A 72,089-nucleotide genomic window follows, 5' to 3' on the forward strand; every position below is an offset into this window, starting at 1 on the left:
CCTGCAATGATATGGAGACTTCAATCTCAATCTCGTCACTCAGTATTTTTTATTTTACATTCTCATTTTAATGCCTTAGGCATCCCTCATAAATGGCCAATGCATTCCTTTGTGGTTTAAACAGACCTCCAGAGGGCTGCACACAAGGTGGATATCCTAACCTTAGTACACACACTTAATGCATTGCTCTCTGACAGAAGTGAATTATTTTCAAATGACAGACCCCTGCAACATTGCACTGCCAATATCCATGCATTGTGGGGAAATGCATGCATATTTTATTTATACGTTTTTAGCGTCTTGCCATATGTCATTAAATAATGTATCAGCGCATCTGTTGCAACTTGCAAAGGCAATTAGTGAAGAGTGACGAAGATTATCGACACGCAAAATAGAATTAGGCCTACTAGTGGAGTCATTCATTTAATTAATAATTTCCCCCACTTTCATATGGATTATAATTTCCCACAAGAACAACATCATATGCTCAATGCCCACTCCTGACCAGTTTCCTCTTACAGTATATGTGGGATCCTTGCCCAGAACTCTGTACTATGTAGCAATTAGGGGTGTAACGGTACACAAAAACCACGGTTCGGTACTTACCTCGGTTTTGAAGTCACGGTTTGGTACGGGTTTTCGGTACAGTGGGGGAAAGTTTGGCTTTCCATGTTCCACTCAGGGGCTATGTAGTGTGCAGTTACTGTTAACTCTTTGGGCACCACCTACTTTCCCCATCTGTACCACCTGGCGCCAGCATTATTGACAATTTTAGCAATGTTTGCAGACCCATCGTGTGTTCTGTATTATAGCTATGGAGACAATAGTATGGCTCATTTGACAGGCATTGTTCATAGTTTATTACTGACTAATCAGTTCATTTCTACGCTATTACATTTACATTTACATTTAGTCATTTAGCTGACGCTTTTATCCAAAGCGACTTACAAGTTCTGTGCGACAAGACAGCAAGAAGGGTATAACTCTATCAGCTGAGTAACAATGTTCATCAAAGTGTTGCGTGTTACAGTGTAGGTTAGTTTATTAGGACAAGTGCATGACATTAAGGTTAGTCGGGGTTAGATTTTTTATTTTTTTTTATCATTTCAGATAATGGTTGAAGAAGTGAGTCTTTAGTCGACGGCGAAAGATTGGACGGGATTCGGCTGTCCTAACTGGGATGGGTAGTTCATTCCACCATTGTGGGGCAAGGACTGAGAATAGGCGGCTTCTCTTTGATGACCCTCCGGGAGCTTGGATAGGAGTAGATCTGAGGCGGCCAGAAGATGCAGAGAGTAGGGGTCTTGAGGGTGTGTAGTTAGAGACCATTGACCGGAGGTAGGCGGGAGCGGTTCCCTTTGCCGCACGGTATGCTAGGTCGAGGGCCTTGGAGCGGATACGTGCAGCAATGGGGAGCCAGTGCAGGTCCCTAAGAAGTGGGGTGACATGGGCGGACTTCGGTAGGTTTGAGATCAGGCGGGCCGCTGCATTTTGAATGAGTTGAAGAGGCTTGGTGGCAGTGGCCGGGAGGCCAGCTAGCAGTGCGTTGCAGTAGTCGAGGCGGGAGATGACTGTTGATTGGATGAGGAGTTGGGTGGCTTCTTTTGTCAGGAAGGGGCGTATCCTTCTGACGTTGCTCAGGAGGAATCTGCAGGTTCTGGTTGTCGCTGCGATGTGAGCAGAGAAGTTCAACTGGTCGTCGAGGACAACACCAAGGTTCTTGGCGGTCGGCGACGCGGTCACAGCTGCATTCTCGACTGTGATGGAGAGGTCGGTCAGGGGGGAGGATTTGGCCGGCAGGTGGAGCAATTCTGTTTTGCTTAGGTTCAGTTTGAGGTGGTTGGTCGTCATCCAGGCGGAGATGTCGGACAGACAGGCCGAGATCCGCTCAGAGACGTGGATATCTGAGGGAGGGAAGGAGAGGAAAAGTTGAGTATCATCGGCATAACAATGATATGAGAAGCCATGAGACGTGATAATGTTACCCAGTGATTTAGTGTAGAGGGAGAAGAGAAGGGGTCCTAGGACCGAGCCCTGGGGGACACCCGTCCGGAGGGGGCGGGTGGCCGACAGAGTCCCTCTCCATGACACTTGGTAGGAGCGGTCATTGAGCTATTACACGCTAAACATTGGCCATTGCCCCTTTCCAAAATAATCCAGTCTTTTTTCATAGATCGCAAGATATTACGCATTATATGCAATAAGCCCAAATTGTTCTGGTTGAACGCCTGAAACCCCAAATACTCCCAAATCAAAGTTATATACCATGTACATATGTGTCTTCACAAAATCATCAAGGGGGGGGGGGGGGGGGTCTTTTTAACTAGAAACCGCAATCATGTTTGTCGAGCATGTTTTACGTGCCGTAAAACACGACACTGATCGTTACAAAAACATGTTTCAGGTTCGGTAAAATAGACATAGAATATACCTTACCTGGGCGGCTGGGTGGCGCAGCAGAGATTGGGCTCGTCACCAATGCAAGAGACTCCGGTCTCGAATCCCGGTGTCAGCATTGCCTCCGGCTTGGGCCAGTCGTCATACTATCTCAATTGGCAGAGGTAGCGGGTGGAAGTCGATGGGTGGGGATTGGATGTTGTGGACAACGACTCCTACAGGTCGGTTGGGGGACGCCTGCACAGCAGAGACAAGAAGTAGCGGGGGTAGTGTGAGCCTCCCATGTGCTACACCTCGCCACTGAGAGTCTGCGCTGTCTGGTGAAAAGATGCGACAGGCTGCCTCCTCGTGTACCGGAGGGGACACGTGATGCAAGGCTTCTATCCTCCCTACGACCGACCAGTGGGAGGCATAGTCGAGCAACGTTCAAGACAGGGGAGGGGAGAATTGGAAATACGAAATTGGGATGGGAAAAAATATATAGAAAATAAGGAGAAAAAGTGGATACAAAAAAAGAATATACCTTAACTTAGCCAGAAGGTATTCCAAAAAGAATAATTCCCAATGATCGCATTGCGATTGCGATTACCCGTGTATGTGGCTTCAGGCAAAAAAATCTCGAGGCGATCGCTCCGTCACCTTTTTAATAAAAAATTTAAAAGGTGTATCCACACCAAGCTATTCCAGTTCAAAAGGTAGGCGATACTGCCACCTGGTGAGATTCGATCGTCGTTGCAATTCCAACGTAGGCAGATGAGCCAGGGAGATCTAGAGGGCTCCGGCTGACCATATAGAACGGGGATTAAAGGAAAAAGATCAAAGGATCAAAACCCGAGAAATCTCGGGTATGGCGCTCAACGCATGGCGAGATAACACGAATTATCTCGGGTATGGCGCCCAATGAGTTAAGTAGGGCTGTCAATGAATATTCTATATTAAAATGTATAATTGACTTAATTTTTTTTTTTTATTATATTACATTGTGAAAAGAAACAGCCCCAGGTGGGTGTGGGCCTGAATGCGCTGCATGACGGATAGGAGACACGCAACGTCATAGAGCTGAATAACGTGCTAGTAGTAATGAACAACAACAACAACCGTGACCATCGGTCACAAAGACAGTGATTTACACTCTTGAGCATTGGAAATACTTCGGATTTTGTTCAATTTGTGGAACCTCAAGACAGATTTATGCAAGCTATGTAAACTACAGCTGGCCTACCTTCTTTTTTATGCTAACGCTATTTTGGGAGTTCTAGCATCAGGAATTTAAGTAGCCTACTTTATTGTAAATCATCCCTCAGTGTAAAACGTTATTGAATAGAGAAATAAGCGTCATGCAGGTCCCGTTTCATGCCAAGGAAAAGATATCGCTTCATGTATATCACACCTTGTTCAGAGGAATGAACGTCCGTTCTATATGCCGTAAACTATCATTAATTTGATCTCCAAGAGGCAGCCCCTTCTCAATCTACAATGTCTGCCACGCAGTTTGACCATCTTACTGTATACCGCTCACTGCCAGCACTGTAAGCCTATGGAGTCGCTCACCTTCTTTGCAGGGCTATAACTTTACAAATATTATAGCTATATCGACATTACTATGGCCCATTCAACATCGGGTATCTATCGTTCCCAATGTGGGAACGTTATATTTTCCCATTCATACATTGTCGTGTTAATACCGTCGTGAATATAAGTATGTTTTTAGAGTGTAGAGCAGTAATTCCTAGAATGCGAGTTATAGGCCCTGATGCATATTATACATAATCGATTGGCATTTCGTTCCTATACACGCTATATAAAAAAATTAAAATGCATATGATCGGTATACATTATGCTCCATCATGCGTGAAGGAAAGGGGGGGAGGGGGTTCGTTTATGATTCCTTGATTGTCAGTAATGGCTTTCATTAGTACGACATCATACGTTGATCAGATGGATTGCAATGAAATAAATTGACAAAATAGCTGGAATTAACGTTAGATTCCTCTTACCTGTGACCAATGAGTCTGGAGAAAAAATATTCCAATTATTTGATTTCGATCTGCTAGATCCATTTTCCGTTTGTATGACGCAATAAACGCCGAAAGCATATTGATTCTTGCGTCTCGAAAATGATCCAATGCACTCGAGTGTTTGTCTGGATCACCATAACAAGATAGCTCTGCCGGAACATTTTCCCAGATGCACAGAACGCCACATCCGGTTTAGAGTGGAGTGCAACTCGCCCGAAATCCACCAGGCGGCGGTATTGAGGCGTTGAAATATCAGGCTCCCGGAGCCTTGCTGGATGAATTATGAATGCCAATAGCGAATAAAGGAAATAACGATCATAAAAACTAGTTAACTTGTTGTTGGCGCTCAACGATTGGCGGCCAATAACGAGTTAACTCGTTAATGGCACAGAATGTGTTAACTGTTTATGTTCTTACACAATAGCATTAACTATTTATGTTCTTATTCAATGGCATTAACTATTTATGTTCTTATAACTAAATAGTTATGAATCTGAAACCTGGGTTACATCCTCCCCTTCTTTCCTAATGCACGTCCCTGTGCATGATATCCCAGGACTACATTGTCTCAGTCCTATGGGGTTCTTGGTAGTTAGGGTCATCTAAAGAGTCTGCGATTACTGAACTTAGACTCTGGAATAGTGACTGGATTATCGTTACTAGTGGGTTCCCTAGTCGGGGGTAAGTCAGAACTTTTGGAGGTTCTCTATGTCTTGTCGACTTTCTTGGGTGTTCATCTCTGACATCTCTTTCCTCTTCTCTTTCCACATCGTCTTCGACATTCTCCTGTCCATCTGGTTCAGTTTCCGGTTCATCCATGTTAGTATTGTTCTCCTCTGAACTCATAACGAGTTATATGAGTATTGGCTAAGCGTCCCGCTCTTAAGCCATACCGAGATATACCTCATCTCATGTACCTATTGTACTCCATCAATGAATAAAAAACCAAATACACCCACCACCTGCCAGGCCCTGCCCCTTTAGTAGCGTACTATAAAGTACTAGGCGTGGTCACCACTCACTCTTCCTCGGAAAAAACTCGTTTCCAGGAAAAGATTCCCCAAGGGAACTCAGGGCACGCTAAGAGCGGGACGCTTAGCCAGTACTCATATAGCGTACTTGCATCGCGTCCCGCTCTTAAGCCATACCGAGATATGGGGTAGAGCGGACGCGAGGCCCGACAGATGCACTTCCTGAGGACCCGGAAGCCCACATCAAGGGGGAAGGGAAGTCCCGTCACCCCATCCTTCCTAATGAAGAGGGGGCGCAGTCAACTCCACCCGAGTGCGAACAAGAGGGAACTAGAACCCCTTGAACACAGAGCACAGGCGGAACCACGTGTGACACAACACACTGTGACCCATACCCACACACCCCTGCTACCCCACCAAAGGATGGGAAGCAGGAGAGGCCACAGACCCCAGAACCACCTGGGAGACAGAACCCCCGGTCATGTCCATGAGGTAAAACCTTACGAAGGGACCCGGGGAGGACCATGAAGCTGCAGCACAGATGTCCTCCACCGAGGCCCCACCCAGCAGGGCGGCAGAGGCCGCCACCCCACGAGTGGAGTGCGCCCTGACGCCCCCAGGGGGAGCCAGCCCGGCAAACGTGTAGCAGAGGGCAATGCCCTCGCACAACCAATGGGACAGGCGCTGTTTCGATAGTGCCTTACCGGCACGAGAACCACCGTAACAGACAAAAAGCTGATCGGTAGCCCTGAGGCCCTGAGTACGGCTGAGGTAAGTCCCCAAAGCACGGACCGGACATGACAGGTGAAGGCCCGCCTCCAACTCACTAGCGTGATGAGGCGAATCAAACGCCTGAACCACAATATCCCTGGAGCGGAAGGAACTCCGAATATTTTTAGGCACGAAGGCAGGATTAGGCCGCAGAGTGGCACCGCAATTGAAACGAAAAGACAGGCACTCTGGTCGTACCGAAAGAGCACAGAGCTCACCCACACGTTTAGCGGAGGTGACGGCCAGCAAGAACGCAGTCTTGAACGACAGCTGTCCCAACGGCGCTTGCTCAAGAGGCTCAAACGGGGCCAAGGACAACCGACCGAGGACCAATTGAAGATCCCAACTCGGAGCCAAAGAGCGTTGTACCGGCTTCACGCGTCGAGCGCCAAGCAGGAAACGCTTCACAAGAGGGTGGCTGAACAAGACATCACCCTCAAATCCCTCATGATAAGAGGATATAGCTGCTGCATATACCCTCACCGTCGAAGCCGACAGTCTATCAAGGAGAGACTGGAGGTAACCCAGGACAGCATCCAGGGGGCAGGACACTGGGTCCCGGCCCCCCGCCTTACACCACTCTTGGAACATACGCCATCTGCCCGCGTAAAGCGCGACAGTGGAGGGAGCATGCGCATTCCGGATGGTATCAACCAGAGAAGGGTCCATCCTCTCCAGATTCACCCTCTCACCAGCCACACCATCAGACGTTGGCCAAACACCGGGTACTGAAACAGCGACCCGTGTGCTTGAGAGAGGGCCGTCGCCGACCAAGGAATAAGCCATGGCGGAGCGACCAGTAGCTGGATCAGGACCGGGAACCACACTGCCAATGCCCCGGTCCGGCGCGACCAGGATCACCGTCCTGCGCTCCCTCCGTATCCGCTCCAACAGCTGACTCAACAGCTGTAGAGGAGGAAAGGCGTACAGAAGGCCGGGCGGCCATGGAAACATCGAGAAGGCATCCACCCCCAAGGGGGGATGATCTGCCCGACTGACCGAGAACCACAAGGGGCACTTGTGAGAGCGTCGGCTCGCAAACAGATCTCCATACCAGGGATGTGGAGCGCCCTCAGACTGCGCAGCCTGCGAGATGCCCATAGCCAGAGTTCGACCGCCGCCCGGTGTAGGCGGGTGGATCGAGTCCCACCCTGCCTGTTGATATACGCCGCTGCCGTCATACTGTCCGTTCTGACCAGAACGTGCTCGCCTACCACCAGGTGGTCGAACCGTTTGAGGACCAGGAGGACCGCCCTCAATTCCAATACATTGATGTGCAGGGTAGACGGAGCAGCATGGACCGTCCAGCTGCCCCCCACTGCGTTGGTCCGACACGTCCCTCCCCAACCCGTGAGAGAAGCATCGGTGAAGACCGTGACGTGTGAGCGCCTGCTGCCCATGGGGACCCCAATGGTGAGGATACCCAGCCTCATCCAATGGGCGAGATCTCCCCATATCGACAAAGGAACCGTCAACCGTTTCCATTTGTCCCTCACCGGATCTATTCCCATACTGAAGAACCACCACTGTATCCTCCTCATGAAGAGGAGGCCAAGAGGAACCACCGTGTGAGCAGATGCCATCATACCGAGCAGGCGCATCACTTGCAGCGCCGTGACCGTCCCTCCCAGACGGAAACCCCCGAGCGTGTGTAGGATAGACACCCTCCGTTGCTCCGAGAGGGTTACAATCATGGGCCTTGACCTCAACGTCAAGCCCAAGTACTCCACCTGTTGACTGGCAAGAGGCGTATTCTTATTCCAGTTCATAGCAAAACCCAGCCTGGTGAGGAATTCCACCACCAGCCTGGTATGAGACCTGGCAACCTCCTCCGACCGGCTGAGGAGTAGAATGTCATCGAGATAGAATAGAACCCGTATTCCTCGATGACGTAGAGGCTCCAGCGCAGTCGCTACGCACTTGGTGAATGTGTGGGGAGCCAGAGAATAGCCGAACGGCAACCTCTGGTACTCGTATGCTACGCCCTGAAACAGGAACCGTAGGAACTTCCTGTGAGGAGGGAAAATCGGGATGTGAAAATACGCATCCTTCAGGTCTATGGAGGTGAACCAGTCTCCCCTTCTGACAGCAAGCAGCAGGAGTTTGACGGTCAACATTCTGAATGGTCTCGCTACAATCAGACGATTGAACGCGGACAGATCCAGTATAGTTTCTGACCCCTCCCGTTTTTTTGGGCACCAGAAAATAACGGGAGTAGACGCCTGACATCGCATCCTCTCTCGGGACCACGACTATAGCCTGCTTCGCCAACAGAGATCGAATCTCGTCGGCCAGGGCTGTCACTGTTTCTGACCCTGACAATAGGGTCTGCACCAAACCTGAAAACGGAGGGTGGGGTTGTGCGAACTGCAAAACAAGCCCTTCCCTCAACGTTTTCTCTATCCGCCCCTCCAAACAGCATTCTTGTCGCCATATGTGAAAATAATCCCACAGCGCAACCGCCGTCAACTGACGCTGGGCCGCAAGGAACAGTAGATAGGTGGCCCGGTCCCTCCCGCTGTGCGACGCACTCAAGGGGGGACCCCGACAGAAAGGGCCGGTTTGATACGGGGGAAGCTGCCATCAAACTGGCTGACACACACCCCCCCCCCCTGAACACCCCTCTAGCGCATGCTGAGGAGTTGTTCTACAGCTAGACATGCAAGGCGTGAGGACTCCATGGGCTCCTACACGCTGTAGCCCTGCAGTGATATTGCTATCACCCAAATCACGCTCGCCTCTTCTTTGCAGACCACTGCCGCTCTCACGGGAGTGGGAGGCACCAGTGTGATACCCTGCCTGGCAAAGGCGAGGCTGGGGTAACCCTTGCTGAGCATTCAACCGAAGAGGCCTCGAGTCCCCCTGCTGACCACTGTGAATAGTGGCAGCCGTAACACCAGGCTCACCCATCACACAACGTGTGGTGCAGGAGCCACGCGACAGCACAACATTCTCACGGACAGACCCAGGCTCAGCCATCAACTGGGTGTCAGCCCCTGTCTCCATGAGAAGTGAAAAGTGGGGCCGCATGCGCTTCAAAGAAGGTTTGCGGCCCGCAGCCAAAGGAAAACGATCAGAGCCCCGCTTCCGTGGGTAACGGAGAGAGGGTTGAACGGGGAGCGGGCTGCTCGCGGCAGAATGACGACGGCTTGTTTGTTCCAAGCCGAGTACACCCAAAATGGCCGATCCCTCGGCCGCCAAGGCTGTCGGCCTTGTGGATCCCTGTTGACTCTCCGCCCAGGGTACCACTGGTGGGGGAAACATGGCCGCCTGTCGAGGGCCTCGCCACAGTCGCTGACGAGGCCGTGCTCCAACTTCTGGCTGCATAGCGTGAGGCGGTGTGGGACCCAGATCAACAACCGCCTGCGCCTCCACAGAATGACCAAACAGTCCTTCTGTGGAAAAAGGAGCCGTGATGAGAGAAAAACTAACTTCTTCCCCAAGAGGAGATTGCTCCAACCAGATATGCCTATTAACAAACGTTGATAGCATCCTAATCCTCCCCGCAGTTATAGCTTGCGACCGAGTCAAGATCTCTATAACACCACAAACATGCAAAATGTTTTCAGTGTCGGCTGGTCCCGTAGCCCCACTACCCGACACTAATGTGGACAGGAAAATAGTCAGCTGAGCCATAACACTGGCCGCCGCTAAATACCATCCTGCAGCAGTATAACACTCATCCGTCCATACTGCCACCCTCCGAGCCGATTCGCTCTCAAGCATCGGCCGGGTGGGACATCGTTCATCCCCGCCGGGGCACAGGATCAAAGCTACCTGGCTACTTAGCCACGGTACACCCGGCCTGCACCCTGTTGTCAACCCATTTACCCGTAAAAAGGGTAAATAGGACTCAGCAAAACCCCCCACATTAGCTACCGACTGACCTTCATCAATGAACCGGGCAAGAGGAGGGAAAAGCGGCAACATCCCACGGCGGGGAACATTAGAACAGCGACCCATTTCAGCATTAGCATTAGTGTTAGCAGCATGCTCCAGGATCGCCCGGAAACCGTCCACTGCAGTGGAACGTTCACCAAGCCATCCCGCCCCCGGCGCGGAAACACACTTCACAGCATTACTAACACTAGCACCAATGCCTGATGACACAGGGCCTACCTGTGTACAAGCCGGCTCGATAGCCAACCCTTGCACGCTGCTCCTCGATCTGCTGCCACAAGATGAGGAAACATCAGCATAGGCCCGACGTGGCATTGAAACATGCCCCGAAGATTCCAGGGGTAAGCAAACCTCCGGTAAGCATTCAATATTACGCAATTTCTCTAATCTTTTCATATCGCTAGTTGCATAGGGCGACTTGCATCCGCTATGATGGAAACGAAAAAAGAGGAAGAGTGAGTGGTGACCACGCCTAGTACTTTATAGTACGCTACTAAAGGGGCGGGGCCTGGCAGGTGGTGGTTGTATTTGGTTTTTTATTCGTTGATGGAGTACAATAGGTACATGCGATGAGGTATATCTCGGTATGGCTTAAGAGCGGGACGCGATGCAAGTACGCTATATAACTGGTAAGGTCTCCTCAGGTAAGTTATTCTCGTCTGCATCTCTTTCTAGTAGGGTTTCCTCTTCCTGATCCATGTCAGGTAAGTCATTTTCCCGATCCGCTGTATCTGGGTCAGGTAAACTGCCTCCAGTAGGTCTCATTGTGGATGGGATATTCTTGTTCAGTGTCGTTGGGTCAGCAGTTGTCCCTGGAGCTCCCTCAGGAAGAACGACTGCATCTGAGGGGTCTTGTTCGACAGTGGACACTGGGAGGGGTTGTGTTTCTGTGTTTCTTGTGTCAGATTCGGTGGTTTCAGGATTTGATTGTACTCCTGGGGTTTCCATCACTAGACCAGTGGTTCTCAACTGGTCTAGCCTCGGGACCCAACATTTTCCTTAGTCATTAAGTCGCGACCCAGATTTTTTAACCACTATGATTTATTTCAAAAAGAAATGTTTGCAGTAATACGCAATCTTTCATGCACTGTTAAAAACATGAAATAAACACAAAAAAGTGCAACAAAAGTGCAACTAGGGCTAAAAAACCAATGAAATAAAATAATAATAAATAATATATGCTTCTTAGCAGATTTCTTAGCTTAACATAACAGTCCTAAGTTTGGTGGGAACTAATGGGATAACTGGGGTTGCAACAAAAGGGCAACTAGGGCTAAAAACACAATGAAATAAAATTATAATAAATAATATGCTTCTTAGCAGATTTCTTAGCTTAACATAACAAACCTAAGTTTGGGGGATCTAATGGGATAACTGGGGTTGCAACAAAAGTGCAACTAGGGCTAAAAACTTAATGAAATAAAATAATAATAATAAATAATATATCCTTCTTAGCAGACTTCTTAGCTTAACATCCCCGGGAACTAATGGGATAACTGGGGATGTTGTTTGCTCCTGACAAGAGTCTCAAAGTCTGCGACCCACTCAAAATGGCCCCGCGACTCACTTTTGGGTCACGACCCACCAGTTGAGAAACACTGCACTAGACCTCCACGGTCATAGTGATAAGTGAGATCAAGATAGTCATCATCTGGGTCTTCTCCCTCTGATTCATTCAAGCTTTCTTCTCTTGGGCTCTGTTGAGTTCTTGGTCGCTTAGGTTTGTCTTTTACAGTAGGTCCATCTTCCACACGGGTCGTAGGAAGGAATCAGTAGGTCTTGATGGAGAGTTCGTAGTGGACCATCTCTGGTTTTAGGTCTCACTACATAGACTGGGACATTTCCAGTTTACTTCACTACAATGTAGATATCTGCTTCCCACCGGTCTGCTAGCTTGTGCTTGCCTCTGATGCGGACGTTTCTGACGAGAACCCTGTCACCTTCCTGCAGGGTAGACTCAACAACTTGTTTGTCGAACCTTGCTTTGTTATGATCCGCCGTCTTCTTTGCATTTTCTGTAGCTACTCTGTAACTTGCTTCAAGGTGGGATCTCAGACTGCGGACGTACTGCGAGTGTGAGCCTGGCTGGTAGTTGACAAGTAAGTTGAAGGCTATGTCCACAGGCAACCTTGGCTGAACATTAGCTCATACGGGGTGAATCCAGTAGTGTTGTTCTTAGTACAGTTGTAGGCATGTACTAGAGGCTTGACGTAGTCTCGCCAATGGCTTTTCTTCTGATTCTCCAGGGTGCCCAGCATATTAAGCAGGGTCCTGTTGAGGCGTTTGACTGGGTTTCCCCTCGGATGGTACGGGGTGGTTCGTATCTTTTTGATGCCGGCTAGCTCACACAGCTCTTAAATTGTGCGGGACTGGAAATCCGCACCTTGGTCACTGTGGAGCTTCTCCGGGATACCATAGTGGACAATGAAGTGGTCCCATAGGCATTTAGCGACCATCCACGCTTTTTGATTTGCGGTAGGGATCGCTATTGCATATCTCGTAAAGTGGTCCGTAATGACCAAGATGTCTTTTGTGTTGCTGGAAAGTCCATGCACAGCAACTTGAGTGGTCGTGTGGCTGTGATGTTCACCGACGGGCAGCTTTCTCTTGTGGAACTTTACGCTGTACACATCGGTTGCAGGTCCTGATCTTTATCTCTACTTCAGCTGACATTTTGGGCCAATAGAATCACTTTCGGACGAGGTCTAGGGTTCGGTCCACGCCCATGTGGCCCATGTCATCGTGAAGGCTCTTTAAGACCATGGGTCTCAGGTCTCCAGGCAGCACAAGTTGGTAGTGGGTCTGTGCGCCTTCTTGTCTCTTCCGGTACAGGACTCTGTCCAATACTTCTAACCGGTTCCACTCTCTTAGTAGAAGGTAAAGTTCGGGGATTTCCTTTCTGAGTGGAGGTTTCTCCCCTGACTCCACAAGCTGTAGTACTTGACGGATACAGGTGTCGGCTCTTTGCTTTTCTCGCATTTCGGCTGGAGTCATCAGCGGAACGACGGGTAAGCCACCCAGCTGATCTTCTCCTTGGAAACTCTGGGATTGCACTTGGGTGGAGGGCAAGTGATATCACAGATGCAATGTTGGATTGTTTCTCTTTAGAGCCGTTGTCGATCACTTCGCGAACTAAGTGTCTTTCACAGATGGCTCTAATGATGTCTTCATTCATGCTTACGTGCTCAGGTTTGGAGAGGTGTGTCTTTTCGCGAAGAGATTCTTTTCATCTCTTTTCTTGATATTGGGTCATCAGCTGGTCTGCTGTGTGGTCGTCTGGACAGCCCATCAGCATCTTGATTCTGTTTTCCAGCTCTGTATTGCAGCTGGAAATCGAAGGTTTATAGATAAGATAACCATCTGTAGGTTGCGGCATCAAGCTTAGCAGTGGTAAGGACGTATGTCAGTGGGTTTCTATCAGTGACAGTGAGAAATGGTCTTCCTGGAACTTCTCAGTTACCGACCATTTTAAGGCAAGGAACTCCAACTTATGGGCAGATACCTGGTCATATCTTGACAATCCGCGGTTTGAATAATCGATCGGTCCTTGCTGCTCCTGGTAGAGGGCGGCGCTGAGACCTAATGTGCTTGCATCTGTGTGCAATATGTAGGACTGCTTGGGGTTGGCAAAACCGAGGACAGGGGCAGTTTCAGTTTTCGACGCCTTTCTATGATGGCGTCGAAAGCTGTTTGGCAAGCGGGGGTCCATCTGTCATCGAAGGGATCTTTCGGGTTGTGATACTTCTTGGTGTTCACTGTAGCTTTTCCGTGCTTCTCCGTTGGAGGGTATCCGGCGGTAAGAGCGTTGATTGGTTTCACTATCTTCTAATAGTCTTTGACGAATCTACGGTAGTAACCGCAGAATCCTAGAAATGCTCTCAGTTCTTTCAGTTTTGAGTGCGGTTGTCTTTTCATGGTCCGTTTCGACTCCTTTCTCAGGCCCCGTTTAGACGGAAACGCTAGCAGGTGAATCCGCAAAAATATTTTTTCGGATGTGCCTTTCGTTTATACGGAAACGGCGTTTTTACGGGGTGAAACCGCAAAAAAGTGAGACTACCTTCCAGGGTGGAATTCCTAGAAACGCAAAAGCTTTGCGCTCTCGTCTAAACTGTAAAATCGTATAAATCTGTTAAAACGATGACGAAAGGGTTGTCACGGCTCTGGTCGCGCGTACTGCTTACGTCACAGGTAGCAGGTATGCGCCAGTAGCCGAGACATAAAAAACAAAGCAAGTATGTCTGACTATTATCAACGGAGATCACCTGAAGGCTACATTGGCAGTACTTTTAACCCTTTCACTGCCACACGACAGAAGGTTAACCCTTTACTATCACACAACCGGCTGTCGTGTGGCAGTGAAAGGGTTAAATACACAAGAATCTGTCCTGCGGCGTGAGTGGACCCACTGTCTGTGAGTGACTCTGCTTTGGGCCAATCACATTCCCCATCCACAGTCTGCGAATCAGAGGCAGAGTAGGGCGGGTCTTCACAGCACGTCATGTGACATATGCGCCAATCGTGTGACAGCGGGGTTCCGTCGTTACAGCGTCGTCTGCACAGATAATTCCACCCCAAAACGCTCGTCTAAACGTAAAATTAAAAGTGAAACCGCAAGATGACTTTTGCGGTTTCTGTTCACAAAACGCTCGTCTAAACGTAGCCTCAGACACTATGTGGCCAAGATACCTTACGGAGGTCTGGAAGAATTTGCACTTTTCTGATGATAGTTTCAGCCCATACTATTTCAGATGGCTCAGGACTCTCATGAGCCTCTCCTCGTATTCCTCTAGTGTTGAAGAGAATACTATTAGATTGTCCAGGAAGACGAGGGCTTGCTTCAAGTTCAGTTCTCCCACGCACCGATCCATTAGCCTCAGGAACGTGCTTGGGGCATTTGTTACTCCTTGAGGCATCCTGTTGAACTCAAAGAATCCCAGCGGGCAGACAAATGCTGTCTTGTGCTTGTCCTTCTCTTCCATTTTGATCTGGTAAAAACCAGATTTGAGGTCCAGCACTGAGAACCATTTGGATCCAATTAGTGCTGAAAAATGAATCCTCCAGGTTGGGTACATTTACATTTACATTTAGTCATTTAGCTGACGCTTTTATCCAAAGCGACTTACAAGTTCTGTGCGACAAGACAGCAAGAAGGGTATAACTCTATCAGCTGAGTAACAATGTTCATCAAAGTGTTGCGTGTTACAGTGTAGGTTAGTTTATTAGGACAAGTGCATGACAGTAAGGTTAGTCGGGGTTAGATTTTTTTTTTTTTTTTTTTTTTTTCATTTCAGATAATGGTTGAAGAAGTGAGTAGGGCGTATGAGTCCTTTACTGTTTGGAGGTTCAGTTTCCTATAGTCTATGCATAGTCTGACATCGTCGTTAGTCTTCCTGATGACTACAATTGGCGACGAGAAGGGTGATTCAGATTCTCGGATGACTTCAGCATCGAGGAGCTGTTGAATATGGTTGCGCACAGCTTCTATATCTTGAGGGTGTATAGGTCTCGCCCGATGTTTGAATGGCGTCTTGTCATTGAGATTTATGTGATGCTTTATCTTGTCAGTGCATCCGAAGTCGAGATCATGGTGTGCGAAAACTTCCTGCATGGATTTCAGCCGTTCAGTTATCCTCTCTTTCCACTCTTGGGGTACTGGAGAGTCTCCAAAGTCAAACTTGAGCTTTGATTTTTGGTTTGGGTCTGTCGATGGTTCTGTGTCAAGTGTCTTGAGGGACTGGGACACTCATGACTGCATGTATCTCGGCTATCACAACCTTCAGGGACAGGGTGATATCGTGGTCGGACTCGTTCTTGAGGATCAATCAATCAATCAATCAATCAAATGTATTTGTATAGCACGTTTAAACATGACGCTTGTCAACCAAAGTGCTTCACATGGCTAAGCTAAGTACAAAGAAAAGTATAAAATAAACAGAGAAATAAAATAAGATCAACGGATAGACAAAGGAAAAACAGAACAACACGTCAACAAGTACGGCAAGAGTCAAAGTGAGTCAGGGAAGGCCAGGCGATATAGGTGGGTTTTGAGTTTTGATTTAAAAGACTCGATGGAGGGGGCAGATTTGATGGACATGGGGATGCTGTTCCAGAGGTCAGGGGCTGCGACCGCAAAAGCACGTCCCCCCCTAGACTTGAAGTTGGACCTACGAGTGGTTAGGAGACCCTTATCAGCCGATCTGAGGGCCCTGGCGTTGGTATAGGGGGTGAGGAGGTCTGCTAGGTAAGCAGGGGCTTTACCATTTAGGGCTTTGTACACCATTAAGAGGACCTTGAAGTCTATTCTAAAGCGCACCGGGAGCCAGTGGAGGGAGGCAAGTACAGGGGTGATGTTAGCTCTCTTCCGGGTACCTGTGAGCAGTCTAGCGGCAGCGTTTTGGGGGAGTTGTAGACGGGCTATGGTGGATTTATTTAGCCCCAGGTACAGGGAGTTACAGTAGTCTAAGCGTGAGGATATGAAGGCGTGAATTATTCTTTCCAGGTCTGAGGGGGAGAGAATGGCCTTGATCTTGGCTATGGACCGGAGCTGGAAAAAGCATCCCTTCACCACCGAGTTTACCTGCCTATTGAAGGAAAACTCGGGGTCAAAGAGCACGCCCAGGTTTTTAACAAAGGGCTTGACTAGGGGAGACAGGTTACCCAGGCTGCTGGCAATGACATTGGTTTGGTTTGGAGGGCCGAAAAGGAGGATTTCACATTTTGAGTGATTGAGTTGTAGAAAATTGTGTGCCATCCAGCATTTGATGTCGTCTAGGCAGGAATGAAGACTGTCAAGATTGTTTATATTGTTGGGTTTCATGGGGAGATAGACCTGAGTGTCGTCAGCATAAAAATGGAAAGAGATGTTGTGTTTTTTAATTATCAGACCAAGGGGCAGCATGTATAGGGAGAATAGGATAGGGCCAAGGATGGAGCCTTGTGGAACCCCGCAAGAGAGAGAGGCAGAGGGGGAGGAGCAGTTTCCGATGTTAACGGAGAAGCTTCTGTCACTGAGGTAGGAGGTGAACCATGATAGGGCTGTGCCACTGACACCAACTGCTTGGTGGAGACGGTCAATGAGGATAGCATGGTCTATTGTATCGAAAGCTGCACTGAGGTCTAAGAGCATAAGGACAGCGCAGTCCCGGTTGTCTGTAGTGAGGAGCAGGTCATTGGTGACCTTAAGCAGGGCAGATTCTGTGCTGTGGTTGGCTCTGAAACCTGACTGAAATGTGTCCAGGATGTTATTCAAGTGCAGGTAGGGAGACAGCTGAGAGAGAATAGCCTTTTCAAGGACCTTTGATAGGAATGGGAGCTTGGAGATTGGCCTGTAATTATTGAGCTGGGTGGAGTCTAGGTTGGGTTTTTTCAGAAGGGGCTGGACCACTGCTTGTTTGAAGCAGGTTGGAACGGTACCAGTGACTAGGGAGGTGTTAATGATAGAGAGGATGCTGGGGCCAGTTGTGGGAAATACTTCTTTGAGATGAACAGAGGGAACTATGTCAAGGGGGGAGGTGGTTGGTTTCATGGCTGAGACTATATCTGTGAGAGTAGAGAGGGTGATGGGTTGAAAACAGGCCAGGGTGGATGAACAGGGTGGCGAGACATCTAAGCTATGTGTAGGTGGTGTGATGTTGTTTCTGATTACCTCAACTTTGTTTATGAAGAATTTTAAGAATTCCTCACATTTGGTTGGAGACACATCCAGGCTAGTTCTAGGGGGGGGGGGGCTAATGAAGGAGTTAATGGTGGCAAATAGGGTCCTGGGGTTTTGAGAGTTACGGATGAGGTCTGAGAAGTATGCGGCTCTCGCTGCTTTAACTGCTAACTGATATCTGATGCGAGTGTCTCTAAGCATCTCGAGAGAGACATGGAGTCTATCATTTTTCCACTTACGCTCTGCTCTCCTGTACTCTCTCCTCTGGGCTCTGGTGGTGTCATTTAGCCACGGCTGGCCCTTAGACTTTGTTTGTTTTTTTAGTCTAAGGGGGCTACTGAGTCCAGAATGGAGAGGCAGGTGGAATTAAACAGGGATGTGAGTTCATCTATGTTAAGGTGGGAGGGAGAGGCTTCAATAGTACAGATGTTAGGGGCAGCTAGGAAGGCGGAGGAAAACTTACTGGTTGTTAAGGGGTTAATGCTGCGGGAGAGACGCCCCGGGGAGGGGGATTTGGCTGGGGGGAGAGAGAGAGAGGAGGTGAACATTACGGCATAGTGATCAGAGGAGCATGCATTTTCATCAATATTCATATTTGACACTGATAAATCATGGGTTAAGACTAAATCAAGCGTATGGCCTAGTTTGTGGGTGGCGGTGGTAGTAAGTAAAGTGAGTTCGAATGAGTCGATCAATTCCATGAAATCAGACACCATAGGTTTGGATGGGCAGCACACATGAATATTAATAGGATGACTGGTATACAATGTGGCAGTTTCTGTGGTAGCTCTGCTAAGCCATCTGATACCAGTATCCCACCTGGCAAGGCTGTTGACCTTGGGGACTCTATCATCACCCAACTTCCCGCGTTGGTTGCTCTGCAACTCACTAATCCCTCGAGGACTTTGGTCTGACCTGGAGCAATAGTTTCAGGGTCTTTGCTGTGCAATTTCACTTCGCCCATGCTGGAATCTACAGACTGTTTATGTCTGGCTCCAAGGGTTTTCAAGACTACCTTGTAGCCGTATGGCAGGGATTGGTAGTTCTGAGATGTGGTATCTGCATACTGCTTGTACAGGATATCCAGGGCATTTGTGCCTATCAACGCTGATGATAGAGGGGAGCACATATCAGGCACAATCAGCGCTAGGGTGGGCACTTCGATGTCTACTCCGAACATGCTCTTGGGAAACTTGATTGTAGTTTCAACATAGCTGAGGTAGGGAATTTCCTGACCGTTGGCCCCTTCCACTTCAAGCAGGTTGTATAAGGAGTGGATGGGTAGATGAGACATGTTCTCTTGATAGAAGGAATTCGGGATCGTCACTTAGGAGCCTGTATCGAGTAAGCAGCTGCACTCCTTACCTTCTATGGTTACTTGTGCAGTGCACTTAGCTCCAACCAGTCCTTTTGGTAGGGCTACTTCTTTGGTATGAGAGGCCGAGTACATATTGGAGGCTTGCCACTTCCGTCTGGGACATTTCTCTCGTAACTCAGTTCCCACCTGTCCCTCAGCAGAAACAGTCTTTATTTTAAATCAGGCTTGGAGGCTCTATTTTCAGCGTCGCATGCATGCTGTTTCTCCTCTAGTAGTTTCTTTTTCGAGACCACCAGAGAGGGGTTCGGTTCATTCTCGCAATGAGGTCTGATGTGTCCATCTTCTCCACATCTGAAGCAATACCAGGGTCTTGGTCTATTGCCTGTGTTGCTCTTTGAGTCTCTGACTTTTGGGACTTGGGGGTACCTCTGTCAGTCGTCGGCTTCGGTTTAACATGTTCCACACGATGTGAAAATCCGCCTAAAATATATACCTAGGTAAATGGAATATTGCTCCACTTCTACAAGGGCTATTTGCATATTCTTGGTATCTAGGTACATCTATGGACCTCAGTGAATGTATTCACAGTGTCAGAAATAGTGTGTCTATTACTAGGCTTGCTTAAATTGTGATGAAACAAAGGAGAATATGAATTATGATTTTTCTTTGCACTTTGACAGTGAATAACACCATAACACACTTAAAAAAGTTCTGTAGATACAGTACTGAAATCTCCCATCCGGACCAATGCAATTTGAAATATTATTATATAATATAGAATATGATGCTTATAGCCAATTCACACATTTATATATATATACATAATATTATCTTTCAAATGCCCGAGTTCAATTTGGATTTAGTATCACCAGGCGTGACATGAGAAAAGATTTTAATGTTGTCCGTATAACGTCCTGGGTTATATGGCTTAGAAATGGGGCAGGTTACCGGGAATACATGCGTTACCCATAGAGAGAGAGAGAGAGAGAGAGAGAGAGAGAGAGAGAGAGAGAGAGAGAGAGAGAGAGAGAGAGAGAGAGAGAGAGAGATCCACTGTCCAGACTCGAGACTGCATCACAGCATCGAACATCCTGCAAACTACCTGGCGTTCTACCGTCCACTTCTAAGCAAAAACCGAGAAATGCGGCTACGGAAAAGTACTGTCGTCGCCGCGTTGGCCAATCAGAGAGCGTCTCAGAGAAATGCGGCTATGGAAATTATAGGCGCCTCTTGCTTAGACCGCTTCAAAACGCGCCCGTGTTCCATCATAATACATCATATTTCAACGCACAGCGCGTTACGCACTGATTGGCTGCGACGGATACAGCGATGAAACAGTGCACGGCATGCACGCGCACTCAAAGCGTTATTGCGTCTAGCCCGAGAGAAATGCGGCGAGGAGAAATGCGGCTACGGTAACGGAACGTATTCTCTATCAGACCGTGAGTCACTTCCTGTTCAGGAAAACGATTATTTATATTTGATATATTAACGTTATATTGTGCATTGGAAACACAAACATACTTAAAATGAGTAAATATTATTCATTTTAAACATGTTTATATTATTTATAGGGCTATAAAACAAAAAAACTAAAAAATATTTCTTATTCTTCTCTCTTTTAAGCCGGAACGGCCACAGCACACGCATGCATGTTTCAACAATAGGGAGTCAGCCAGTCAGTTAAGGGCCATTCTCTATCATAGGCTCTGCCCTCCAGATTCGCCAAATATGTCATTTGTATGGATATTTTTTTAAACATTATTTTCTCTACGTGTTCAAGTCCACATGAAAACATCAAATGTAGTTGTATGTCACTGAAAACATCCAGGCTGGAGTTTTTTTTTTACTCTTTTGCCTGAATACATGTGGACATGTTCAAATGTACTGTGTTACGACCCCTGTGAGTCTAAGGGTAAAGGGCTGTAACATAACAGTTGGTTGACAGAAAAGATGGACCACGTTTGTAAACAACAATGATATTTATTGGTAGATGCAAAGGAAGCACATGTAGCTCAGGGGTGAGCCCAGGCCAAAACAACAAACAAACACCACTATACTCCAAATAAACACAATCTAATCTATGGTAAAAGAGATTACATTACCTAAACTACTCTTACCTAACCAAAACAGGAGAAAACAATGTCCAAAGGAAATGGCAGCTCACCCCATCTGTGCTTCCTGAGAAAGAGAGAAAAACACATTAATTATACAGAAACAAAAGCAGAATATATACAAAAACAAACTATAACTAACAATGCTCTCTCTGTGGCCATACACACACAAGGAAATTACTACTAAGCACCAAAGGCCAATAAACGAAAAGCAATACTGTCAAAGTTACAGGTTTACCAAAAACACAACATGCCTAGCCTCATGCCAGAGAGAGAGAGAGACTGAAGGGAGAAGCCATGTTTTAACAGGTGTGGGGTGATCCATGATTGGGGGGTGTGGATTGAGTGTTGGAGTCTGAAGCCATCCACCAATCGGTGCTGTATTGCAATAATGGAAGAATTGACCAATGGTGAAGGGAACAATGGCTGGAGGGAGGAAACAAAATGGAGAACACACACACATGGAGACACACACTGGGGAATATATACATTGGGATGTAACACCCCCATACATAAGACAAAAACATGTCTACATAAACTACCAACTAAACATGTTTTTTTTTTCTTTAACAACGAGATAACATCCCCGAGATAACATGCACTCCAAAACAAAGAGCTATGAAAAAACTAGCAGCAACATAAAACGAGTCCACAGCAACATAGACCGAGTAGACAGCAAAAATAGATCAAGTCGACAGCACGAGAGATTTAACTCCGAGATAGAGCATCCGCCAACACATTCTCAGACCCCTTCTTATGCTTTATGCTGAGGTTATAATTTTGCACTATGAGCGCCCAACGCATGAGGCGCTGATTGTGGTTGTACATCCGCGACAGAAAGACCAATGGGTTGTGGTCGGTGTATACTACCACTGGTAATACGCTCGAACCGACATACACCTCAAAATGTTGCAACGCATACAACATAGCCAAAGTCTCCTTTTCAATAGTGGAATAGTTTAGTTGATGTTTGTTAAATTTCCGGGAGAAATAACAAACCGGGTGACTGACACCATCATGATCTTCCTGTAATAACACCCCTCCAGCTCCCACCCCGCTGGCATCCACCTCCAGCTGGAACGGCAGGGAGAAATCTGGAGCAGAGAGAACAGGGGAACTGCATAAGAGAGCTTTAACACTATCAAATGCATTTTGACAATCAGCTGTCCAAATGAATGGTTTGGACGGGCTACACAGGCTAGTGAGAGAAGTGACGACAGAAGAAAAGTTCCGGCAAAAACCACGGTAATACCCAGCCATCCCAAGGAATCTACGCAATTCCCGCCTAGTAGTAGGCACTGGAAAAGTTGTGATTGCAGATATTTTTGCATCCACCGGACGCACTTGGCCTTGTCCTACCTGCTTACCAAGATAGGTAACCGTAGCCTTGCCGAACTCACACTTGGCAAGGTTAAGGGTCAGGGAGGCTCCAGCTAAGCGGTCAAAGACAGTTTGCAAGGTTGTCATGTGGTCACGCCAGTTGGTCGAATAGACAACCAGGTCATCGAGATAGGCATTACAATTTGGAACACCAGCCAGGACTAGGGTCACCAGTCGCTGGAAAGTGGCCGGGGCATTACGCATTCCAAAAGGCATTACAGTATATTGCAAAAAATTGTCAGGAGTAACAAACGCCGAGATTTCCGAGGCACGGGGGGTGAAAGGGACCTGCCAGTAACCCTTTAACAAATCTAGTTTGCTAACATAGGTGGCAGATCCAAGGTTGTCAATACAATCTTCCATGCGGGGCAGTGGGAAGGAATCAGGCACGGTGACAGCATTTACCTTTCGGAAATCAGTACAAAATCTAGGAGTTCCATCCGATTTGGGAGCTAACAAGCAAGGTGAACTCCAGGGACTGCAACTTGGCTTGGCTAAACCATGTTTTAACAAATAGTCAACCTCCTGTTGCATCATGGCCCTCTTGGTGACGTTAACCCGGTATGCATGTTGCTTGATAGGCACAGCATTGTTAACTTTAATATCATGGGCCAATACAGAAGTACAGGAGGGAACATCACCAAACAGAGCCATGTAGGCCTGAATCAAATTTGTGATGTCCTCTCGCTGCTCCTCAGGTAAGTGTGCTAAGTGAGTGGGCAGGTTCAATAACATCTCAGTGTTGGACAATCTAGCACCCTGATGGGCTGCATTGCGCAACTCCAAGCCATCTACATCCTCACCACTAACGTCAGGAGAGTCCGGAACTATTGGAGTTGAGGCAACAGCAGAGACGGCCAGTCCGGCTGTCTGGTCTGAGGTCTTCACCTGCACACTATCTCTGGAAAAATATGGTTTAAGCATATTGATGTGGCAAACACGAGAGTGACGTTTACGATCAGGGGTGCGAACCACATAGTCTGTATCACTTATCTTCTTGTCTATTGCATATGGTCCGGAAAAACTAGCGGAAAGAGCAGAACCAAGGATAGGTAACAGGACTAGAACCTTATCACCTGGCTGGAAAGATCGAGAAACAGCTTTCTCGTCATAGTGCCGTTTCATAGTTCTCTGGGAAGAAGAGAGCGCTTCTTTTGCGAGAGAGCATGCCTGATGCAGTCGCTCTCGAAACTGGCTAACAAAATCTAGAACATTAGTGGGTGTGCTGGCACCCTTTGACATGAACCGTTCTTTAAGAACTTTCAGAGGCCCTCTAACAGTGTGCCCAAAAACGAGCTCAGCAGGACTGAAACCAAGAGACTCCTGTATGGTCTCTCGCGCAGCAAATAGAACAAGGGGGACACCCTCATCCCAATCTTTCTCTGTGTCTAAGCAATATTTACGCAGCATGGACTTTAAGGTCTGATGCCAACGTTCTAGAGCCCCCTGAGTTTCAGGGTGGTAGGCACTGGACACTATATGTCGGATACCCAGGGACTGTAACACTTGCTCAAATAACCTAGACAGGAAGTTGGTGCCTTGGTCCGTTTGTACTACCTTAGGCAGTCCAAACGTGGAGAAGAACTTCGTCAAAGCCTTAATTATTACAGGCGCTGTAATTCTGCGAAGAGGGATAGCCTCAGGGAAACGGGTGGCGGTACACATTATTGTCAACAAAAACTGATTGCCGGCTTTGGTCCTTGGCAACGGACCAACACAGTCAACTATGACATGTTCAAATGGTTCACCGACCGCTGGTATAGGACAGAGGGGAGCAGGTGGAATTACCTGGTTTGGCTTTCCGGTGATCTGACAAGTACTACAGGTACGACAGTACTGTGCTACATCGGACTTCAAACCGGGCCAAAAGAAATGTTGAAGTATTCTGTTGTATGTTTTAGTGACTCCCAAGTGTCCAGACCAAGGGTGGTCATGGGCCAAGAACAGTACATGCTGACGATAAACTGCAGGGACAACAATCTGATAAACAGTGCTCCAGTCTGGTACCTGATCTGGTAGCCCTATCTCCGATTGTGCATGCTCTGCCAGTCTAGTACCATGGGACCTCCAGGTACGCATCAAAACTCCTTCATCCACAAAATAAGAATGCAACTCTCTCCTCTGTTCTGTTTCAAGAGAAGAGAAACATTTTGCAAGAGAAGGGTCAGCCTTCTGGGCAGTAATTAGCATTTCACGAGTAACGGGTAACTTCAAAGCGTCGGAACTAGTTACAGTTGTCTGTGGGGGTACCTTACTATGAGTCGGTGGTTTGTCAGCGGTATCAGAAGTTGGAGCCAGCAACTCCTCCCTGACAAAAGCTGAAGCAAAAACAGAGTCAGACAAATTAATTTCATCACCTCTCTTTTTCAATTGAGCCCGAGTGACAACACTTGCAGAAAAAACTTCAGGGAAGTTCTGTGACAAGTCATCAGGCAGAGAATCTGTGTCTGGGTGATCCAACACTTCCAGCACAGCGTTCACCTGTCCTCCCGCTAAATCATTTCCCATGATAAAGGAAATGCCTTTAACTGGCAAGGAAGGTCTCACCCCTATTTTAAAGAAACCAGTGACCAAATCAGATTGTACATGAATACAGTGTAACGGGGCTGGCACGAAACCCATCTCAATACCTTGAACCAGGACACTAGAACCACAGGAAGATTTCTCAGACAGAGGTAGTACATCAGAGAGGATAAAGGATTGTGAGGCTCCAGTATATCGTAAGATCTGAACTGTACACTGATCTTTTGGATCCCCTGTCAAGGAAACTAAACCCTTGGAAGTAAATGGCCTGAAACAAGGATCGAGAACATCCTGATCATTGTGCATCTGTTGATCGGAATCAGGTGCCATTTTAATCAGACCAACCCCTTTGGGTTGTCTAAAGTTCTGAGAGGACGGTTGCTGCTTACGTTTCAATGTTAAACAGTCAGAAATAACATGACCAGATTTATGACAGTAGTAACATGTCCGCTCCTCTTTTGAGCGTGGAGGTGACATTTTTGGTCGGGGGTGTGTGAATTCTGAATGGTTGGGGACAGAAGGTTTCTGAGAGAAATCATGGGGGAGAAACGAGTCACGCCTATCTACAAACACAGTTTTATGGGTTAGCGCAAACTCATCAGCTAATACAGCAGCTTGCTGCAGAGTGGACACTTTCTGCTCACTCAGGTAAATTACAATACGCTCTGGCAAACGATTCTTAAACTCTTCTAATAGAATGAGTTCTCTGAGAGAGTTAAGATCTGAGGCCTTGCTTGCTGCACACCATTTATCAAAGAGAGTTCCCTTCTCTCTAGCAAACTCTACAAAGGTCTGGTTGACAGCTCTCTTGTGACTGCGAAACCTCTGCCTATAAGCTTCGGGCACAAGCTCATATGCAGCCTTCACAGTATCATACAATAGACTATCTTCTAGGGAAAGTGTTGAACAAACCTCTTGGGCTTTACCAGTCAATTTGCATTGAAGCAACAAAGGCCAGACCTCTCTTGGCCAGCGCAATGAAGCAGCAATACGCTCAAACACATTAAAATAAGTATCAACTTCGGTCTCTCGGAACGGAGGCACCAAAGCAATGTGTTTACTTATATCAAAAGTGTGTGATGAATAAGCTGTGGAGGAGGACATACCCGGGCCTTGTGGAGGAGTCGGTGTAGCAGAGTTGGATCCACTCCTTTGGTCTCCCAGCTCCAACTCCCGCAGTCTGAGCTCTTTTTCCACCTCAAGCTCCAACCTACGGATGTTAATAGCCCTTTCATTTTCCGCCTCAAGCTCCATTTTACGAAGCCGATACTCCGCCTCACATGCTTGTGCCTTCTCCTGAGCCTCCATCTGGAGACGGGCTATTCTAACCTTGACCTGGGCCCCTTCTCGAGACCCAGTTGACACAGGAGAGGTCAAGTGAAAATGTGGCAATGTGACGTTCACACCTGCCTTTTCAGCACCATGGGCTTGCTCCTCAGAAGGCGGTGCTTCTGTAAGTTCACCAGGAGGACTTGCATGTTCATCAGAGACCGCAGGTAAAACAAGCGTCCCCTGCTCCAACAGCTTATCTACCACAAGACACCTGATATCCTGCTTAAGATGCTTTTGTTGAACCGAGAGTTGAAAATGTGTGGCAATCTCCACTAAGTCTGCCTTGCGGCAGCTATCTAGCGCTTCCCAAGTAGGATTGCTCAAGAATTTCCCCAGATCAAAAGTACTAACTGCCATTATTTTTTCTTACACAAATGCCATTTTTACACAAAGTAATTAATAACTATACAAGTGTAAACAAACACAGTTCACCAAATCCATCAACCAACAATTGAACACGGGTTACAAAATCCCGGACGAGCCCCCATTTATGTTACAACCCCTGTGAGTCTAAGGGTAAAGGGCTGTAACATAACAGTTGGTTGACAGAAAAGATGGACCACGTTTGTAAACAACAATGATATTTATTGGTAGATGCAAAGGAAGCACATGTAGCTCAGGGGTGAGCCCAGGCCAAAACAACAAACAAACACCACTATACTCCAAATAAACACAATCTAATCTATGGTAAAAGAGATTACATTACCTAAACTACTCTTACCTAACCAAAACAGGAGAAAACAATGTCCAAAGGAAATGGCAGCTCACCCCATCTGTGCTTCCTGAGAAAGAGAGAAAAACACATTAATTATACAGAAACAAAAGCAGAATATATACAAAAACAAACTATAACTAACAATGCTCTCTCTGTGGCCATACACACACAAGGAAATTACTACTAAGCACCAAAGGCCAATAAACGAAAAACAATACTGTCAAAGTTACAGGTTTACCAAAAACACAACATGCCTAGCCTCATGCCAGAGAGAGAGAGAGACTGAAGGGAGAAGCCATGTTTTAACAGGTGTGGGGTGATCCATGATTGGGGGGTGTGGATTGAGTGTTGGAGTCTGAAGCCATCCACCAATCGGTGCTGTATTGCAATAATGGAAGAATTGACCAATGGTGAAGGGAACAATGGCTGGAGGGAGGAAACAAAATGGAGAACACACACACATGGAGACACACACTGGGGAATATATACATTGGGATGTAACATACTGTATATGGAGTATTTTCTCTGCAATCACAACCATGGAGAGATCCATGCAGTCTGCCATCAGGTCAGTTCATATGAGCATTTTTGTGTTGTTGTGGAAATCACTCAGTTTCATCAAAAAATTCGTATGTTAAGGCATTTTGGGTCTTGTGGATCAAATAAATAGGTTTTCCATCTATGTTGCTATAGCACAGAGGATGACTTGAACCAAGACAGTGAGGGGATATTTAAGGCCACACTATGGGATTAACAGCTGTTGTGGGTGCCAGTGTAAAGGGGGGTGTCTGGTCACATGATGTCAGTTCATAGGGACTTGCAGTAGTAGGGGCAACTTCCTTCTAACCTAATAGTGCGGTGGCTTAGCAAAAAAATTTGGACACGCCGGACAAAAGCACAACATTTTTCCCACGTGTTCCTCATCATCATAGCTTTCATATTGGGGTAAGGGCCACGTCATCATGATTAGGGATGCTCGATATTGGCTTTTTTACCGATACCGATATTCCGATATTGTCCAACTCTTAATTTCCGATACCGATATCACCCGATATCAACCGATACCGATATATGCAGGGTTTCCCCCCCCCAAAAAACTGAATAATTTCAGGTAACTAATCATTTCACTGGATATATATATAACAAATATTGTTATTGTTTTTTTCTTTTTTTAAACCGATACCGATATTTTACGATATCACATTTTACTGCCGATATCGGCCGATAATATCGGTTGGTCGATAATATCGGACATCCCTAATCATGATGGATTTCAAGATGGCCGCCATGTAAAATCAAGGTTCTGCCCATTAATAAATACTGTTGGGAAGGAAGTTTTAATAGGCAATGATTCAAAATGATGTAACATTTTTGCCTAGAAAAAACTGCCATGCTCATCTTCCAAAAGGTCCCTTGGCCGTTCACATGAATATATCAGAGTGAACATTGGTTTTATAGGTACCCACAAGCCTCTTCTTTCCAGACATACCCACTTTGTCCAACTTGCATGCTATTTGGGGAGATAATCAAGCAGGTTTGCGCATGTGGTACAAATGTGTCGAACATTCTAACAACTGTCAAAAATGTGAATGTTGGGTTAGGGTTTGTTGTTAGAATGTTGAACATAGAAGATCAATTTTGGTGTCAAACTACACATTTTGTGGGTCAATAAATGTGTTAATGCTATGAAGAATGTCACCAGATGAATATTTGTACCATTCTAACAACATATTTACATCATTTTTTACTTGTTTAACAGTCAGACATGCATGAATCGAATAGACATTTTATTAGAATCACTCGTTACTATAAGAACAAATTATCTCGTAAAGTTATGGCGGAGGGAGGTGGCACAGAGACATAGGAACTTCAATAAATTACATGTATTATTATTATTATTATTATCATAACTCTTTAGCCCGTATAGGCGTATTTTAACTGTTATGGAGTGTGGAACTAAGTATATGGTGCAAAGACTATGTGGGAATGATGTTGCGTATGACCGATATGCATAGGTGTGTGCAAGAGTCACACACACAAGAGTGTGTGCAAGAGTCCAGCATGTGTGCATGTGTGTGAGCAAGAGTCCAGAGGTAGGAAGGCTGGGGTCTGTGAAGCACAAGGGAGTGGTCGAGGGAAAGTTGGTTGGAGGCGTCACTGGGGAGCGAGAGGAAATATGAGTAAGTACGAGCTTGTAGCGAATGCGAGGCACCACAAAATACAAAACACTGGAAAAGCTTAATAGAACCAAGACTGTACCGTATATATGTGTCTAGGTTCTGGCACTAGACCCATGGCATGCTGGCCTTGATCCTGGTCAGCATCCTCATCAGTGGGCAGGCGGTAGGAAGGCTGGAGTCTTGGAAACATGAGGGAGAGGTCCAGGGAATGTCTGGGGGAACGTGAGGCTTGAGAGGGGTCACAAGGTGTCTTGACAGGTCCAGGGGAATCACTGAGGAGCAAAAGCAAACACTGGTAAGCGCGGGTTGTAGGTTGTAAGGCAGCACAAAATACAAAACAATAAAAGAAGCTTAAATTAATAGAATAGACTAGAGAACTAGACTGTAGCCTACCATATGTGGCCGCGGTCTGGCACTGGGAACCATGGCACGCTGGCTTTGATCCTGGTCGGAATCTTCCTCAGCAGGCAGGCGGTAGGAAGGCTGGAGTCCAGGCACAAGAGAGAGGTCCAGGGAATCTCCGGGTGAGTGCACAGAAGCTGTGACATATCTGTCACAATGGCAGCTGCAAAGATCTGTGCATTTCCAATGTGCCTTCTTGCATGAGCACCTTGCACCACAACCACTTCAATTGCACTTCACAAGTTCATTGCAGGCTTTTGATGCCATGGGTAGATTGCTCCACACACGAAGCCAGACCTCTCCATCCAAGGTCCATCCCCATCCTTCAGGACTGGGTGCCGGCTGTTGGGCCAGGTCAGACATCGCCCAGATCCCAGACTGGTAAGCAATTCGCTTTACATGTTGCAGAAGTGCATCTTGGGTAGGTGGAATGTGTTCCATGGATCTGTTTCTTTGACAGAACAACACTCGCCGTGCTTCATCGACAGGTTTCAATTCACTAGTCTTGTCATAGAGGATGATGGTAAAGCACTCCAGAAGGTGAAAGTGCTGGGCTTCTATGGTCACAGGAGTAAATGGATTTTCTGCCATGAAGTTGAAGGCCTCTGTGACTTGAGGGTAGGCATTCCAAGCTACCCATGCAGATTTCTTCCCCTTCCCGCAAAATGTTGAAGTTGTGTCACAGCCCGTGTATGAATGGAAGATGGGAAGTGCTGTGGACTTGTCTTTCCCAAGATCATGGCAGATGGTGGAGGAGCCAAAGCTATATTTAGGTTATTGTATTATATGAATGTTTATAACCTTACATGGAAACGGCATTAGGAATATTGATTGGATTTAGATAGTCATTGAACCGTCTTAATTGTCATAATAGAACATTCTAGAACATTTGTGATGTCACAGTATGATGTCATGCCTGAACGTTCTAGAACATTTGTGATGTCACAGTATGATGTCATGGCGTATGAATGTGTATGCATGTGAATGAATGTTGGTGGTGGTCGGAGGGCCCGTAGGCAATGATTATTCGCCACGCTTCCGTGAGTATGCCTCAGGACAGCTCTGGCTACAATTGTAGCTTACCTCCACCGGTATGACTGTGTATGAACGAATAATGGACTCTGTAAGCGCTCTGGGGTCACTGGGGTGTCATGAAGAGCGCTATATAAATCCAATCCATTATTATTATTATTATTATTATGATCGAACGTTCTGGAACATTTGTGATGTCACTGTATGATGTCATAACCGGACATTCTAGAACATTTGTGTCTCTATATATAGTCCACAATTCCTGGGGCGGTTAGCAGGGCAGGACAGGGTAGCCAAGAAAGGGTGCAGGGGGTTGAAGGAGGGCATTTGGCAGTGAGGGTAGAGCAGGTGGAAAGAGAGAGGGGAAGGGAGGAGAAATTAGGTATTGTGGCCTTCGTGGCAGGGGTAGTTACTGGTATGGCAGAGGCTAAGGGTAGAACAGAGATGGTGAAGATGATTGTTAGGATAGCGGTTCAACATCTGGGATTGGAAGGTCTGGACTGGAAGGAGGTGTGTAATGAATTGGCTGAGGGGGCTGCGAGGGACAAGGCTGCGAGGGACAAAGCAGCCCAGGATAAGATAGCAGGGGGCAAGGAGGGTCCCGCGGAGGGGGGCTCAGGCAGGAAGTAGCAGCAGTAGCTGCACTCCAATGGACAATGTAGTTGATGACGGGGTCCAGTAGAAGAAGAAAAAGAAGGTGAAGAAGGAGAAGAAGGAGAAGAAGAAGAGCCCATAAAAAGAATTGCGGAGGGCAGTAATACGCCACGATGCGTCTACTCTGCCGGAAATTCAAATAAGAAGAAGAAGAAGAAGAAGAAGAAGAAGAAGAAGAAGAAGAAGAAGAAGAAGAAGAAGAAGAAGAAGAAGAAGAAGAAGAAGAAGAAGAAGAAGAAGAAGAAGAAGAAGAAGAAGAAGAAGAAGAACAGGCAGTGTGTAGCTTGAAACAGGACTGAACAGATAGACTAAACAACATAGACTGAAGCCTGCATTTCTCAACCAAGGTGCCAAGCCTACCGTTTTGCTGTGGAAAGAGCCGGCAAGTTGATTTACGGCTTTCCAGTGTGGAGGAATTTTCATGTGTCGAGTCGGCGGTGATTTTGGAGACTGGGAAAATACAGTTTTCTTACCTTGTAGTAGTGACGTGAATATTTAGGAAAGTAGCTTTAGGACCACTTCTGTAAAGAAAGACTTTGCTGTGGAAGAGAAATAAACCATTTGGATATCTTTGTTTTACACTGGAGCGGCTGTGGACATTATTTTTCTTTATCAACGAACGTACTACTCACGAGTAAGCAACTTTAACCAGTAGAGTGGAACGCCGGCCCTCATATTAGTAAGAAAACTCTGTTCCAAGAGGAAAAGGAATCAACACAAACTACTGGAGCGCTGAAAGAAGGATAATAACAAAATGTCGGAACCTAAGAAGGTTGAGATGACACAAAGGGTCTATGAGGAAGATGTCCATCAGGCCATCAATAAGAGGAGAGCTAAGTTAGGTCAACTAACTGGTCACATGAATAAGATGAATCAATTAATGGATGAGGACAACAACGGTAACTTGGAAGGTGTACAAGATTGGTAGAATTCAACAATCTATTTGGAGAGTTTGGTGAGCTTAAACTTCAGTCCAGGTGGTACTAAGCAAGACATCAGAAGAGGAGAAGAAGAAAGATCAGGATGAATGGTTCACGCCGAAGGCTGACATATTTTACAACTTCACAGTAAAGGCTGACACATGGATGAAAGAGGTGCATCAGCATATAGCGGAGTCTAGGAAGCAACAATATGAGGTCAGGCCTGAAGACAGTGCATCCGGCGTCATAAAAAGGAAAGGGTCTAGAGCACCATCCACTACATTTTCCAGAACATCATCTGCAAGCGTGCGTCTGAAAGTTGAATTAGAGAGGGCTGAGTTGCTAGCCCAGGCTTCCGCTCTAAAGCAAAAATGACAACTCGATGAACAGGAGGCTCTGAGGATTTACAGGTCCAGATTGCTTTATCTGCCGCAGAGGCTAAGTTCAAAGTACTGGAAGAGTACGAGGGCCAGCGAGCCTCATCCAGAGTGTCCTGTAGGGATGGAATGAACTCTTACATAGAGAAAAAGAAGCCCTTCGAATCGCAAGCTCACGAGCAGGCTACGCCTACTCCTCAGGCCGTAGCGATAAAAGGAGAACCTGCTTACAGTAGCAGCTCCAGAGCACCTGGCGGTGCTACACAGAAGGAACAAGAGTCTCTGCAACAAGAGTCCATACGAGCCATGGTGGATTTCCTAGTGAAGCAACAAAACCATGCTACTCTGCCCCCTCAACAGATTCCTATATTCAAGGGAGACCCTATGGGGTACAGGCTATTCATCAGGGCCTTTGAACACGGAGTGGAGGACAAGACAGATAGTAACAGAGACCGGCTGTACTTCATGGAGCAGTACACGGATGGACAGCCAAGAGAGCTGATAAGAAGTTGTCTTCACATGGAACCAGAGCAAGGCTATCGCGAGGCAAGGAGGCTCTTGAAAGAACATTTTGGAAATGGATACAAGATCTCAATGGCGTATATACAATGCACTGAACTGGCCTACTATCAAGTCCGATGACGGAGAGGCGCTCCACTCCTTTGGCCTCTATCTCACTGGATGCCTCAACGCTATGGCTGACGTGGAGTACATGCAGGAGCTTGACAGCATATCAAATGCATTCATGCATGTCTGACTGTTAAACAAGTAAAACATGATGTAAATATGTTGTTAGAATGGTACAAATATTCATCTGGTGATATTCTTCATAGCATTAGCACATTTATTGACCCAGAAAATGTGTAATTTGACACCAAAATTGATCTTTTATGTTCAACATTCTAACAACAAACCCTAACCCAAACCTGCTTGATTATTGCCCCAAATAGCATGCAAGTTGGACAAAGTGGGTATGTCTGGAAAGAAGAGGCTTGTGGGTACCTATAAAACCAAGGTTCACTCTGATATATTCATGTGAACGGCCAAGGGACCTTTTGGAAGATGAGCATGGCAGTTTTTTCTAGGCGAAAATTTTACATAGTTTTTAATCATTGCCTATTAAAACCTCCTTCCCAACAGTTAATGAAAATGATACCAATGGAAAGTTTAGCTTCTCTAGTTTACAGGGATACCAATACCTTTGTGTTCGCTCAAATATTGAGCGCGCTATGGACCAAGATATTTATTAATGGGCAGAACCTTGATTTTACATGGCGGCCATCTTGAAATCCATCATGATGACGTGGCCCCTACCCCAAAATGAAAGCTATGATGATGAGGAACACGTGGGAAAAATTTGGTGCTTTTGTCCGGCGTCTCCACATCCTTCTCAAATATGGTGGTAAGCAGTGTTGTGCTAGTTACTGAAAAATAGTAACTCTATTACTTTACTAGTTACTTCATTTCAAAGTAACTTCGTTACTGTACTAGTTACTTACACCCAAAAGTAATGAGTTACTGTGAAAAGTAACTATTTAGTTATTTAAAAAAAAATAAAAAAAATAAATTGCTCAAGTCCCATGCCCCATATACTCAAAATCGGTTGATCAACTTGACAGTTTCCATTCACATCACCGAACTCTGCTAAGCAATGTGGTCTAGAGCGTTTCATTATATATTCCCTCCCCGCTGTATGTATATTTCTCTCCCACCCACCCACCCCCTCCTAATGTACAGTCCCCTCCCCATCATATGTATATACTCTGTCAGGATCTAGGGGTAACAGTACTGTATATTTGAATACCGCTTATGTCACAAATGTATCAGTACTAAATACCTATATGTCCCTATGCCATAAATGTCATGTATGTTGTGTATGTCATAAATGTCTATATGAATTGAAAATGGGGGACCCTGATGGAAACAAGACAAACGTCTTTCTCAGGTCTGCATCCCCTTAACAATTGTATGTATTGAGCCGTACTGTATTGTACCCATTCTGCAATCTGTTAAATAAAGTTTTCATTCATTCATTCATTCATCCATTCATTCATTCATTCATAACCATCTTGCAGCGTTGTTATCAAAGCATTGCAACGTTAGAATAGTTAGGATATCAATTGTGCATGAAAGGACTATATTTATATTGTTTGATTAGTATTATGAGATTCCCTGGCAGATTTCGTACAGTCAAAATCCGTTGATCTTGAGTTTCAGTGAACACATTGCACTCACCGTCACCAGTCTGCGGTGGTCGAGATGTAACGTTAGTCCAGTTGACTCCAGCAGCCCTTCAAACATGTTCTTTATCTCGTTTCCATGTTGTATATTAATTATCTCTCCAAGTAGTTGCTAAATGGTTTGTTAGTTCGTTATTATTACTGCGTTCTTATTATGTAGATTCATAGCGAGCGTCCTCTTGTTGTTTACTGTAGAGAGCGCCTATTTCTTTCAGAACGTCAGTGGCCAATCAGAAGTGCGAAACCAGAATGAGGCTACGGAAAGAAATAATAATAATAATAATACTTCGTTTTATATAGCGCCTTTCAGTCTACAGTAAACAAAACAAACGCAGGCGAAATAAGGACGCTCGCTATGAATCTACATAAAAAGAACGCAGTAACGAACTAACAAACCATTCAGTAACGTAAGTAGCGTTACTGAATTTCAAAAGTAATGCGTTAGAGTACTAGTTGCGGCAAAAAGTAACTTCGTTTCTGTAACGCGTTACTTTGTAACGCGTTAGTCCCAACACTGGTGGTAAGCCACCGCACTATAAGCTGAGAGTGAACTCGGGTCTGATCGGAGGACGAGACGACCAGACATACAAGTGAAACTAACCTCTGTTATATTACTAGCTTAGGCCACTTAACACTTTGAGTGCCACGGAGCTAGAAATCTCGTTTTTAATCGTTTTTTTTTATTAGCGATTTCCATTCATATTTCATCAATCTAGCCTCCCGTTACCACTGGAACTCTCTCTGAGCTCCATTGAGAAAATACCGCCCCCTATCGTCTCTCCCTGTGGTACTGCACCCCATTGGATTAGACTGAATGAAAAGCATGGGGGAAAAAAATCCTGCTTCCTCATTTTACTTCTCAGACAAGTCACCCGAGACGATCGGATTCATTCTGGACCATCAGAACAGCGTGGAATTGGTGTTTCGACCACCCAGCATTGGATCAATAAACGCGATCGATGTTTGGAATGGTGATCAGGAATTGGAATAATCTTTTTGGAGAACATCTGATCTGAGGTAAGGAATCTATTTTACCAGTCTTAGGATAATCAGAGCTTTTTTCACAGAGATATCAACGTGGGCCCTATGTGTGTGTGTGTGTGTGCGATCAGGAAATAAGAGATTTGATTTTTCAGCCTGCTTCTATAGTGTGCATAAGTACACATATTATAGTATCAATAATCTAGCGTTTATTTGAAAACTATTCATAATAGGCAGAAAAATTACAACGTGTTTTGTGTATTACAGTAAAGGCCGTTTATCACAGAATCTTCTGAAACCTTCTGGAAGTTTCAAGAAACTAGCGTTTTTCAAAATGGTATAAAACGGAAATGAACCGATTAAAAAAAACAATCCGTTTCGACAATGTTGACTGCAAACAAGTCATTGATAAGTGTTGTGAAGGATCAGATTAAACCGAATATGTATATTTATTTATATATATATATATTTAATTGTATTTGTATATCGTTTGATATCCCCTGTATATTCCTTGTACAATATGCATTGAATATCCCCGTTTCTACTAAACAGCCCATAATAGTTTCATTCTACCATTGGACGAGAACCTGGCGCCAGGTTGCCATACCCCTAGGTTCAAGTTCAATCGTGCCGCCTAACATGTCGAGGCAACCCCCGGTTCCGCGCAGTAATATGCCGGGCGAAATACGTGTGGTACTATTTGTTCATAGCGCATATATATATGACGCTCGAAAAGTAGAACTTTCTTTTAGTCCAGTTCTTTACCCTCCAACAGAGTGACAGACGCAAAAGCCTCCCCACGAAGCATGTGCGGTGTAGTAGGGCCTACTTGGCCCAGAATAGGCATTGAGATATCGTGTAGATTAATAGTTGAATGGTCATAGTTTGGCACCATACCGTCGAGTTGGACGTATTCTATTAAGCTAATAATAGTCTATTTATGTATGGTGCATCGTTCGGTTCGAGTTCTACAGTTATCAGTACCCCCATCGTTCCTGACGTTATCTGGACGCTTATCCAGGCTGGTCAGACCCCTAGTGGTGATTGCATCCGAGGAGCTCCGGGTCAAGAGCGACTGGACCTGTATATTGGATTACTCTACCCGACGACGGCGAGCCTTCCACGGCTCTTGGATTATGCTTTATGTGCTTTGATTATTCCATGGATAAAGGCCAACACTGTCGAGTGTTGGAATTACCCCCCGGAGAGGACTACAGGTGAGGCGGCGCTCTACACGTGAGGTCGCACCACGTCTCTCCGTTGTGGACCGGCAGATACCGTTCCACAGAGGGTCCAGCTGTGTTCGTCTACGGCCCGAGGTTCTGTGGGCACTGGGTCTAAGACTTTGGATTCTCCCAAGACACCGTCGGCCAGATGGGATACCGCCAGCGACTTCTCTAACCCCCCCCCCCTCCTACTGTCTTACAACCAGCGGGACCCCCCCCCCCCTTAGTGTATCCAGCTATAATTATTTAAGTACTATCTCTATCGTTTCCTAAATATTCCAGGTTGTATACTTACTCCCTGCGCAACCAGAGATTGGACATTCAATGTTGATTTACCTACGAATACTCATTTGCCATAAAAGTGCATACTTAACATTTCAAATCATAAATGTAATTAAGTGAATGTTGTATACACCCTTTGCTGTATTAAATATTCGATTTGGTCCATTTGTGTTGGTTCGTTTCATCAGGTGGGAAAGTGTTCATCATACTTATATCTTGTACTGGGTGGCCAGAAGTTAAAGTACATGAGGTAGTGGTATTAAATATCATATCTAACAATACAGTCAGGGAATTGTACCCCTCAGCTACAATTGGTCCTTCGAGCCGGATGGTAACTAGTGTAATATTAATATAGTGTTATTAATATCGAAATGGCCTATGATGAACACTCCACGAAACGATCCTCCTAACCTAGAACGCCCGCGGCGCAGACGACAGACACCTCAGTACTTAGAGGCTTACACTGTCAGTCAACTACCTAGCCTTCGACAAACGGTAAACGTGGTAAAAGTAGAAAGTAAAATTATGTCTGACCTTAACGACCAGGTTTCCCCGACCACAGAGGCCCTAGTAGGTCCTAATGTAACTGACCAAGCCCACGGTGGAGACCAGGAGGGAATTGACATGCCTTTACCCCCCGCCACTACTAAAGAAGTAGTCCCCGACACGCCCCGGGAGGAAGACAACCCTACAGAGAGAGAACTCTGCACGGAAGAAGAAGAGGAGAGCGCCGAGGAACTAGAGCTCCAGGACTCCCCAACGAGTACCCCCAGGAGCGGTTCGCGCAGGAGCGGCTCACCTCCACTACCGCCTTCCCCCAGCGAAGCGGAGAGGATACTACAACAGGCGTTCCTCGTCAGCCTGACAGCCTCTACCGAACGCGATCGGCTCCAAGCACAGACGCTTAGCGAGCGCGAACGTCTCCAAGCCCAGGCGACCAGCGAGCGCGAACACCTCCAAGCACAGCAACGGAGCGAAGAACAGCGCACAAGTCTGGAGATGAGACGCTTCCAGATGGAAGAGAATATGGCAAGAGACCGCGCCGACGCCCAGCGCACCGCTGCCGGTGCCCAAAGAGACACAGAGCGCGACAGACTACAAGCGCAACTGATAGAGCAGCTGATCAAAAGGACAACTCCCTCTCCCTCCGCCAGGGGCTCAAGGAACTCGTCGAGACAGCAGTCAAGAGCAGCGTCACCGCAACGAGCAAGCGACCCTGAACTTGACCAACAGACCGAGTCTAGACCCCCCGCAGACCCCCTTCCCATACCGGTCCAAGCGAGACCCAGCTACAAGGAAGGAGCGGCCTACACTGCGGAGAAGCTAAATAAACGATTACAAGATCTGGAAGATTTGATAGAAGAAGAAGAGGGAGAAGAGGAGAACCAAGCCCGACGACAGCACAGTACTCCACCGGACCAGGAGGTCCCATACAGTCCAGGCTATACCCCCGCGGCGCTGCGCTACAGACCCCCGACTCTATTTACGGGTGAGCACGACGCACGACCAGCCCCGAGGAACAGTACCTGGACCAGCGGGCCATGGTACCCTGCCAGTACCGGCCCACAGCGAGGCGCAAGAGGGGACTCGCCCAGGAGGTCTCTCCCCCAACGCTCGCCGATGTATTCGCCATCCACGGCGTCATACAACGCCACGCCATCAATCCCAGACTTCGTCTATGAGAGTCGAGCACAGTACACGGAGCTCCGGATGTGCTTAGAGACAATGCTGGTGGATGTCATTGATGAACGCCACAAGTATGCAATATTATTGAAGCACCTGAAAGTACCGCGAGCACACAATATAGCGCTAGCCTATGCTACCTCCTCGACCCCATACACAGCGGCCCTTGCAGCGCTGGATCAAAGATATGGACGTATATGGGATTACGTAATCCAGGAGATAAGGCATATTGACCGCCTACCCCCAGCCACAGACAATCGCTCACTAGATGACCTGTCAATCAAAGTGCAGTCCCTGGTGGGGATGCTGGGAGCTCAACGGGAGAAGGGCAGGCATGAGCTGTACGCCAACTCTAACGTTGAGAGGATTTTGGAGAAGCTGCCACCCGCAAGACAGGAGCGCTTTCGGCAGCAGAGGGACTACCGAGATCCCGACGGCCCCGAGCCATCCCTCCTTGATCTGGCCGACTTCCTGGCGAGAGAGGTCAGCAGCTTGCGACTGGACACCTTCGGGCGGAGCACGCCAAGCTCCAGAGAGGGACCCAGGAGAATAAATGATGGAAGAAGATCGGTGACTGTCATGCACCAATCAGAGTCAGTACCGAGCAGTAAGAGTCACAGCACCCCCTCGAGGAAGGAGAAGTGGAAGATAGCGTGTCCCTACTGTGAGAAAGAACACTGGCTGTCACAATGTGACACATTCACAAAGATGAATGCAGAAGAAGTGAGCCAATGGATAAAGTCCAACCGGCGCTGTTATCGATGTGCGCGGCCCCACATGGCAGCCGAATGCCGCCTAAAGAAAAGGTGCAGCCGGTGCGATGGAGCCCATCTAGATATACTACACGATAGTAACGGAAGACGGCCTACACCTGCACCACGGAGCGGCACCAAGGCAAGTGTCATGTACATTGACCCCGCCAGCAGCAACGGAGCTCAAGTGCTCTTAAAGGTAGTCCGTGTGACATTGAGCTACCAGGATAAAGTCATGGACACTTACGCCGTCCTTGATGACGGGTCAGAGAAGACCCTTCTGCTCGCCTCCGCTGCGACTCAACTGGGACTGCGGGGGAGCAAGAACGAAATGACGATTCGGACAATACGAAGAGATTTAAAGACGATAAAGGGCGAGAATGTCTCCTTCACTATCGCAGCCAACGGGCAGCCAGAGCAACGGTACAAGATCACAAATGCTTTCACCAGCCAAGAAATAGGACTCTCGCAGTACACCTACCCTGTCACCAAGTTGATGGATAAATATGTGCACCTGCGCCAATTACCTATCCCGCTCATAAACGGCGCTACCCCGACCCTGTTGATAGGCTCCGACCATGCAGAACTCATAGTCCCGATTGACCGGGTCCATACCGGTCCCCGAGGCTGTCCTGCAGCCGTCGAGACCCGCCTAGGATGGACATTACAAGGCCCCCTCGCTAAATCTCTCAACCGAACCGCAGCCACTAGCTGCTTCCACTCCCGAACGACAGAGGAAGACACCACTCTCCTGCAGCATGTCGAGAGGCTATGGACCCTAGAGACAATGCCCTTTAAGAACGAAAAGAAAGACATTCGCTCTAAAGAAGACATTTACGCCATCCACCTACTCGAGCAGGGGACAAAGAGAGTCACAGTCGGCGGAGTGATGAGATACGCAACTCCACTCCTGAGGAGAGAGGGAATGCCCCCCTTTCACGCAAAGAAAGACGCCACGGAGCGCTATCTACTGAACACAGAGCGGCGCCTAGCCAAAGACCCCGCTCAACAGAGTGTGTACCGAGCTGAGATTGAGAAGCTAATCACAGCGGGACACGTAACAAAGATTGACATTAAAGAGGCCGATCAGACGACCGAATCATGGTACGTGCCGCATCACAAGGTCCATCACAATGGCAAGGATCGCATTGTGTTTAACTGCAGCTACCAGATCGGATCCCAAAATCTGAATAAAGAGCTCTTGCCCGGCCCCACACTCGGCCGCTCCCTACTAGGCGTGCTACTGCGCTTCCGCCAGGACAAGGTGGCTATAAGCGGGGATATCAAAGGGATGTTCTTGCAAGTGAGACTAGTAGAGGAGGACAAGCCTCTGTTACGGTTCCTATGGAGAGAGAAGATCGGAGATGAGAACCCATCCATCTACCAGTGGGAAGTACTCCCCTTCGGAACCACGTGCAGCCCGTGCTGTGCTACATTTGCACTACAGAAACACGTCACAGAGGACCCAGCAGCAGATGAAGAGGTCCAACACAGTGTGAAGAACAGTTTCTACGTAGACAACTGTCTACAAAGCGTCTCGACTAAAGAAGAAGCCGAGGCTCTCCTAATCAAGTTACGCGCCTCCCTAATCAAAGGAGGCTTTGATCTCAGGCAGTGGGCCAGCAGTGACCCGCACGTATTGCGCAGCCTCTCCTCCGCAGACAAGGCTGCCAGCAGCGAGACCTGGATGGCGACAATCCCAGGAGAAGCCCAAGAAATGACACTAGGATTAGTCTGGCGCTTCAAAACAGACTCGCTCCACTATAGACACAAACCCTTGGCTCCAGAGCAAGGAAGGTCGGCGGCGATACCGACCACCAGACGGAGTGTGTACAGAACACTCGCCAGACAATATGACCCGTTGGGATGTATTCTACCTTACACCACCAGGGCAAAGATGATTGTACGAGCACTATGGGACAAGGACCAGGGCTGGGACGACCCAATACCCGCACACCTTGCCTCAACATGGAGAGAGTGGGAGACGGAACTCCGCTCACTCCCAGGTGTCAACATACGCCGCAGCTACTTCCCATCCACAGTGAGGCCAGAGACATGCGAGATTGAGCTACACGTCTTCAGCGATGCCTCCGAAGTAGCCTACGGATCGGTTGCTTATTTGCGTGCCCAAGAGATGGGAGGAGAGATACACACTGCTTTCATACTGGCCCGCTCAAGGATAGCCCCACGTAAGCAACAATCTATCCCACGTCTAGAGCTCTGCGCAGCCCTCGCAGGAGCGCATCTAGCCACGTTAATCCAACGTGAACTCACCATTCCGGTGCATAGAACAATCTTGTGGTCAGATTCCACGACAGTACTCACATGGATTAAGTCTGATTCATGCAGATACAAAGTCTTCGTGGGAGTCAGAGTCACCGAGATTCAGGAACTAACAGAAGAAGCAAGCTGGAGATATGTGGATACCAAACACAACCCAGCTGACGTCATCACCCGGGGAATGTCCCTGGATGACCTAACCCGTCGCAACATCTACAGTGACGGACCAGCATTCCTCCAGCTCCCGGAAAGAGATTGGCCTACGCCCACCCCGAGGGAAGCAAGTAGAGAGGAGGCTGAGAACAAGAAGCCTATGTTCTGTGGACTGAGCACTATCGCCTCCACAGACCCGAACATAGATGACTGCATTACCCTAGAGAGTGCGCAACAAAGGACATTCCTGCGGCACCACCCAGAGATTCAGTCCACCACTGACATGTCAGCAGCTGACTACGAAGAAGCAGAACTTCTTCTACTACAACGAGCCCAGAGAGACTCGTTCCCCGATGAGCTAGACTGTCTACAGGGAGGAAACCCTGTCCCATCAGACAGCAGACTGATTCACCTGGCACCAGAGAGTGACGCACATAATCTCATCAGAGTGGGTGGTCGCCTGCGGAGAGCCCCCGATCTACCAGATGACATTAAGCACCCGATCGTCTTGAACAGCCGACACAAGGTCACAGAGCTGATCATAAAGAAATACGACGAGGATGTACACCACGCCGGAGCAGAGAGAGTCTTCGCGGAGATCAGACGTCATTATTGGATATTACAAGGGAGAGAAGCAGTACGGCGCTTCCAGCGAACCTGTCTAGACTGCCGTAAGTGGCGCGCGCAGCCCAGCATACCACGGATGGCTGACCTACCCCCCTGTCGCCTCCAAATCGGCGACAAGCCATTCCACTCCACAGGCATGGACTGTTTTGGCCCGTTGTATATAAAGAGAGGAAGAGGCACCGAGAAGCGGTGGGGTATTGTATTCAAATGCATGACCACCAGAGCGATACATATCGAGCTCCTTCCGACCATGAGCACAGACTCATTCCTTATGGCCTTCCGGAGATTCATATCACGGAAAGGACAACCGTCTACATTGTTGTCTGATCACGGGGCCAACTTCAAAGGCGGAGAAAGAGAGCTGAGAGAGAGCTTCCAAGCTATGGGCCCAGAACTTAAGACCCACCTCGCTCCAGCCCAAGTTGACTTCCAGTTTAATCCCCCGAACGCCCCCCACTTCGGTGGAACCTGGGAACGAGAAGTACGTTCTATAAAGACAGCCCTGTATGCCGTACTCGGAGCCCAGACTGTGGCAGAGGAAGTCCTAATGACAGTCCTCACAGAGATCGAGGGAGTATTGAACTCCAAGCCCCTCGGTTACGTCTCCAGTGATGTAGCAGATGTCGACCCAGTCACCCCCAACACACTCCTAATGGAGCGGCTGGACCCCGCGCTACCCCAGACAATGTACAGGCCCGAAGAAGCGAACGGCCGAAGAATGTGGAGGTACAGCCAAGTACTAGCTGACAAGCTTTGGAGCAGCTTCCTACTTCACTACCTACCGTCTCTACAGACCCGCCAGAAGTGGGTAAAAGAGAGAGACAATTTGACAGAAGGAACAGTCGTCATGATAGTTGACCAGTCACTCCCCAGAGCTATGTGGCCGGCTGGCCGCGTAAGCAAAGTGATCACCGGTGCCGATGGCAAGGTCCGAGCAGCTGAAGTACTCGTCCAAGGGCGCACCTACACACGGCCCGTGGCGAGGCTCATAGAACTGCCCCGACTCCCAGATACTATCGATGATGACCATGACCCTATGACTTTGTGAGTTGACTGACCTTACAGCGGACCTTGAGTGGAAGACAGTGCGGTTAATCTGTCTCTGCTTAGCTAATTAGGTGGGACTAATTAGGGGGCGGCTGTTGTGAAGGATCAGATTAAACCGAATATGTATATTTATTTATATATATATATTTAATTGTATTTGTATATCGTTTGATATCCCCTGTATATTCCTTGTACAATATGCATTGAATATCCCCGTTTCTACTAAACAGCCCATAATAGTTTCATTCTACCATTGGACGAGAACCTGGCGCCAGGTTGCCATACCCCTAGGTTCAAGTTCAATCGTGCCGCCTAACATGTCGAGGCAACCCCCGGTTCCGCGCAGTAATATGCCGGGCGAAATACGTGTGGTACTATTTGTTCATAGCGCATATATATATGACGCTCGAAAAGTAGAACTTTCTTTTAGTCCAGTTCTTTACCCTCCAACAGAGTGACAGACGCAAAAGCCTCCCCACGAAGCACGTGCGGTGTAGTAGGGCCTACTTGGCCCAGAATAGGCATTGAGATATCGTGTAGATTAATAGTTGAATGGTCATAGTTTGGCACCATACCGTCGAGTTGGACGTATTCTATTAAGCTAATAATAGTCTATTTATGTATGGTGCATCGTTCGGTTCGAGTTCTACAGTTATCAGTACCCCCATCGTTCCTGGCGTTATCTGGACGCTTATCCAGGCTGGTCAGACCCCTAGTGGTGATTGCATCCGAGGAGCTCCGGGTCAAGAGCGACTGGACCTGTATATTGGATTACTCTACCCGACGACGGCGAGCCTTCCACGGCTCTTGGATTATGCTTTATGTGCTTTGATTATTCCATGGATAAAGGCCAACACTGTCGAGTGTTGGAATTACCCCCCGGAGAGGACTACAGGTGAGGCGGCGCTCTACACGTGAGGTCGCACCACGTCTCTCCGTTGTGGACCGGCAGATACCGTTCCACAGAGGGTCCAGCTGTGTTCGTCTACGGCCCGAGGTTCTGTGGGCACTGGGTCTAAGACTTTGGATTCTCCCAAGACACCGTCGGCCAGATGGGATACCGCCAGCGACTTCTCTAACCCCCCCCCCCCTCCTACTGTCTTACAACCAGCGGGACCCCCCCCCCCCTTAGTGTATCCAGCTATAATTATTTAAGTACTATCGCTATCGTTTCCTAAATATTCCAGGTTGTATACTTACTCCCTGCGCAACCAGAGATTGGACATTCAATGTTGATTTACCTACGAATACTAATTTGCCATAAAAGTGCATACTTAACATTTCAAATCATAAATGTAATTAAGTGAATGTTGTATACACACTTTGCTGTATTAAATATTCGATTTGGTCCATTTGTGTTGGTTCGTTTCATCAGGTGGGAAAGTGTTCATCATACTTATATCTTGTACTGGGTGGCCAGAAGTTAAAGTACATGAGGTAGTGGTATTAAATATCATATCTAACAATACAGTCAGGGAATTGTACCCCTCAGCTACAATAAGCGATGGCCAGATTAGACACATCATTTAAGATGTAGTTTATGCGTTCGCAAATATGAGAGCGCTATCATTGAAGTGGGTCGTGGCACGCAACAAGGTTTTGAGACGGGGAGGCGTGGCATCCAAGTGTTAATAGTCAAATTGAGTATCAATTGATTCAATCTCTCCAATACAATAATTATGTCAAAACGTCATAGCCTTATTATTGTAAAAATATGAAGTAAAATTATTCATGATCATTGAGGAAAGTAGTTTGTGTCTATGTATCTATTTGATACACATCAGTGACAATAATTACACTGCTTGTGATTTTGCCATATGTATCAATGGTGACTAATACATTTTAGTTGCCTACTGGCACAACATGTGTAGCACCTGTGTCACTAACAGTAACAGCTGTTCGCCACAGACCAGTTCTAGGTTCGAATGAGGAGAGGAGTAATATACACAGTGTAATGGGAATTATTAAAGGACAAACGATGAGCCGTTTACATTAATCATTCTGAGTCATTATTAATAATAGAAAAGTTTATTTCACCGTGGCCACAATGAAAGTTCAACCCACAGTCAGAGACACATGTTCACACAGTAGCGTCTGGCCATGAACTGACCAAGAGTTCTGTTCAGACATATGTTAAATACACAGTTGTCAGACGAAACATATTATATCAGATATGATGACGAAGGTAAACAAAATGGTTTCTCAAACAACAACTTTGTTATGACTGGTAGGATGTCAGAGTGATCTTAAAGAGACATACACACATTAACCAGTCAATCTGGTCATATTGAAACTCAAGCTGTATAACATGATATCTCCACACAGATATATAAGAACATGATAATATATTTCCACGACAGTTCCCTCCTCTGATAATAATCAATCATTATCACTTCATAAAGACAACAAAAAATATTATCAACCGTAAACCAAAAATAACACAAATAATAAAAACTCAGCACAAACTATTTTTATTATCTAAAAAACAGTCACTAGAGGGAGAACGAAATCCACACATCAATGAATGATGACGGATGACAGGTAAACAGGTGGTCTCCGGCAAAACCCCTGTCTGGATGGTCGGGATTTCACAACACAGTGTCCAGGCTCTGGGCGGTCAAGGGTGCAGAATACAGATATCACCAACCACCAGGCTGGAAAGAACACAACAAAACCCAGGAAAGTATTTTGCCGAACAATAACAATTCCCCCCGCAGAGGAGAGACTCAAGGCTGCTACTCCCCAGAGCAAAGAGATGGCACAAACCAAAACAAACTTGCAAAATTAATGAAACATAATGCAGAGGCAGTGTTCCCAAAACAAAATTTCTGAGATAATGTAATGTGATGTGGGTCAGACTTGCCTCTTAATCAGTTGTTGAATCTCAGGCAGGTCCCCCCTCTCCTCGCACCAAACACCCCCGGGCCGACCCAGTCCGATGGTTCCCTCGTCGTTGCCGATGGTTCTGTTCTCTCGCACTGCCCCTGGTTTGTTTTCACAACTGAAAACTGAAAACAGGCTAACTGTCTTGATGTAGAGGATAACATTTTGCTGCTTTGTCTGGACCCTGACCTCGATGCCCTTCCGTGTGTGAGGCCTCCCCTACGTCAACCACCTGGACAGTTAGGATTGAACTGTCCCTTAGTTCTTTATCTTCGACCAATGATTCGGCCAGTGCTTGTCCCAGCTGTGGTCAGCTGTTGGGCAGTGTCTGATGTAGCTCATAGCTGCGTCGTCGTGTCCAGCTGCAGGCCAGAGCAGTAGGCCCGCTGCAGGCTAGAGTAGTAGGCCCGCTGCAGGCTAGAGTAGTAGGCCAGCTGCAGGCTAGAGCAGGCTGATAGGTATATGCTTCTCCGGGAACAGCTTCCTCTCACTGAGGCAGTGGTCAGTAGGGCCCGGCGGTCACTTGTTTGGCACAGAGACGGAGGACCCCCCCCTGAGAAACCACAAAGGAGAGGGGTATAGGTGTACGTGGGAGAAAAAAGACAAAAGAGAGATATGAGTGGCTGGCTGTAATCTCCCTTTCTTTCCCTTTTTTTTTTTTATTTTTTTCTCAACCACGCTTAAAAAATATTTGCCCATTACCACACATCATAGACAGTTACACACTAAACGGTAGAAATGGTCCCCTCCAGGCTTGAAGTTAGGACATTCCATAGTACCTCGATCAGCTCCAACGAGCAGGCAGATTCCCTAAGTCATGACAACAAAAAACAACGTCTCTAAGAGTCTCGTCGGCAAACAGGTCATAATGATTTCTGCAGGTCACATGAAATTAGATGATCGCCGTTGCTAGCAGCTACTATAAACATGCAAGTACTGAACAGGTCAAAACAGACTGAATGGCAAATGACGGTAGGTCTGAAAAACATAGGTAAATTCTCCCGACTCACAGTCCCGCGTTCCCGCCTCTTGTGAGAAAAAAAACCCTTATAGTACAGACAAACAAAAATGGAATTAACCCTCAGAGCACTGCCTCCCTTGTCCATGACCCCATGAGAAAGTACCCTTATACCCTAGTTCTTACCAGGTAAAATAATTAAAGATAATCAACCCCTGTGGAACATACTGTCTCTTTTTCCCTTTACGGCAGGATCACCTATTCACAGCATTCCAAAGGACCTTTTAAAAACCCCAAAAAAAATCCTCTCTCAGGATCACCCTTAAACACAGCTATCTCCCTCTACTAACAGCCCTCATTTACAATCCCACAGCGCAGTCCAATTCCTGCCCCTATGTGAAAAAGCCAAATACAGAGCCTGCAGAGCGAAACTAGCGCTATATATAATTTTGAAGCCCAAAAAACCCCCACCCCTCTTCTTCGGGATTGAGAGAAAACGGTGCTTTTTCAATGTATGTGATGTATAGATTGGGGAGAGATGACCACAGCTAAAATGGTAGATCGAAATGTGCATGGAAGCAGGAGACGGTGATAGAACGGTGGTGGAACCAGTGGTTTCACAGGCACAGGCCGCGTCAGCAAGGGTTTTGTTATGAATTCCTTAGAAGAACATCTGAGATTAGAGTGTACTGTCTCCCAGGGTAGGAGGGAGAGAGGTTCATCTTAATGAAACGTGAGTTATTTAGTGTTAAAGGTTATGCAGTTGTCATGACAACACGTCGCATGACAACCAGAAGGCGGGGCCGTCGTTGCGACGACGAACATCTATAAGTCGAACGGTGTTTCCGGGTGTTGAGCAGACTAAAATCTGACTGAGACTAAGAGGGAAGAAACCAGAAGAGACTCTCTCCTCTCGACGAGAGAGAGGGGGGGGGGGGGGAGAATGGCACATCACCAGTAGCTTCGGCTACCACGAGGATGGTTTTAGGCTAACGAACAGGCCTGAACACTATTGGACTGAACAGCAAAAGGACGATAATATGAACACACCGAAAGATCATTAGAAATAGACTCTTCAAGGACGATACAATTTGATAACATCTGATAACATGAGGTTCTGTTTATAGCAATAAAACAACGCTTCTCCTCATAAGGTATCTCACAGTGTCGAAGTGTCGAATTCTTACGGAAGTGGAGAAGTATTATGGTTTATGGATTGCACTAACGGGGGGGAGATAAGGATCTTATCTACCAGTATCGGAGACGTCAGGACCATTAAAAGTACACAACGCAGAGGAATTGGATGGAGAGCCAAACAGACGAAGACGTGATACTGGCCAGTTTGATCAGAATCTTACAGGATGCAGACTTGAACTCAACATATTTTATTATACTCGTGGTAGGCCCCCGCACCCCGTCTATAAGGCACGAGCCTAATCCCTGCCTAATACATTCAGGACGTACCAAGATTGAGAAACTATAGAAAAACCATCGCCAGTCTACCAAGCACAGTAATACACCAATACAATGAAAAAATAACCACTGCAGAGCACATAGTAATATACATTTAAAAAATAGCTCTGACCGGCACCATGTTCTAGTTTAGACCTCTAATTATAAATTTAAAAAACAAAAATGTTTTAAACAGAAATCAGAATGTCAACAGCTCACCGAGTGTTCCTTATCACGCGTCCCCAAGGTTCATGCCGGAGGTGACAGCCAAGCGGACGGCGCAGCTGGTTCTCTCCCCTCGGTGTCTCGCATGGAGGAGCCTCGAGACAGCGCTCCCCCGGAATTCCAGGATTCACCCTTTCTGCAGAGTCCGTTTGGCGGCCGACCTCGACACCCATCGGTTAAAAAAAACATCTCTCGTCGCCATCTGTAATGGGAAATATTAAAGGACAAACGATGAGCCGCTTACATTAATCATTCTGAGTCATTATTAATAATAGAAACGTTTATTTCACCGTGGCCACAATGAAAGTTCAACCCACAGTCAGAGACACATGTTCACACAGTAGCGTCTGGCCATGAACTGACCAAGAGTTCTGTTCAGACATATGTTAAATACACAGTTGTCAGACGAAACATATTATATCAGATATGATGACGAAGGTAAACAAAATGGTTTCTCAGTAACTGGAAGCAAACAACAACTTTGTTATGACTGGTAGGATGTGAGAGTGATCTTAAAGAGACATACACACATTAACCAGTCAATCTGGTCATATTGAAACTCAAGCTGTATAACATGATATCTCCACACAGATATATAAGAACATGATAATATATTTCCACGACAACAGTTAAAGGAGTAGTAGACCAAAGACAAGGTTATAACAGTGACCGGTAGTTTATTCACAACAAGTGCGCTAGCTAGACAATTACAATACATACAGTGAGGTAAAGTGAAGTATCCCTTTTAGGTTATTTCATTAACCACTCCTTTTTTCAGGAGGGTTAGTTCGATATCAGGTTCTAGGTTGATTGGATCAACACATTTGGTTTGGTTCAGATGTCTCTGAGGTTATCACTAGCTAAAAGCTAGGTTTAAAGTTGGACATTAGATGTATCCCTTTTTCGTGAGTAACTCATTATCTTTCTTCTGCAATTGCAGATCAGTAAACTATATCAGTTTATCGTTCAGTAAACTCTATATCAGTTTATCATTTCAATAGGTAAGTGTTCAAACATATTCATTTAAACCTTTAAGTGTGCAGGGAATGCAAGTACCTTATTAGGTGAAATGACCCTTTAAACTCTTCCTTTGCAGGTGTAATACGAACAAAGTACCAATAGAAATATTCAAGGTTATAGGAATGCAAACACCTTATCAGGTGAAATGACCCTTTAAACCATCTTTCTTTACAGGAGAACCAGCAGTGATTCAACTATAATCAATATGTTATCAGTGAGATTCAAGTATCTTACTGGGTACATTGACCATTTAACTCGTCCTCTTTACAGGAGAACATCAGTAGTTCAGATCTTATTGGGTGCATTTACCCTTTAACTCTCCCTCTTATAGGAGAAATATCAGTGGTTCAAGTATCTTACTGGGTGCATTTACCCTTTAACTCTCCCTTCTTATAGGAGAAATATCAGTGGTTCAAGTATCTTGATTCTACCTCCTCTCAGGTAAGCACCTTGTTCAGAGGCTACTCCTGCCCCAAGACCAGTCAGCAAACTTACCTTGTTCAACCTGTACTCCCGAGCGTCATGGAGGAACCAATAGCCCTCCAGCTACGACGTCCAGACACCGGCCCGGGGTGGTCCAAGGAGGTCGATCCAGCTGAGTGCCTATTCCTACCAAGCTCCACGGGGGACCCAGTGACCATCCAGCAGGGTCGTTTCGCCAACCGAAGAGAGTTCCAGGAGGTTGATCCAGGCGAGTGCCCACCGCGGGGGAGGGGAGGACGGTCGTCGTCGGTGCCCAAGCATGAGATGCCACCGGTGGATTTACTACCAACGGAGCCGTCATCTTCCCGGAGTCCAGTGACAATAAATACCTCGCCAAAAAGTAACAACTCGTATACGCGCGATAATCTACATAGCAACCCACACAATGACGATATGAACACACCGCGCAAACACATGCTGCATAACAACAACAAGCGTAGGATAGTAAACAGAGCCATCCAAATGAACCGGAAGTGGAAAGTCTTCCCAACTGTAAATAACTCTAGACTTATTTGGGACTCAAGTGCTAAACCAAAGGGTATATTAGGCGGACACTTGAACATACGAAGTTTAAAACCCAAAAGTGAAGAGATAAGTCATATGTTACTAGAGTCTAATCTCGATTTCCTAGGTTTATCAGAAACTTGGCTCACTGAGAATTCTCCATATGCTGCTGTAACACTTCCGGGTTATAATATCTACAGAAGGGATCGAATGGATACGAAAGGGGGCGGTGTTCTGATCTACACCAGAGACACCATCCGTTGTAAGGAGATACAATGGCAAGACCCAAACGATCTAGAATGTATAGGTCTGAATATGATCCTGTCGCCTCAGATGTCCTTTACACTTATAGTGATTTATCGACCACCTTCCTCCAATATTAGCTTTTATGATAAATTTAAGAATGTACTAAGTCAATGTGATTTTAAGAGAGAGGTCATTATAATGGGTGACTTGAACTTGAACTGGGAGGACAAGGCAACAAGGAAGAAGCTCAAGCAAATTACTGACAGTTTTAACTTAACTCAAATGGTTAAAGGCCCAACACGAATAACAAACAGCACCAGCACTCAGATTGACTTAATATTCACTAATAGACCCGAAAGAATTACAAAAACACACAATATGATAACAGGGCTGTCAGACCATAATATGGTGCTGATATCAAGAAAACTAACAGGCAAGCGGTTCAATACAAATGCTGGGAAAAGTGAATCCTTTGGCATTCCAAAACACAAGCAAGAGAAGTTTAGATTAGCCATACAAAACTTAAACTGGAACGATCTACTGCTTGAAAGTGACCTAGAGACAACTAGTCACGTTTTTACGGAAAAATTGCAATCTACAATCAATACATTTTCAATTCGGATAAAACGCAAAAATAAGAAACAGACTCTCCCCATGGCGAACGATTTGGTCAAGAAACTAATGAAGGAACGGGACATTGCTTTAAAAATTGCCACAAAATCAAAGCTGTCTCACGATAGACAAAGATTTGTAATGTTGAGAAACAAAACAACAAGGGAACTGAGAAAAGCAAAAGCTGATTTCTTCATCTCAATTATTGAAAATGCCCATGGTAACTCAAAGGTTATATGGAGTCAGATCAAGAAATTAACTGGTCAAAACAAAGCTGCAACTAAGCCAATTGAACTGAAGGTCAATGACAAAACTTTACAGTATCCGTCAGATGTAGCACCGGCCCTCAATCAGTATTTTGTAGAGTCTGTGGCCGCAATAGCCCAAAGCTTCGCAGTTCAGGACAGTAGTCCTGATCTGCCATCTACTGTAAATATTTATGAACCAGCAGTCATACCAAAATCAGTCACTGAGATAGAGATTGCAAATATAATTACATCCCTCAAATCCTCAAGAGCTAAGGATATATATGGCATGGACACACTCATGCTGAAAGAGATAAACTCCTCTATAGTGAAGTCACTGACCCATATAATCAATATGGGTTTCAATCAAGGAAGTTTTCCTAACCCATGGAAGCCTGCAGTTGTGGTCCCTTTATTTAAAAGTGGTGACCCTCTCATGACATCCAATTACAGACCCATCAGTATTCTACCCATAGTATCCAAGGTGTTTGAAAAACTGATTGCCAAACAGGTCACTGATCATCTCAATAACAGCTCCTTCCCACTGCACCCAATGCAATTTGGATTCAGGGCTAACCATTCAACAGAAACAGCAACATGCTTCTTTTTAGAGACAGTCAAGGCTTCAATGGACAGGGGTGGGGTTGTGGGGGCTGTGTTCCTTGATCTAAGGAAAGCTTTTGACACTGTTAACCATACTATTCTACTCCAAAAGCTGGTCAATTTCAACTTCTCCATAGAGTTCCTCAACCTCTTCAAATCATACCTCTCATTCCGTTCCGAACTTGTCAAAATTGAAAATCATAAATCTACTGCCATCTGTATGTCAACTGGTGTCCCGCAGGGCTCTGTCTTGGGTCCAATCCTGTTCAGCATGTACATTAACGATTTGCCTTCTGTGTGTGGCCAATGTGATGTACTGATGTATGCTGATGATACAGTGATCTTTACACACGGTAAAACCACAGAAGAGGTTGCAACAAAATTGTCTAATGTCATGGTGAATGTCACATCCTGGCTTAAGAACAGCTGTTTACAATTGAATGTCTCTAAGACTGTATGTATGTTCTTCTCCAAGGGCCACAGAGAAGTTGCAGAGCAGGATATCTTCATCTCCGGTCAGAAATGACAGGTAGTATCAGAATATAAGTATTTAGGATTACACATAGACCCAAACCTTAGCTTCAAAAATCACATAAAAAAAGTCTGCAATAAGGTAAAGTTCAGCCTATCAAACTTCAGGTACATAAGAAACTTCCTTTCAACAGAGGCAGCAAAGCTATATTTTCATTCAATGGTTCTTTCCCACATCACATACTGTTTGATAACCTGGTCCAATTCACATTCCACCATTCTGAAACCACTTCAATCACTTTACAAACAAGCAATACAAATTCTAGACAAGAAACCATTCAGGTACCATCATTGTCACATTCTAAAAAAATATAATCTACTCAGTTGGGAAAACCTGACCCTATATCAAAACGTCTGTCTAGTTTTTAAAATAAAGTGTGGATTGGCTCCTCCTCCTTTGTCCGGTTTCATCAACCTCAAGTCTGCCTCAACCAGGAACACTAGAGGTGCGGCAAGGGGGGACTGTACAATCCCTTTCAAAAAAAGTGTATTTGGCCAGGCTGGCTTTTCATACAGAGCATCCCACCAATGGAACTCAATTCCTCAAACAATTAGAGTGTCCACATCATACCATTCATTCAAGTGCAGGGTTAGGGAATGGCTCATTGATAACCAGAACTGTCAACACTGAGGTGTCTGTATGTGTATATGTGTGTGTGGATATGGATATGGTGCGTCTGTCTATGTCTGGGTCTCTTAATATGTCATGATGTGCTCTGTCCTTGTGTCCATGACTGTATTGTGACCTGTATCCCTACTATGTCTATGTGCTTTTGTTGTGTTTTTATTCTAATGTATTTATCTTGATTTTATTCTGTTTTTATTGCTAACCCTTTTTTTACACAGGATTTTAGCCTGTACCTTCTGGCAGGGGGACTACCAATGGAAATTAGCCTTTTGGCTAAAATTGGGTGCATTTACATTTGTAAAATGTTTTATTAATGTACACTGTCCCCCTTGAACAAATAAAGTAAACCTAAACCTAAACCTTACTGGGTGCATTTACCCTTTAACGCTCCATTCTTATAGGAGAAATATCAGTACCCATATATACAATGTGCATCAATCAAATACAAAATACAATATCAAAATACAAAAGGTGAAACGGGGTCAAAGCCCTTGGAAGTCCTTGTGCTCTCGTTCAATCAGTTTGTGTCATAGAAAAGGATATGATGGTCCTTGGAAGTTCTTGTGACTCAAGTTCAATTAGTTTGTTAATTCCTGATCCACTTCCTCACTGGGAATGAGGAAGGCAATTTCACAATCCTACCAGGCTGTTGAGGCAACAGGGGTATTCAGATCAGGCCGGCATAGCCTTGATCTAGATCTGAGGTTCAGTGGGTTGGCTCGCCATCTTGTGTCGGTCCGGCACACTGCCTCGTCCCGTGTGGGCACATGCACGTGATGAGTGGTGGTCGGTCGGGACTCCTGGGAACTGCTCCCGGGGGTGGAACGGGGTGCTAGAAAAACCTGGCCTGCGTTATACAGGCATTCAGAAAATAAAAGCTATTTACCATCTTTTATCGCTTCATCATCTTTTCATTGCTTTTAGAATGAATAATCAATCAGGCTACTTTTAGCTATGCTAAGCTAAAGTAGGCTACCTTATCACAGCACTTGGGGATATCCATCTGTCTTATGCTAAGTTAGGCTAAAGTGCGCTAGCATATGGGGACATTCCTCACATTCCATATTAAACTCTCAAAAGCAGTCAAAATGTATATAGACCATGTTCTTATCGTACAGCATATCAATACAATTATAAGTACTTCTGAAATGGTTTCTTTCTAGTTTTCATTTAACCAAATTGAGCTTGGAGCTTCGCTAGCATGACTCAGGATGAAGCTACATTATTAGCTGATTAGCCTTGAGCTAGCGATTTTGTACATTCGACAATGAACAGCACAATATTGATGAAACTCACCAAAACCGCTTCCGGAAATGGTATGCTCTTTAACAGGGCCGCCTGGGAGAAATGCGAGGCCCTGTGTGAGATTTAAACGCGAGCCCCCCCCCCCCCTAAAAGGTAAAAAAATAAATATATATATATATATATATATATATATATATATATTTTTTTTTTTCATACAGTCAACATATTCTTAAATAATAGCGCTGCCCGAGGCTTGGCATGATACAGTCAACATATAGCAAGAGAGAGAGCGAGAGAGAGCTCCCGTTCTACAGTCAATATACAGTGTTATCGCTGCACAGACCCGGCAATGCCCCTGACCCTCCACCAGAGCAAGGCCAGAGAGAGAGAGATAGAGAGAGAGCATGTCTGTTTGTGTGTGTGTGTTAGAGAGAGAGCATGTATATGTGTGTTAGAAAGAGAGAGAAATATATAGAGAGAGAGCATGTCATTTTGTGTGTTAGAGAGAGATATAGAGCATGTCTGTGTGTTAGAAAGAGAGAGAGAGAGAGCATGTGTGTTTGTGTGTTAGAGAGAGAGAGCATGTCTGTGTGTGTGTGTGTGTTAGAGAGAGAGCATGTATGAGAGAGATAAGCAAAGATGAGCCCCTAAAGGATATTCAACTTTTAATGGAAGAACAAAACAGAAGGAAAAGATAACTTCACAAAGGCAACATGAATATACATAGATCCAAAAGGACAAAGATCAACACTTAAATCCAAAGAGAAGAGGGTCTATACCAGAGAAAACAAAGTAGCAAGGAGCCAATGGCCGACATCAGCTAAATAGGCTAACTGCAAATAGAGTAGCCAGGTACTGACACCAGGCCACACACAGCTTTGGCCAACGCTACCCAAGCTACACAAACGACCAAGACAATTCACACACAGCACATGTCGTATCTCCAAATGTTGTGAAGTAACATATGTTTTGCCTGGAAAAAAACATCGTTATTAACAAAACATTCGGGAGGGGAAGGAAGGAAGAGTGGGGTAATGTCCAATGGACATCTTACCTGCAACAAGGAACGCAGGGCGAAAGGCCGCAACACAGGTCTCCACGTTGACGAAAGGCCTCTCGCTGGCGGGACAAAAAGAAGATATGGCCGGAGCCTTGTCATGGTGCAGGCTCGAATACATCTTCTGTCAAAGATGATGTCGTAGTCAGAGTGCCAGGGCCTGCTATTCTCACGGCTAATGTCAATGGTCGTAGCACAAGCTAACAGCTAACTCTAGGCTAACTGATAGCATCAAGCTAACGTTCCCAGCCGAGCGAAAACGAGCAGCTAACGTCGTAGCTAAACAGCTAATTGGCTAACAGTTAGCTCAACCCGGCTATCGCTAACCACTAGCTAACGCAGAAGCAAGCTATGCGGCTACCACTGAAAAACTGTACAACGTGAGAAAAGCAATACAGGCCAACACTTCAGACAGCCGCTGTGTTTTCCTCTTCTCATCCAAAGAGGGAAGGGAAAAAGAAGGCAATACACGTCCCACTACAGAGTGGTGTTTACCATAGCGGTGCCGGCAACAAATCCCTCGCGGACTATAGCCGACTTGAGCATGGAGATATTCTCATAATGAAACACCAAGCTCACCTCCCTCGCACCAGGTGCTGACACCAGGCCACACACCGTTAGCTACTACAACAGCTAGCCGGCCCGTTTGGCTCCCGAGAGAGAGAGAGAGATATATCCACGGCGGGAATAGAATAGAGTGCATTAAAAACTCACCAAACGTCCAAGAGGATGGAGACAACCGTGGAGTTGACGAAGTTCATCTGCCGAATGACCGTCCTCTTCATCTTGGCATAACAATGCTGCACGCGCTCTCTCTAGGTTAGCTAACGCTAGTTAGCCTTTAGCTAAGCTAGCTACTAGCCGACATCATCATGGCTATCCCGACTGAACCACACGTTAGCACTCAATATTATAACGTAGCTAAAACTAACTAGCTGTCCCTGCCTTTAGCCGGGATGGCTAGCCTGACTGAACTGTCTAACATGCAACAACTTTCATCTTCAGTCCATCTGCCGAATGACCGTCCTCTTCGTTTTGGCTGGCATAACTAAGCATAACCTCCAAAGCTGCATGCGCGAAATAGTCAAACGCAGCTGACGCACGCCGGCTTACACATGATGTAACCCCTCCCTTCTTGAAACCAATAGTATGTCTGCTGCAGAGCCCCAGAGCTCCAATAGAGAATAGTGCAGAGCCGCAGAGCCAGGAACATTCTACAAACGTGTCTAATGTGAAATATATAAGCATATAAGCAAAACTAGATTTTAGGTCTGTGATGAAAAAGGGCCTCGCGGGAAGGGGGGCCTCGCAAAAAAAAGGATTTGGTCAAAACGTTGCTAATCTCATATGAATATACATATGACCCAATAACATTAACTATTTATGTTCTTATTCAATGGCATTAACTATTTATGTTCCTATAACTAAATAGTTATGAATCTGAAACCTGGGTTACACATGCAGTACATGATCATGCTTTTTCATTGCTTGTAAATTGGGAGCCTGATGTTGGTTTGGTTTGAAGGACAGGGTGTTTCTGTAATTTGGCTCTTGAGTCAGCCAATTCTGAGTACTTAAACGTGATGGCTGCATTAGAGAACAGCAGCAATGGTTGTGTGTGCAGTGGTGCTGAAATCTCATAATTTATCATATTACATTTTCCATGCAAATAACTCATGTGCGGCCATAATGTACCATACTGCTTCAGATACAGTAGCTCTCTCTTACCATACATGTGTTTGTATCCCTGCAGTCTGAACCAGAGAACACTACTTTGCTACATTGTACTGGTCCGGTTAATTTCACATCGCACCAACCTTTTAGATATTCTGAGTGGGAGTTACAAAAAAAGACAAGCAAGGCAAAATGGAGCATTGTGGTGATTTATAGTGACTTCTATCATTTTACTTTAACGCTCCACTTAGAAAATGATTTGCAAATGTTTGTTCTGTATGCATGCTGTCAGAATGAACCATTGATGCATGCTGTCAGGAGAACTGCCTCTCCCTGAACGTCAGCAAAACAAAAGAGATGATTGTGGACTTCAGGAGGTCGGGGGTCAAGGACTACAGCCCCCTCAGCATCGACGGGGCACCGGTTGAGAGAGTGAACAGTTTCAAGTACCTCGGAGCCCACATATCCGAGGACTTGACATGGACCACACACATTGACAGTGTTGTGAAGAAGGCACGACAGCGCCTCTACTTCCTCAGGCGCCTAAGGAAGTTCCAAGTCAGTCAGAAGATCCTTAGGAACTTCTACTCATGTACAATAGAGAGCATCCTGACTGGCAACATCACCTCCTGGTTTGGGAATAGCACTGCACAAGACCGTAGTAGACTACAAAGAGTGACACGTTCAGCCGAACGCACAATTGGAGGGGGGCTTCCCACCCTCCAGAACATTTACAACAAGCGGTGCAGGGGGAAGGATAAGAGAATCATCAAGGACTCCAGCCACCCGAACAACTGCCTCTTTGAACTGCTGCGGTCAGGCAAGCGATACCGGAGTCTTAAGGCGAGCACAGAAAGACTCAGAAGAAGCTTATATCCCCAGGCCATCAGTCTGCTAAACGAACAATAAACACTATGCAACAACCATCAAATGCACACAGCACACACACCCACACGCACACACTCACTTAAACAAACAACACACTGCAGCACCCACTCTCCACACTTTAGATCACACAAACACACTTTATATTTATTGATAAAGGATTTGCACTACAACTCGTACACCTACTGTAAATTGTACCTAAATTGCACCTCATCCCATTTCTGCCTTGCACTATATAGTATTGTATATTAGTACACTGCATAGTATTGTATATTATATGGTAACTCAGTTACGTCTATTCTGCATCGAACATTGTACATATGTCTATACTGAACACTGTGACCTCATTTTTTTACTTCTAATTTACATGCTATACTATGTTATTTTATTTCATACTTATCTTGTCTTGCACAGTCTCTGGAGCGTAACAGTAAGAAGCATTTTGTATAAAAGTATTCTGTACTTCTGTATGACAACTATTAAAGAAACTTGAAACTTGAAACTTGAACTTGATGTATGTGATGTTGCCTTCTACAGGGCCAGGCGAATAAATAGTGGTAGAGAGAGTCGATCCCAACAGGGGGAATCTTCAGACATCCCTCAATCATGTGCTAGGTAGAATAATACTTTATTTTATTTATTTATTTGGACGGGATAATACAAATTTAATGAACACAGTGAACTTGAAGCAGATACAGTCACCTGGAACATGGTAAGAGTGTAATTCCTTGTCCCCAGTCATGTGTTTCATGCCTTTGGAAATAACTGAATTGTGATGAATAATAACAGTATTGGGTGGCGTGATGTGATGTACAGTATTGGGTGATGTGATGTACAGTATTGGGTGATGTGATGTACAGTATTGTGTGGCGTGATGCACAGTATTAGGTGGCGTGAGAAATATAGAAATAGCTTGTCTTCTAGCACCCACCCACTGTTTGCCAGGTTTGTTTCTTGGGGAGTTTTTGAGCAATAGTGTTTTAAATAAAAATTACATTTTAAGACACATTTGCCTTTAACACATTAGTTGCCAGCCGTATATGGCGATTTATCGCTTGGATGCCACCACGTTAATGAATGGGAGGACGAGCACATTTGCGAACGCATAAACTATATCTTAAATTATGGCTATGTGTCTAATACACCTGTCGCTTATCAATGACTTGCTTGCAGTCAACATGTAAGAAACGGATAGTTTTTTCATCGGTACATTTCCGTTTTATACCGTTTTGAATACGAGTATAGTTTCGGAGAGTTCTAGAAATTCCGCGAAAATAGCCATTTACTGGAATACACAAAACACGTTGTCATTTTCCGGCTGATTTATGAATCGTTTTCAATTAAACGCTAGATTATCGAGAGTATTTGTGTTCTTATGCACGATACAAAAGCGGGCTGAAAAATCATTTATTCATGCCGCGCTCAACGCCTAACGCCACACACACAAACACACTGACACACACACACGTTGTGAAATCTGTGAAAAACAACTCTGATTAACTCAAAACTGGTAAAATAGATTCCTTACCTCAGATCAGATGTTCTGCAAAAAGATGAATCCAATTCCTGATCGCCATTCCAAATATTGATCGCGTTTATTGATCCAATGTTATAGTCTGAAACGCATGATCCAAGCTGCTTCCAACCTCGCCAGTGTATCTGGTAACACGACACTGCTTTCCAGAGGTGGGGAAACCCTGGGGCGGAGTTTTTTTCTGATGCATTTTCCCATCGACTCCAATCCAATGATGTGCATTACCATCCGGGAGACGATAGGGGGCGGTATTTGCCCTTTTCAAGCTCAAAGCCATTCCCAATGATAATGTCAGGCTGGACGGATGAAAAATGAATGGATATCGCTAATAAAAGAAATAACGATTAAATAACGAGAAATCTCGTTGTTGGCAACCAACGCATGGCACTCGTTGTTGGCACCCAATGTGTTAATTGTAAAGAGTCAGCCTGGCCAGTGGATTTCTTGTCGTGGATGCGCAAATGTGTCAAGATATGTCTCAAGATATGAATCTTTCATCTATGCAAGACTAAACTCTGCACTGTCTTTTACTATCATGCACTTATGCTTCTAAATAATCGTCCTTGCCTATATTACTACCTACTATGCTAATATGTCTTTACTACTATGCACTCAAGACTGTAGCACCCAAGTTCAAGACAAACATTGTTACTTAGTTGCCAGAGTTGTACCCTTCCTGCTGACCTATGTTGTACAGAACTTGTAAGTTGCTTTGGATAAAAGCGTCAGCTAAATGACTAAATGTAAAATGTGTGTGTATTTTGAATATTTAAAACTTGTGCAACAGATTTGATAATCAATGGTCCTTTCTTCTTGCAACACCATTTGACACTCATAACAGGCTGAGAACAAATATGTAATATCCTAATACGATTATTTGATTTGATTTGAAATCTTTATTTCGAACATGCAATGAATACAAACAAACAATAACAAAAGCAAAACACAACTCAATCTACATGTTCGAAAAGGAGTAGGAAGAAGTATACACTTATTTAATCCTACCCCTTTTCCACTACTGAGTGTACTATTTTAAAACATTAAAAAAATAATATATAAGCCAAACGATACTGACATGTTGGCTTTTGCCACGCTCTTGGCCAGACGGAGAATACTCCTAGCCTGGAAACTGTCTACACCTCCCCCCTTCTCCGCCTGGCTAAAAGATATGGTCTCGTTTCTAAAACTAGAGAAGATTAAGTATGCACTTAGAGGAGTTAACGAAAAATTCTTTAAGAAGTGGCAGCCGTTCATTTCTTACTTTAACAGCCTATCTGTTCTCCCTCCTGACTGAGTGTCTTCCTTCTTTGAGTGATCCTCCCATCTAACCAGGCCCAACAGTACTATGTAATACCACCAGATAACTATGTAGATACTCTATAATTGACTAATGTACCATATCTGACTCAGCCTATTTTCCTTTTGTTTATTATTATTATTATTATTATTATTATTATTATTATTATTATTATTATTATTATTATTATTATTATTATTATTATTATTATTATTATTATTATTATTATTATTATTATTATTATTATTATTATTATTATTATATTATTTAATTTGTCTTTGTTTTTTTTGTATTTTGTATTATTTAATTTAATTTAATTGTATCATTGTAAGTAGCAATTGTTATTATTGTCTGTAATTTAACCTTTTCCCTTGTTGCATGTTATGTATGTAACCCTACCTGTTGATCCGTGGGGTGGGTCTGGAGGTGGGTTTGGGGGTGGGATGGGTGGGGTAGATTATACAAAAAAAAGGGAAAAAAGGGTGAATGAATAATTCTGACTTTGTAATTGTACAAACTTGCTTCACCAATAAAAACTTTTGCTTTAAAAAAATTAAAAAATAATATATATATATATATATATATATATATATATATATATGCAAAACAAAAAAACAAACTATATATGTAAAACATGAAAGAAATAAAATAAAAATGTAAACACCCGTGAAAATATCAAGTCCCTTCCTCATCCCTGTACCTCGTGAACATCATCTTCATCATCTTCCACTTCCACTCAGCCAGCAATCAGATATAAGCAGCTCATAATCACATAATCATGACTGGCTGAAAAAAGATAGATGGGCCAAAATGCAGATCAAAATGTTTTCTAAAAATGGACGGTCTAGTTGGGGAGGTAACCAATAGAAAATAATAGAATATAATAGAAATACTTTATTCATCCTGAGGGAAACCAAGCACAATGAACCCCTTCATGGTGCAAAATATCTCTGCACCGTAAGTACAGCATATCTTAAATAGAATGCTGTGTCACGTCTCATGCATTGTAAACAGTTTTTGTTTTTCATATCGACCGCATCATCAAAGACACACCAAGCTAACAATATTACAACAAATAGCAATACACTCTACCAAGACCAAGGCCACTGATCATAAATAACCATTGAAACCCATTAGCAATATTATTATTAGCAAACTAACTCCAAATGTTTCTTTGCCAGTTTCACAGTGACAGCACAATTTATGGAATGCTTGTAGTTTTACGTCAGATGGTTACCATTGCTCCAGAAATTATCTGGCTATGTTTTTACACAGAAGCAACACCCGAGTCACACTTAATCTAATCTACCTTTTTTTCCAGCTTGACATCTTTACACAGAAATCATACAATCCCCGGGTCTGATGCTCTGTGTAAAGACGGCTTAAGAGAAACAAGAATTGAAGTCCAGTATGGCCTGTGGTGTGGAAATGAATGTTGGAGGATGGGCATGAATGTTGTGTGCACTGCCTAGGCCTTGAGCATGCACTGACAGCTTGGGATGATCCAGCTTCACACATGAGCTGTTTCTGTATGCCGGCTAGAGTCAGGGAGGCTTTATACCATTTTGTTTGGGAGTAAAAAGCCAGCCACTTCTGCTCAAGGACCCCAGTCAGCCAAGCGTTCCAGGACTGGTATACACCAGAGAGTTGGGGTTGGGGATAGGGTCGCCACGTCCACCACCATCACTCCGAGTTCAGTGAATGACATTCGGTCGGTATCACCATGCAGCTCTTGGGAATTCTCCAGCCCCATGTCCCACCCCTTCCCCTGCTACATGGCTGGGAGCAGATAAGGGCTGCCCCCTCATTCACTGAATCTGATGAGGATGATTTCCCTCGAGGGCAACAGAAGGGAGTCCAAAAAGAAGGGGAAGATGGAGAGGAATAATGTGAACAGCAGTCACTCCTTCAAGAGGATATTGAGCTGCCCCCTGATCAAGGACCCACCCCCTCCCGCTTTGATGATGAGGTTGGGGTCGGCCCATGCGCTTTTTGGTGCCTCTTCTTACTGACTTTGAAGAGGTGGTTCGAAAGCAGGTTTAAAAAGCCCTCAGCAGCTGGGGGGTGGTCTGGGTTGTGTAAACACTTTGGCATTGGTACATAATCTGAAGAAGGTCGGCTCTGGGCTGTTACCAGGCATTAGCAACCTTGGTGTCTCCATCCAAGTCGGTTGTGGGGAAAAGCAGTTGGCCAAGCAAGAACTGCAGAATGATGGATGCATTGTTGACAGAAATGCATAGTGTTATGGCTGTCCAGACACAGCTGGGTAACACTGGGGCCATATTGGCACTGTACCAACGTCATCCGACTCAACAGTGGATGGAAGACGCTCTGTCTTTCCAGCTATCACAATCAGGATTCAAATACCTTGGGGTGAATATCACCTGTTTCCGCTAACTTTGCTTCCCTACTTGCCGCAACGAAATTCGATTTCCAGAGATGGAATAATTTGCCACTGACACCTAACCGGTGGATCAACACAGTAAAGATGACCGTACTCCCAAAATGTCTTTGTCTATTCCAAACAAAAAATCCTTCATTCAAACCTTAAATAAAGTAATCTCTTCATTCATTTGGGCAGGCAAGCACCCACGAATTGGTGTGAAAATGTTTAAACAATGGAAATTGAGTGGAGATCTTGCGCTCCAAATTTCTTATATTACAACTGAGCAGCAAATATTCATGAACTCCTATTTTGGTATCACATGACTAAGGCCACATCGTGCACAGGAACCTCCCTATCTGCCCGTTATGTTCTCCATATCAGTAAATTTCTGCATCGCTTTAAATTTCCTTCTGCTTCAACTCTAAGACCCGTCTCTGTCAACCATTTGTGTCCCCCGAGGTAACTTCTGAAACTTGTCAAGTTCTACATAAGTGAAACATTCCTTTAACCTCTTAACTCATTCACAGCCAGCGACGAGTATACTCATTATTGGGCGCCAATCGTTGGATGCCAACGAGTATACTCGTTATTTGATCGTTATTTCTTTTATTCGCTATTTCCATTCATTATCCATCCAGGACGGCTGGTGTTACCATAGGATAGGGAATGAGTCTGAGATCGCAAAAGTCCAATACCGCCGCCTGGTGGTATGCGGCCGGTGTTGTACTTCCTGACTCTGTGTATGGGGCTGTGCGTTGATGAAGTAACCTGAACCAAGGGCTTCGATCGCATTGAACTGTTTTCGGGACCCCCGATTCATTATGCTGTGGTGGGTAATGTCGTGGGCCAAATGGACATACGATCTACCAGGTGGCAATCAAATAATTGGAATATTCTTTTTGGAATCCCACCGGCCACAGGTAAGATCAATTTAAGCTTGATTGTGCCTTGTTTTCATAGCCATCGCCCTGATCAGCGTATGTTGTTGTACTAACGAATGCCGTTATTGACAATCAATTCATCAGAAACGACCCCCCCCCCCCCCCCCTTTCATGCATTCATGATGGAACATTATACAGATCATGTCCATTTGAATTTTTTATTGTAGCGTGTATAGGGACGGAATGCCAATGGATTAAGTATAATATACCCTAAACCGCTCTAAAACCATACTTATATTCACCACGGTATAAAACGGGAATGTATGGATGGAAAATGTATTTCTTTTTCACATCTTGAATGATAGATACTCTATGTCAAATGGGCCAAATGGGCGTATTGCATCCATAGCTATAATATAGAATATAGTTATAGCCCTGCAAACAACGTGACCGACTCCATTGGTTTAATGCGTGGCAGCACATAGCCATAGCCCGTTCCCAGCGTGGCAGAGAACGAGTTAAGCCCGACAGGTCCGGTACCGGACCCAAGCCATAAATCCATCTCTACAGACTGTATGAATAAACGTTTTTTTTTCAAATGTAGCCATGAGTAAAGACCATCACCATGTCACAACAGCAGCCCTAGTGTTGATATATATGGTATTTTACCAACATTTGATGGCCTCAAACATCAATCTGGCAATTAATTTGTTGACTTTGATTGTTAAATAAAACAAAATTATGTATGTTTTTAAAACGTTAATTTTCACACATTTATTATGAAGGTTAAACGTGAATGTAGTGCTAACGTTAAGTCGTTGCATTATTATAGTCATTGATGTGTGTCGATGTCATAATCAATCATATAATAATCAACTTTGAATATACAGATTTGTGCAGAACTTCTCACCATAGCGCCCTTTTCACTTTCTTCCACTGAAGGGGGGGGGATCTTCTCTGTACTCTGTTGTACAATAGATGTCTGGTATGGGGAGCAACGTCCTGTCAACCTGTGACACTAACTGCTAACGTGAAACTCGTATTATTAAGTTGATAAATCTAGTGATCTATGCACTAACAGTGAATCTCTTAGTTATAACAAGATCATGTTAGCTAAGAAGTGTTGTTGTTTGGGTGAAACTCATTTTTGGTGAACCGAAGTGGCTTGGTGGAAGATGTGAGGGGGGGCGGGTGTTCATAGATCCTTACATTCTCAGTGACAGCAAAGGTGTAGGGATGCTGCTGAGACATCCAGTAGTTTATTGAAAATCTTTAGTAGAAAAACCCATACCCAACAATTTGTTCATTAGACAAAAAAATGTAAGTGTTAAAAACAATGGGTCTCATTCCTGAAAATGTTTCAAAGATATATTCTGGAAGACTTATCTTGGAACCACTGAGACATAATCAATGACAAGTTCACTCTGAGTCCTGAACGTGCTGGTAATATGTCTTAAGTGGCTGAAAAGGTCGCACAAATGATATGATCTGATATCTGCTTGGAGAATGGCATTCTGTCTTAAACTCGAAAGCGCGTTCCCGTTCAGGTCATTTGCATACAAAACACCGCCTCCAGAGCTCCTTATAAGGCAACTAGTGACGCAGCTGTGTGCAAATGAGTTGGCGGAAGTGCTTTGCGAGTCTTGCGAGCCGCGTGATTACGAAACCTAGCGTCAGTCAGTGCCAATCAGAGAGCATCTCTGAGAAATGCGGCTAGGTTTCGTAATCACACTTGCGTGCCATCAAAACTAGATTAGATTAATGTATTGGCATCATATACAGCTCGCGGTACACCTGCCGCAGCGCGCACACACACGCGCGCGCGCGCAGTACTGTATATGAATGAAATATAATATATATAGCCTACGGCGGGCGTAATGAATGAACGCAGTATGGCTTATTATTCCATAATTAAGCCTATAGGCTACTGTTCATTCGTAGGCGCACACAAGACTTGTTATGGAATATTAATGCAGTCTATTTCCAGTGCACCGATTAGCTTTAGTTCTTATTTATTTATTCACTGTAATTTCAGTGTTGGTGTATAATAGGCTATATAGTGTATTTCAATATAAGTTTAATTGATTAATGATATATTCGAAGGCATGCAGGTTTATAGCTATATCAACCCCCTCCAATGTACAGTAAATGACCAAGTATGGTTTTGTCAATATTCCAATGTACAGTTTTGCTTGTACAGTGTAAGTCTATCCCCCACCCACCCCTCCTACCCAACCTGCTCCAACAGTTTCTACGTCAAATGTACTCTCTTTTCTGGACTCTTTTTGTATCACAAACAGTACTGTATTTGCAAATCTGGTATGTCATAAATGTATAGATGTAGCAGTACTGCCTATCTGTGTCGTGTGTGTCATATATGTTATGATGAATTGAAAATGGGGGACCCTGATGTAAACAAGACGAAATTCTTTCTCTGGTCTGCATCCCCTTATGTAATTGAGTTGTACTGTACTGTACCCATTCTGCAATCTGTTAATAAAGTTTTCAATCAATCCAATCAAACAAAGGTCTGTCCCATTGTATACCAATCAATGGGATACATTGCATGTTGACCTGCATTCTTTCAAATGTATATAATTAATCATTAAAACAGATGTGTAACAAATAAGAAATACAAATTCCACAGAAGGCATTAAATAATTATTATTTTCAATCATTTCACAATAATTGCATAATTGTGTTTGAATATCTGAGTAATTAAAGTAATTATACATTTGTCCAAAATAGCTGGTTCAGATATGGTTAAGCAGCTGACCTGTGATCAGATAAATCCATATTATTTATTTTTCCGACATCAAATGCGTAATTTCTTATCGTACAAATATTGTCATATTTATTTTAATTAATTCCAAGGAGGCCTGTAGCGTCGACGTGAAGGAATCACTATGAGAACACAGTCTGTCAAGTTATAATGAAATTTTAAATTAGTCAATCAATCATGAGATTTGATCGTGGCTGAGAGCAGATCCTCAGCACTCTTAAATCTGCTCTCAGCCACGATCAAATCTGATCTCAGGAAAATTTGGGGACTCCCACTCCCAGCCCTAATATGTCTTAAATGGGCCGAAATCTGGCTAAGGCGAAATTTTTTGTCGTAACTTCGTTCGGGAATGAGACCCAATGGGTCTCATTCACCAAGGACTTACGACAAAAAGGGCTTTCTCTTAGGGCCATTTGAGACCTTTTCGGGTCGATTTTGGGATTCACCAACCGTCCCAATAAAACATATATAATTAATATTATATTATAATATATTGTCTATATTCATGTCTTGCCCGAAAAGGTCTCAAATGGCCCTAAGAGAAAGCCCTTTTTGTCATATGGGTCTCGTTCTCCAACGGACTTAAGACAAAAAAATTGCTCTTAGGGCCATTTAAGACATCTTAGATTTTGGGATTCCCCAACTGTGTTAAATATATTATTCATTAATTATTCATTTGAAAGAATGCAGGTTATAGCTATATAAAATGACAAATGTCTGTCCCAATGGGGTATATTGCATGTTGGCTATAACCTGCATTCTTTCAAATGTATAATTAATCAATAAAACAGATATTTAACACGGTTGGGGAATCCCAAAATCTAAGATGTCTTAAATGGCCCCAAGAGCAAATTTTTTGTCTTAAGTCCGTTGGAGAATGAGACCCAATATCTTGTTTTTTAATCTTTAACCTGAGATTTAGCCTGTCATGAAACTGCTTGATTACTCTGTGGCCTGTTAAAGTGTTTTAACTTGGAAAATGATAATGAAAATTGTTTTCTTTAGAATACAGTGCTGCAGGTAACGGTTATGAAGCACTTCAGATTCAGTTCCCTTTTGCTGCGCTTCTGGCACCCTTCTACCACTTTAGAAGTAGCACTCAGGTGTTATATTTCGGGGGCTGGTGGCGGAGTTGGCCCTGGCTCCCAAAGTGAACAAAGGGAGGGTACTTAACTTAAGTGCTCCCCCAGGGAGGGGGTCGGGGGCTACTGCCCTCAGACCCCCAATATCATTTTTAATAAGTGGGTTCGGGGCAGTCTGACTTGGGGTACTGCCCATATATTAGTGTTGCAATGTATGATAAGTAAACAGTGAAAAAAGCTAAGGAATCGGATGGAGCTGGGACGTTTGGGACGAATAAAAATGTAAGATTAAAAAGTCTCCCCAGCCTGATACACCGTGGGATGCAGTGGAGGTGTGAAATCTGGCCCGGTCCAGAACAATAGGAGTCACAAAATCAGTTTGTAACCCTAGCTACGAGGTAAGTACCGATGAAGAGAAACAATCGGATAGTTACTGGATATAATGTAAACCTTCTGGGAAGTGTTGCAGTAACAGCTGCATAGTTCTGGACATTTCACCATCTCGGTAGGTACTTGGTAGGGACTGGGACATAATCCGAAAGGTACCAGTTCCTTTACATAAGTAAAAGTAGAAATACCCAGATAAAATAGTACTCTGGTAACTGTAAAAGTCCTCCATTCAAAATCCTACTTAAGCAAAATTAGAGAAGTATTTCATATTGAATGTACCTATGAAAAGTAAAAGTACTCGTTTTACATGATGTTTGTGTATTCCGGTGCTTGGGAGCATTCAAGCCTCGGCTCGAACCATTGACCTCTAACGGTTAAAGTGGTATGTGGACCAGTTATGCTGCTCTGATTACGTCATCAAATCATCCTCATCAATTCTTGCCATGTTTTCTATGCAAAATGTTTTTCTTCAAAGTACCTAGTAGCTGATGGGTTCAGATAAATGTTTATCTAGATAAATGGAGTAAAAAGTACAATATTTTCTTTGAAATGTAGTGGAGTAAAAGTACAAAGTGCCCTAAAATGAAAATATTCACGTAAAGTACAAGTACCTAAAAATTACCTCAAGTAAGGTACTTGAGTAAAAAATACTTTCCACCACTGGTACCAGTGGCTATAATAGTACATTCTGGAAAGTGTTGCTGTTACAGCTGTGTAGTTCCAACAATGGCTCTGAATAACCATATAACCTGCTCCAATGGCCAGATAATGCCTGCAGGTTCCCTTGCTGTTAGTACAATTACGCTGTTGTTGCAGTAGCCTGACATTACTCAATGTTACCACCTCCTTTCAGCACCAGCAAATAAAGTGGTACCAGCAGAACATGTTATAATGTTATAATGTTATAAAAGACAATAAAGAAGCCCATCTTCATTCAGCTGAAATCGTTTTGGGTAGTTAAATTAACTGGACAGACGTATAGCCTATTAATTTGCCATAATTGCTGGTCATTACACTCATAGATCACCATTGCAACATACAGTAAAATGAAAGTATACATTGGTGATACAATTGCATGGCAATATGATGATAAACACACAGAATTAGTTGCTAATATGAGAGTCAGAGCAGCGCTTTCGGGCCAAACTGGCCTCCGCAGATTGAGCTTTAGTGAATCTAGTGGAATATATAATGAACAGAAATATTTCCACGTCCTTTTTTTGTGTGTGATCCTCCTTCAAATGCGCTGCTTCAAGATTCTCAGATTCTCTCGGGCAGAGTGGCACAGTCAGTGAGTGACATTACCGATCTATGGGGTACTTTGCATCTAAAAAGAGCAATTTGGCACCAGCTCATTCAGCGGATCCATAATAACTCCCCTTTCTCAGCTCGGAAATGGAGCATAGCCCATAAACCCTTTAAACGATGACCATTTAAGAATAGATTAGTCCTGGCTAAAGGTTTCAACTGTCAGTAGACATTTGAGCACATAAAACATCTGTAAACCTACTCCTCATCACTTGCATTGTGTGGATATTAGTACATGGTGCTGGAGAGTCAGTGAAGCATGCAGTGGAGCCTGAATATTGAGAGAGAGAGAGAGAGAGAGAGAGAGAGAGAGAGAGAGAGAGAGAGAGAGAGAGAGAGAGAGAGAGAGAGAGAGAGAGAGAGAGAGAGAGAGAGAGAGAGAGAGAGAGAGAGAGAGAGAGAGAGAGAGAGAGAGAGAGAGAGAGAGAGACACAAAGTTACGACAAAATATTTCGTCTTAGCCAGATTTCGGCCTATTTAAGACATATTAGGGCTGGGAGTGGGAGTCCTCAAATTTTCCTGAGATCTTATTTGAGAGCAGATCTAAGAGTGCTGAGGAGCACACTTAAATATGCTCTCAGCCCACGATCAAATCTCATGATTGATTGACTAATTTAAAATCTTATTATAACTTGACAGACTGTGTTCTCATAGTCCTTGGAATTAATTACTTGATCATAATTAAAATAAATATGACAATATTTGTACGATAAGAAATTACGCATTTGATGTCGGAAAAATAAATAATATGGATTACTCTGATCACAGGGCAGCTGGATTAACCATATCTGAACCAGCTATTTTGGACAAATGTATAATTACTTTAATTACTCAGATATTCAAACACAATTATGCAATTATTGTGAAATGATTGAAAATAATAATAATTTAATGCCTTCTGTGGAATTTGCATTTCTTATTTGTTACACATCTGTTTTAATGATTAATTATATACATTTGAAAGAATGCAGGTCAACATGCAATGTATCCCATTGATTGGTATACAATGGGACAGACCTTTGTTTGTTTGATTGATTGATTGAAAACGTTATTAACAGATTGCAGAATGGGTACAGTACAGTACAGCTCAATTACATAAGGGAATGCAGACCAGAGAAAGAATTTCGTCTTGTTTACATCAGGGTCCCCCATTTTCAATTCATCATAACATATGACACACACGACACAGATAGACAGTACTGCTACATCTATACATTTATGACATACCAGATTTGCAAATACAGTAATG

This window comes from Notolepis coatsorum, assembly GCF_963971535.1.
Source record: "Notolepis coatsorum genome assembly, chromosome: 12".
Taxonomy (NCBI): domain Eukaryota; kingdom Metazoa; phylum Chordata; class Actinopteri; order Aulopiformes; family Paralepididae; genus Notolepis; species Notolepis coatsorum.